Raw genomic sequence first — 71,111 nt, forward strand, 5'->3', positions numbered from 1 at the left:
CATCGTTTGCAACACGGGAGGGGGGGTGAGATGCTACCGACGAGGTGAAGACAGACGGGTATGAACAGCGGCGAGTGCGCCAGCGAGCGGCGGGGGCAGCGAACGGTCGAGAGGAGCTGAGTCCCGGAGCGCGGGGCAGCCGGGGCAGCGAGCGGTCTGGACGAGCTGAGTCGTGGACCTGCATCCATGGTGCTTCGACGGACGGCCGAGGCGGCGACCGGCGGCGACCGACGGTGAGGACGACCAGCGATGAGGAGGCAAGGCGAGGCGGTCAGCGCGTACTGAGGCGTCGGCGCGTGCAAGGCGGGCATCTCCCTTTTCCCGTGCGCGTGCTGGAGGTTGGGGACGACGGGATCCGATGGTTTGAAAGGGACAAATCTAACGACTGCAGGTCGATCGACCCAATAGTTGGGCCGGCGCGCCAGCGCAGCTGGCCGAAAGAAAAAGAGTTTTGTACCATACCCAATGTCTAGTGGATCAGATGTGTAGGTTACTCCCTTTTTTAAGTCACGCGATACCCAGGCACATATCTCAGCGCCCGCCGCACGGGAGGACAGAGGTGCGCAGTCTACTCGTTAGATTTTCCCAATATTTAACTCCGTTCGGAAATAACTTTGAACTAAAACTAGGTCAGGTATTTTCGAAGGACAGAGATAACAGCGACCGGACACCCAGTGGAACTGTTTTTTGAAAGGAAAAATGAAATACAAAATGGTAGAAATGGGCTTGAGCCTATCGCCTCGCCACACAAACCCGATAAGAAAATGGCGGCTTGTGCTGCGCCCCCCTACGTCCGCATCTCCTGCTCCACACCTTCACCGACCGCTCTCCGCCGGCCACGCCGCCGGCGCGTCCCCTCCGCCCGATGCTCCCTCGCCGCGGCCCCCGGCCTCCGGGCGCCGCCGGAGCTCGTCGACTCCATCCTCTCCAAGGTGACGCTCACACCTAAGTAGCTCCTTTGCCCCACTCCAAGATTCGTCCTAGCTTCTGCAATCCTGATAAGCAATTTCAACATGAGTAACATGCCAAGAAACAACCAAACGTTAGTGCTTGGCGCTAAACTTGGTCCCAGTTATAGTTTGCTTCGATTTTCGCCGTGGTTTCTTAGCATGTTGCCGTCGACAGGTGAGGGGGACTGACCGGGGCGTGCTGCTGCCGGAGGAAGGCCACCAGGAGGTCGCCGACGTCGCGCAGCAGCTCGGCAAGTACTGCATCGACGAGCCCGTCAAGTCCCCGCTTATATTCGGAGGTGAATCCTGCTACACCACTGTCCCCAACCAAACCGTAGTTGAATCTTATCCGGCATTGTTGTGGTGTCGTTGCGCCACTTGCTGACAGACATGCCAAGCCTTGCAACCATAAAAAAAATGTGAGACCTTGTTCGGTTCATGCTTCACGCCGTCTTGATTGAATTGTTGAGTTGCGCCGCGCGTGACCAGACTGGGAGGTGGTGTATTGCTCGGTGGCGACGTCCCCAGGAGGTATTTACCGGACCCCTCTCGGCCGGCTGGTGTTCAAGACCGACGACATGGTTCAGGTGGTGGAAGCCCCCGACATCGTCAGGAACAAGGTCTCCTTCTCCATCTTTGGCCTTGATGGCGCCGTGTCTTTGAAAGGTAGACCACATGTTCGTTCTTCACTCATTCAGTTTAGATTGTTCATATTGTTGGGAGTTGAAGTTCAGGCTGGCTTCAAGCCCTACATTGTTTCGACAAATATCAGGAATATAAGATTGCGGGTAATGTGTCAATGATCTTTTAACTCTGTGGCTGTCTGCAGGCAAGCTGAATGTATTAGACAGTAAGTGGATTCAGGTCATATTTGAGCCCCCGGAACTGAAGGTAGGCTCCTTGGGTTTCCGATACGGGGGCGAGAGCGAAGTCAAGCTGGAAATCACCTATGTCGACGAGAAGATCAGGCTCGGGAAAGGATCCCGAGGCTCGCTTTTCGTCTTCCTAAGACAAGATTAGAAGGTTAGGCACGTATGGCACCATGCCACCATTGCATACTTTCATGTGCTCGACGCCACAAGGGATATCAGACATATGGGTGTCTGCACAACTGCTTGCACATGTAAATTCAGAGATAAAGCCCACAAAGTAGTTTTTTATGATATTAATTTCTACCTGAAGCAGACTGCCTTGTTGTGAGCGAAAATGTTTGCGGTACTCATGCTGTTTCTGATGGTTGAGGAGCCGTTTTGAGTTGAGGGTGATGTGGTTCAAATCTGAAAGTTTATGGGGGTATATACACTTCGAATACATATTGCCGTCTGTTCATATAATTTGTCGTCTATCACGATCACTCCTTATGGTTCGTGGACTGGAAGGAAGTCCCAGTATGGGGTTAGAATGTTCAATTACTACAATGTACACCAGGATTTTTATTGGGGATCCTAGCAGACCAAAGTGTGTTATTTTTGTATCTGAAAAAAATGAAAACCGGCGGTAAATAGGGACCTATTGTGTTCCTATATTTTAAATGACAATAGGTAGAACTATTGGGGTAATGTATTATTAACCCCAATGCAAACACAAGTGAAACTCCGGACATTAACAGTCTTGGATAAGTTGGACTAAAATACCAGGATAGTTGTTAGAAACAATTCCTTACTTAACACTATTTTAAATTTTGTTTCCTTATTTGACACTGAAAAACATTTACTTTTCTATCTAAATTGTATGCCCTTTATGATACTTCCGTCCATTTTAAGCATAAATGACACCTGAAAAGACTCTTTTGCCCCTCATATGATATGTGTGTGTGCGAAACAGTAGAAAACACAACAACAGCAGCATCATACACGCTAACACGCACACAACACAGATGTGTAACAGCACACACGCACACAGCAGCACACGTACATACGCAGCAGCACATGCATTAGCACACACGCGAGCACCCATACACACACGCAAAATCAGTAGCACATGTGTGTGCGCACACTCGCAGCAGCATGCACAGGTGTGCACACAAACATACCGTATGAAGGACAAAAGGGTCTTTTTAGGTTCCATTCAGGCTTTAAAATGCACAAAAATATCATAAAAGACATAAAATTTAGATCCATTGTTAGATAGAGAAGAAATTATTTGTCGATATTAAATAGGACATAAAATTTTAGCACAATGTTAAATAAGAAATTCTTTCTAGTTGTTTCTTCCTCTGTAAATTAATATAAGGCGTCTTGGGAGCATATGCTCCTTGATGAATAGTAACTTAAAAATAAATAGTGAATAAATTTTAAAAAATCAGATTTTTTGTATGGGTGTTCATTTTAGTGTAACAAGCGTTCTTGACAACTTTTATGCGAAACGGAAGAGCGATACTTTGTCGGTGAAAAAACAAAATTAAGTGTAACATTTGTAGGTAACATTTGGCTTTTGATTTATTTTTTCGTACAGCTCAAAATGCTTAAGATTTTTGACTAAAAAATTGCATGCAACATTTGGGTGTGATAAAGAACACATTTAATTTTTTTAATTTTTTTTACATTTGCAAAATACATTTTTGGTGTACAAGAGCATGCTCCCAAGAACCAAATTGGATTTCCCATTTTGTTTTCTAGAATGTCTTATATTAGTTTACAGAGGTAGTATTTTCCTTTGGGCAAAGACACCCTAAATTTAGAGGAAGAACTAGAGTCATATAAATTGGTTGGATTTTCTTGGCATGTGCCTCCAGACCATGGCTGGAGTTATCAACATCTTCAGCCGTCACATCATCCTCCCCCAACACAAAATCATCATAAGCCCACTATAAGATTCGGAGAATGCAACATGCAATAAAAAGCTTAACTTGGATGGGAAAGGATGGAATGTCTTCTGATTTGGGATCTTAAATCTATTCTTCGAAACATCAAATTCCCTCTCAACCGCTACTCTAAGATTAGAGCAGAACAATTTGATAGCAGTCCTAGGATAGTTTCTAGAATAGAATTCGTTGAGATGGATACTTGGTTTTCGTGAAGTGTGGAAGAACACTCGGTCAACATGCAAATCTAGCATCTCCTACGTAGAACTCAGTATCCCTAGCATCAGGGATACTGATTCCATCATATCGAGTCATGCATTCAACAAGAATGTTAGCATCATGAGCTGACCCTTTCCAGCTAGCTGACACATATGTGAATTTCAGATTGAAATCAACAACAACAAGCATATTCTGGCTTGTAGTGCTTCCTACCCATGTATGCTCTGTTGGGGAAAGTTGCATGGGAATAAAAAATTCCTACGCACATGCAAGACCTATCATGATGATGATCATCTACAAGAGGGGAGATCGGATCCACATACCCTTGTAGATGGCTAAGCGGGAAGCGTTAAGAAATGCGGTTGATGTAGTCGAACGTCTTCGTGATACGAATCGAAACCGTCCCGCGAACTCTGTCCCGATCTAGTACCGAACGGACGGCACCTCCGCGTTCAGCACACGTACAGCTCGATGACGATCTGCGCCTTCTTGATGGTAGTTGAATTCTCCAACAGCACGACAACGTGGCGGTGATGGTGGTGGAGCTACCCCGGCAGGGCTTCGTCGTGCCTTACCGAACTAGCTATGGGGTGTCACGAAGTGGTGGAGGGAGAGAGGGCTGCACTATGGTTTGGGGTGCCAAAAGCCTCTCTCTCCTCCACTATATATAGGTGGGAGGGAGGGGTGGCACCCTAGGGAAAAATCCCTAGGGTTTGGCCGACGCAAGAGGAGAGGGATGAGTCCTCCTCCAACACAACTTGGAAGGAGGAGTCCTCCTACCCCAATTCGGTTTGGCCTCCTCTCCTTTCCTTTCTCCTTCTTCGGCCGAAGTGGCCCTTCTTGGGCTGGCCACCAACCCACTAAGGGCTGGTGCGCCAACCTTTGGGCCTCTTTGTTTCTCTCCCGGGTGGGTGACCCCTCCCGGTGGAACCCTGGAACCCATTCGTCACTCCCGGTACTTTACCGGTAATGCCCGAAAACTTTCCGGAAGCCAAATGGATACTTCCTATATATCAATCTTCGTCTCTGCACCATTCCGGAAACCCTCGTGACGTCCGGGATCTTATCCGGGACTCCAAACAACCTTTGATTACCAATATTAATACTTAAACTATACCGAAACATTACCGAACCTTAAGTGTGCAGATCTTGCAGGTTCGAGAACTACGTAGACATGACCGAGACACTCTCCGATCAATATCCTACATATTCTACGAAGATCTTATCGGTTGAACCTCTATGTCAAGGATTCAGTTAATCCCGTATATCATTTCCTTTGTCCTTCGGTATGTTACTTGCCCGAGATTCGATCGTCGGTATCTCCATACCTATTTCAATCTCGTTACAGGCAAGTCTCTTTACTCGCTCCGTAATACAAGATCTGTGGCTAACTCTTTAGTCACATTGCTTGCAAGGCTTGTTTGTGATGTTGTATTACCGAGTGGGCCCCGAGATACCTCTCCGTCATATAGAGTGACAAATCCCAGTCTTGATCCATTCTAACTCAATGGACACCTTCGGAGATACATGTATAGCACCTTTATAGTCACCCATTTACTAATAACCCACAAGTATAGGAGATCGTTTGTAGCCTTCTTCGATAAATAAGAGTGTCGAACCCAACGAGGAGCTAAAGTCAGAACAAATATTCCCTCAAGTTCTATCGACCGTCGATACAACTCTACACACGCTTGACGTTTGCTTTACCTAAAACAAGTATGAAACTATTTTGCAAGAATAAAACTACGAATAAATTGCAAGGTAATAAAAGTGGATAGCTTTTGTCAACAAGGAATTCATTTGTCCATAGGCAATCGATAACAAGTACCAATAATCATTCTTGCAATTTTATATGAGGGAGAGGCATGAGCTAACATACTTTCTCTGCTTGGATCATATGCACTTATGATTGGAACTCTAGCAAGCATCCGCAACTACTAAAGATCATTAAGGTCTTGAGACCCAACCATAGCATTAAGTATCAAGTCCTCTTTACTCCCATATGCCATAACCTACTTATCCGCATTTAGGCTGTTGTCACCCTCGCAACACCGACAATAAGCAAACCATGAACATATTGCAACACCCTACAGCGGGGGCCCCTCGCGTTTGCGCGACACGGAGGGCACCGTAGGACAGCACCATAAATAAAATATACAATCATACCAACCAAGATCACGATTAACCCATAGGACAAAACGGATCTACTCAAACATCATAGGAGAACCAAATATCATTGGGAAATAATATATGGAGTTGAGCACCATGTTTAAGTAGAGATTACAGTGGGGAGAAGGGGTGTTACACCGCTGTATACAGGGGGGGGAGTTGGTGTTGACGGTAGCAAGGTTGTTGACGTAGATCGCCGTCACGATCCTAGCCCCGGCGGCACTCCAGCGCCACCGGGAGAGAGGGGGAGAGAGCCCCCTCCTTCTTCTCCTTCCTTGGCCTCCCCCTAGATGGGAGGAGAGTTCCCCCTCTGGTCCATGGCCTCCATGGCGGCGGAGGGGCGGGAGCCCCTCCGAGATTGAATCTCCCTCTCTATTCTCTTCTATTTCGCGCTTCTTCCCCGTCTCAGATTCTGGCGTTTCACCGTTTCTTATATTCCTGGAGATCCATAACTCTGATTGCGCTGAAATTTTTACACGATTTTTTTCCATAAATTATTTTTCTTACGCCAGAAGAAGGGCTTCAACCGACGTTTGAGGAGGGCACAAGACACCAGGGCGCACCTCGGGCTTGTGGCGCGCCCTAATGGGTTGTGGGCTCTGTGGGCCCCCGTTTGCGTTGATTCCACCTCTCAAAAATCACATAAATTCCAAAAATTATTCTCCGTAAATTTTTATCACGTTTGGACTTCGTTTGATATGAATTTTCTGCAATACAAAAAAACATGCAAAAAACAGGAACTGACACTGGGCACTAGATCAATAGGTTAGTCGCATAAATCATATAAAAAGTTGCCAAAAGTATGTGAAAATTGTATAATATTGGCATGAAACATAAAAAAATATAGATACGACGGAGACGCATCAGTTACGTTGCGACGTTTGATACACACGAGACATTCCTCCAGTGGCAGTGAGTTACATGATCTCATGGTCATAGGAATGTATATTTGACATGCAGAAAACAATAGCAACAAAATAACACGATCATATGCTACGTTTATAGTTTGGGTCTTGTCCATCACATCATTCTCCTAATGATGTGATCCCGTTATCAAGTGACAACACTTGTCTATAGCTAGGAAACCTTAACCATCTTTGATCAACGAGCTAGTTAACTAGAGGTTCATTAGGGACATTGTTTTGTCTATATATCCACACTTGTATCTGTGTTTCCATTCAATACAATTATAGCATGGATAATAAACGATTATCTTAAAACAGGAAATATAATAATAACTATTTTATTATTGCCTCTAAGGCATATTTCCAACATGGTGCACTATGTGATCTTGGCACTCTAGCTATCACATGAGTGCCATCTATTGCGCCAATACAATATGTGATTTTGGCACTCTAGCAATCGCATGAGTGTCGTCTATTATGTCAATACAATCTTGTCATGGCATGAAAACATTATTATGGCTCACCCAATACAAGCATGACATGGCATAAACTAAGAGTACTACTCACCTTGAAATATGAATGCCATCTATGACTCGTGCGGATCTTCGAAGAAGTTTGCTGAGTTGGTGCTTTGATCATCTCTCTAGTGAGCTCCCCAATCACATACAAAACTTGCTTTAAATACCCAAAAAAATGGCTCACTGGATCTCGTGAATACGTTGTGAATCACTCCGAACCTCTTGTTATGATCCACAACATGAAGGAACATTGATACCTGCTCTACAACGGAGGTGTTGATGCTACCTTGTAACAACCCCGTGTCCCCAAACGTGTCCATAACCTTGGCAAAAAGGTGCTCTTGCATGGCCACAACCTCTACACCATTGTTGTTGTAGGCGTAGTTTAGATTCGACATATTCTCCCTATCTCCGGCTAATGATGGACCATAGTTTTGAATTGTGACGAACCGCTCTCTTGTGGACCAACATGACCCATGCACAAACCATAATTATGAGTGTTGTTATATGAACTGCTAGATTCATCCGTTTGTCCTACTGAAACCGATGATGTGGTAAGTAATGGGGAAATCGACCCTACAACCTACCTAATGACCTAAATATGGAGGGTGGTTGTATGCTTCTTACTGCCATTGAAGCCGACGACCGGCCCATGTCGCAAACGAGGCAAACTATATGTAGACCGAGACAAAGGGGACACACAACTCATGAAGGGGAGGAGCAGGTCTTGGTGTTGGAGATTTAAGTCGTCACAGCCGCTATCGCTTTTGTTGATCCGAGTCGTCGTCCATGCTGAGAACTGAGGTTGAATTTGTCCTACCTTTAGAAAAGAAGAGCCAATGGGGAGGAGCACATGACCTATGTATTAAGATAGAGTCCACCTGGATGATATGGCAGAAATTCGCTTCCGATTGGAAATTCGCTTCCGATTGGAGTCAAACCCCGGTCTGCAAGGATGCGACATTGTTCTACCGCTAGAGATGAACGAGTAAGAGCATCTACAGCCGAACCCCTTATATCCGTCTCAAACGCCCGAACAACCCGTCCAGTCAGTGCCCCATCATTAAAAAATAACCCAGACGGACGCCCTAAACGAGCCTCAAACGTCCGAGCTGACCGGCACCCCTCATATCCAACCCAAATATGAGGTGAATATGGGGGTGCCCGGGCGCGCCCGGGCACCCACCTGACAGGCCCGACCCACCCATGACCCCACGACTGTCCCACAAAAAGCTGCATCCGGCTCATCGCTCTAAAACCCTAGCTCACTCACTCTCCTCTCTCGCTCTGTTCTCTCCTCTCCCCGCACCTAATCCGATCGAATCCGGCGAAATTTTGAGCTCCGGCAGCCGCTCCAACGACGACCTGAATCCGAAGTTTCTTTTTGAAACGGAGGCAAAAGCTTTGCCTCATCTCATTAATTAAGAAGAAGGGAATTGCCGGTTGATTAACGGAAAATCAGGCGAAACCACTACAACACATCCACACAGGACACAAAGGCGACCTGGCAACCCACACAAGAACACACACACACGTCACTGAGGAGAGAACATCGTAGAGGCTGTAACCCGGTGTCATCGCTATCACACCTACACAAGGGCAACTCTGACTCCACCATCGACGACCATCGAAGTAGCTCTCACCGCAAGCAAATGCCGAGGCCTGCGCCGGTCGATGTCAAATAGTCAACTGCACGCGCCAACTACCAGGCAGCTCCAACTATGTCGACGAGCATTGCAGGAGAAAAGCGGCGAGCGTGCGTCGAGTCAGCGCCAGAACCGACCACCCGCCTCGCGTCATCGTCGCCGCAAGGCCCCTCCTCAACAGCTCTGACTCCAGGAAGACAAAGTGAGGTGTAGCAACCCCTCGAACACGCCGGATGAGACCGACTACCAAAACTCAGTAGCAAACCAACTCCGCCCAAAGCCGCCATCGTCACCGCACAAGAAGTAGCGCCAACCACATCACCAGTCGGGCACCTGCTGATCATGATGTCGTGTGTTTCCAGCTCCGGGAAAGCATGAAGGAGGCCAATGGCCCTCAAGGCAACGCCCCCAAGGGGGTAGAGCGACGTGGGAGAACGACGCCGTCACCCGACTCACATCGGAGTCTTAGGCTTTCGACCGATGGCCATGGTCCGAAAGTGTTGGGCAAGGAAAGGCTCCACAATGCCCCCAAGGAGAGAAAACGACGTCCACGGATGTCGTGACGTCTAGGCTTTCGCCCGAAGCCACCTTACCGAGCACCCCACGCAACCGGTGGCGCAACACCACCGGTCCGCAAGCCCGTTGTCCCACACACCTCCTATGCGACGACGACGCCATCCTCACGCACGACCCGAAGTATGAGTTTGCCCTCTATATCGCCTTGAAGCGGTCCAAGGTGAAGACCGGGGCAGCTCCGGATCAGCAGCCTTGCCGCCTCCTCTCCAGCGCAGTTCGGACGCCGACACTGGCCCCTCCTGGTCTGTGTGTAGCTCAGGCTTACTCCCTTTGTCCGGTGAAAAGTGTACATATAGATATTTTAGGACAAATTATGAAGTGAAGTAAAAAATGTATTGGAAAGGTGTACGCCACCATCTCTCTCCTCTTTAATTATCCAACCCCCAATAAGCTAAGTGCATGTAGAAATTAAATAGACTATGTGTAGAATATTATTGATCTTGATTACCGTGTGATGAAAGAGAAGCATTTCTTCCTACTTTAAAGTGCACTGAAAAAATAGAAGTATATTCTTTTGTGAACAAATTTTAAGACCAAACGTACCCTCTTCACCGGACGAAGGGAGTACTTGCAAACGGTCGGTTCGAGCGGTTTGATAGCAAGCCAAGCTTTATCCTGGTTTAAGGGCCTGTTTGGGACTGCTCTCCTCTAGAAAATTCAGCTCCGTTCTAGAAAACGTAAGCCAAACGGGGTAGCTCCACGATATACCGCTTCACAAAAATACTAGAATTTGGGGTCCAACTCCTTGTTTTTTGTGAAGCTCTTTGGGAGGTGCTCCATAAAATTATAGAAGTTGGAGTTGAAAGAAAATTACCCATCACTGCCACCAGTAAGTGGATACCCCTTCGTTTTTTACCTCTCATCCAATCAAATAGATCATTTTCACCAAATTTTTTATTCTAAAGCTGGAGCTAAATGAGAGCCAAACATTCTCTTGAAATAGTTGCAACTCCTATATGAAACTGCTTTAAAGTGGATTTGATGAAGCGGAGCTGATTTTGATGAAGCAAAGTAGTCCCAAACAGGCGCTAAGTTTCGTGTGCGTGCGGACCAGCACCTCAGGTACAGAGTCAAATGGATTTTTGTTGCATCTACTAGTGAGTCCGTTGGACGCAGGCAACAAACACGCCCAAGCTATCCTTGTTGTTCAGCGTGACATCGCTAATTTGACCAGCAGGACGCATCGTGTCGTCGTGCCAGCGTGTTTGCTTGACCAGGCCTGGCCCCGGAGCCGTTACCATTCGTCAACCATAAACAAAGTTACACACTACGTTCTTTATCCAGAAAATCCCGGTAGTTGGTAACCGCCATCCAATCAAGCATAATAAGATACCAATGCTCCCATCCCTCATAAAAGATCAATCCTAATGCTCCCATTCCTCATAAAAGATCAATCTTTTTTTTGAACCGGGCTTTCTTCCCTTTCCATTACTTTCATAACGGAAATATAATGTTTTGAGACCACAATCAAAAAAAGAGGGAAAGGGAAAAAAGCGAGCTCGGGACAATATCAGAAAACCCACCGTTCACGCGTGTCATCAGGAACATGAACTGCAAGACGAAAACCTGATATCATCCGAAACTACGCAACAAAGACCAAAAGTATTACACTACCATGAATCAGTACCACTACGAGGAGCCCCACATCAACCACCACCAAACCAGGCTCACCAAAGAGCACAGAAACAAACCGAAAAGTTTTCACCAACTCAAACATCTATACCTAATAATAAAGCGGCCATTGTTTCCGCCGGAAAACCCACCGCGGCATTTTTATAAAAAAAGCCCCTGTAATTTTTGTTATTCAACCCACGCTCCATCATTTATCTGCAACGCAAAAGGAAAAAACGATTCGCTGCAAAAATTATACCCGTGCACATCGCCTCCTCCCGTCGACCCTGGGCCACCCTGGCCGCCGCCACACCACTCGCCGCCGCGGCCGACCTCAACCGCCATCGCTGTCGATCTCAACCCACCCGCCTCTGCGTCCGTACCTCTCCCCGCTCACTGGCCCGTTGCGGCGCTCGAGCGCATCGCGTCGACCCTGGTCCACCCTGGCCTGTGCCCAGGCCGCTGCGACACCACTCACCGCCGCGGCCGACCTCAACCACCACTGCTGTCGATCTCAACCCACCCGCCTCCGCGGCCGTACCTCTGCCCGCTTGCTGCCCCCGTTTCGGCGCTCGAGCACAACTTCTGGATCAAATCAACGCCACAGCTACAGTGACCGGGGATGATGCGTCTGCTCGATGCAGAACGGCGGCGGCGCGCGGATAAGGCGCGACGGAGCGAAGTACTTCCAGGTGGAGGCGGGCCTCCATGGCTCACACGGGAAACTCCGAGGTTATGGCGCGGCAACGACGACTCCTTATGGCCAGATAGAGGCGCCTAACCCTTGCTCCCCTCATCGTATCCCCTCCTCCGGCAGGAACTCATCATCTGGTGAGATCCCCTCCCCATGCCTCCAACCGTGTGCCAAGCGTGTGGTATTTTTTCTCCCGTTGCAACGCACGGGCCCTTTTGCTAGTAAAGCCTAAAACATCATCATGGACATCAAGCCATCAATCCTTTTTTTTGAAATTATAAAAGATCAACCCTAATGGAATGCTCCCAAGGAGGATAGTGTCAAGCGAAATAACTGTGGATGGGAATACCATTTCAGGGATCTGACCGAGCAACCCGCACCAGACCAGCGCCTGCTTCCTCGCTCCGCGTTTTGCTTTGACCAGGTCCAAGCGTAATTACTGATTATTAGTATCGGCGAGCTCCGCGTCTTGCTTAGTTGCTTTGCTCCTCCTTCCTTCCTTCGTCTCCACCGCCGGGCGCCGCTGGTCTTCCCAGGTGCCAGGACGCAGCAGAGAACGCCGGGGAGTCGAAACACATCGCCGGGATCAGGAAAAGGTCGGTCTTTTGCCGTTCTGGCCGGGGGCAGAGGAGGGTGGAGATGGCTGCCAAGGGGGAGGGCCGGCCCCCCCTCTTGCCTCTGCTGCTCGTCGTCTTGTGCGTCTTGGCCCACTCCAGGATCGCCGCCGCCGCCACCCACCCACAGGATGGTATGTTATGTATGCCTGCTTCCTTGCTAAGCTTTTCTCCTTCCCCTTCCCCTTCTCCCAACTTCGGGGAGGAGGAAAAGTTTATTCAGACTGCGCCGGAAAGATGGTTGGTTGGTTGCTTGGAGGTTCAGCTCTGGTATTCGGGTGAGCTGGGGATTGGAAATCCTCCAGGTCCATGATCCCGGATGCTATGAAATTTGCTGCTGGGATCATTTCCCCAGCAGATTGTTTCGGTTGGACCTTGTTACTGAAGAATCTGTTTACTAATAGCAATCTGCCCAGCATCAAATTTCAGTTAACCAATCTCTTTATTTATTTATTTATTATTATTGGTTCACAAGTCATTGTCTCTCTCTCTCCTGCCTTTGCAGCGGCCGCTCTCAAATCCTTGATGAGGAAATGGTCAAATGTGCCTGCTAGCTGGAGGAAGAAATCGAACGATCCTTGCGGCGACAAATGGGATGGGATCCAATGCAATGGTGCCAACTCAAGGGTTACATCGCTGTGAGCACAATTGACCCCATCATTTTGTTAGGAGCCAGCTGTCCAAGATCCTTATATTTCGATTTCCCCTGACCCTCTTCTTATATTGGGCAGAAATCTATTTGGCATGAACATGAAGGGCACTCTCAGTGATGATATAGGAAGCCTGACTGAGCTTAGGGTCTTGTGAGTGATGATATATCCATGTTATCGATGCCCCTATGTTTTTGGCTGCCTTATGCTTACACAATAAAGATATATTAGGACACTTAATCACTGACTGATGAATGCACTGCAGGGATTTATCCTCAAATAGAGAATTGGGTGGTCCACTTACACCTGCCATCGGGAAATTGGTTCAGCTTATAAACTTGTAAGTTGCAACGGTTTCCATTAATGTACAAAGAGGCGGTAGACCTATGAACTGTGTGATCTTGTGTTTCCACCTTGGTTACCGACTTAACATCTTCCGTGTAACTACTCTGTAGAGCATTGATAGGTTGCAGTTTCAGCGGTACTGTTCCGAGTGAACTAGGCAACCTGGCACAACTCGAATTCTTGTAAGATTCTTGTTCTTTTGAGTTTTGAAAAAGTAATATCATAGTTTTGTTTGCAAGAATTCTCTATCTATTGGATCTTAATGTGGCTTCGTGACTCGATGTTCTTCCACAGTGGTCTGAACTCAAACCAATTCACGGGCAGAATCCCGCCCTCACTGGGCAAGCTCTCCAAGGTTAAATGGCTGGACCTAGCTGATAACGAGTTAACCGGACTTCTCCCAAACTCAAGGGACAATGGCGCTGGATTGGACCAGCTTCTTAATGCAGAGCACTTGTAAGTGTCATCTAACATCAGTTTCTTGTTAATTATATGTGTCATCTGGCTATCACTGATTCATAGGTCCCTTTTGCCTTGTGTAGCCATCTTAACCAGAATTATCTAGAAGGTCCTATCCCAGAATATATGTTCAACTCCAGAATGCACCTCAAGCATATGTAAGTTCAAATATGGCCTTTCGCCCTGTATCATCTGGACCGTAATTTGTCTGACAATGGTTTGTTGTGTCTAGACTTCTGGACAGGAACAATTTTAGTGGAACTATTCCATCATCTATTGGGGTAATCCCAACACTTGAAGTACTGTAAGTGTTCAACTCGCTTTAGAATTACTTTGGGGAGTTGGCGTGTTTGTGGCAAGCTAATTATTTTTATCTGCTTTTGGAATACAGTCGTCTAAATAACAATAGCTTCACAGGCTGGGTTCCGGCTATGAATAACCTGACTAAGCTCCATGTTCTGTAAGTTGTCGTACCCACCATTCCCATCTTATTTGATGCTAATCTGCATACTTAGATGAGATAAGCACTAATGTATCACTTGTACTTTTTATTGGAAATCTCAGAATGCTGTCAAATAACAACCTAAGTGGACCAATGCCGAATTTGACTGACATGAAGGTTCTTGAAAATGTGTAAGAAATTACTGCGATCTTAATGAACATTCTTTACAAACTTTCAATCGATATCATTGACAAGTGATGCGGCGCTATATGCACAGGGATCTAAGCAATAACAGCTTCACACCTTCTGGTGTTCCAAGTTGGTTTACAGAATTGCCCAAATTAATGACCCTGTAAGTTACAGTGCTATCTGAATTCAATAGTTAAGATGCAGTTTAAGATCAGCAAATTATGAACTCTTTCGTTTTGCCGTGCAGTACAATGCAGTCAGTTGGGATTTCTGGGAAACTACCACAGAAGCTTTTCAGCTTGTCTGATTTGCAACATGTGTAAGACAATACAACAACCATTGGACCTCTACCTTGTATACATTATTTATCGAAATTTACTAACTAGTCAATCGTATGGCAGAATATTGAATGATAATCAACTGAATGATACGCTTGACGTGGGCAATAACATCAACGATGGACTAGACCTTGTCGACTTGCGAAACAACAAAATTACATCAGTTACAGTGTACAGCAGCCTTGACAGCAAGCTTCTCAAGTGAATATTCTTGCTCATTTGAAATCTATCTTTTTTGGCAAAGAAATGTGTTCCATTTCCTTCAGATTCTTACTATATTATCTTGCTGCTCTGTTGTTGCCAGGCTTGAAGGAAACCCACTCTGCAGTGATTCTCTTCTGTCACGCACACTGCTCTGCACGGACAAGCTAACTGAACTTCCAACTATGCATCCTTCCGCTGATGTACAGTGTCCACATCCGTTTGTTGAAACTATATTCTTCAGATCTCCTTCCTTTGGCGATGTCAGAAAGTTTCTTCCTGAACTGCACGAGAACCTGTCGAGAACAGTGAGCAGTTGTACCCCGAACAAGCTAGGCTTGATACCATACATTGATGACGTGTACCTGAAAGTAGACATCAAGGCTTGCCCAGTAAACCAGAAGAGGTTCAATTACTCTCAGGTGCTCAACTGCTTTAATCTGACACTTCAGACTTACAAGCCACCAGAGAATTTTGGACCTTACTATGTGAACGCACATCCTTATCCATTCCACGACAAAGGTAATTTATGGAGCTTGATCCGGTTCTTGTGGTAAAGTTTGTTAGGATGACAAATGGACCGTGCTGATGTTTAGCTGTTGATGTATTGCTATTGCAGCTTCTCGAACTATTTTGATTGGTGTCGTGACTGGCTCTGTTCTTTTGGTTGTCGGGCTTGCGCTGATTGGACTTTACGCCGCGCGTCAAAAGAAACGGGCTCAGAAGCTTGTCTCCCAGAATAATCCTTTTGGTACCTCATATATTTCATACACATTAGATCATACTATTATGTTGGTTTACCTCCCTTTTGATCTAAACGTTCATATGTTTCAGCTTCATGGGGATCAACGCCGGAAGATATTGGTGAAGCGCCAAAACTCAAGAGCGCTAGATGTTTCACACTGGAAGAGCTGAAGCTGAGCACGAACGACTTCAAACAAATCAATGCAATTGGAGAAGGAGGCTATGGAACGGTAATTCAGAAACAATCTTTTCGACTTGGGGTTCTTTTCATCTTCAGGACAGTTCTATAAATGTTCTGCTCTGATGAAAACAGGTGTACCGAGGAAAACTTCTGGATGGCCAGCTCATAGCCATCAAGAGGTCCAAGCAAGGGTCCATGCAGGGTGGGCTTGAGTTCAAGACAGAAATCGAGCTCCTTTCGAGGGTGCATCACAACAACTTGGTTGGGCTAGTTGGTTTCTGCTTCGATAAGGGCGAAAAGATGCTGGTTTACGAGTTCATATCCAATGGAACTCTAAGCGAGGCGTTATACGGTACGTTAACATGTTCTTCCATCTCATTGTCAGACGTAACTTCGATTTGTACATGGTGTGTGCCGTTTTTGGCCATCTTCCGGAATCGAGCAGTATATATATAATTTATGGCACAGTTCTGCCAAATCTGCATCATCTTTTCTTCATGATTATCAGCTGGACTGATCATAATGGGTCACCGCAGGTATAAAAGGAGTACAACTGGATTGGAGCATGAGACTTAAGATAGCTCTAGATTCAGCTAGAGGGCTTGCTTACCTCCATGACCATGCCAATCCTCCCATCATTCACAGAGATGTCAAGTCCACCAACATTCTCCTTGATTCGAAGATGACCGCAAAGGTTGCAGATTTTGGCCTCTCCTTGTTGGTATCAGACAGCGAGGAAGGCGAGCTGTGCACAAATGTCAAGGGAACACTGGTAGGCTTTGCACTTCCGTGTAAAAATTAAACGTTTCTCGGTATCAACCATGTCATACCATGCTTACCATTTCAGTTCTAAGCTTTAAATACTTGTCGTCAATGCAGGGTTACCTAGATCCAGAGTACTACATGACACAGCAACTTACGGCGAAGAGCGATGTCTACAGCTTCGGCGTGGTACTACTAGAGCTCATAGTAGCCAAGCCACCTATATATGAGAAGAAGTACATTGTCCGTGAGGTGAAGACGGCATTAGACATGGAAGACAGCGTGCACTGTGGGTTGAAGGATGTGATGGACCCGGTTCTCTACAAAATGGGGGGCCTCCTAGGATTCCCAAGGTTCGTGACGATGGCACTGCAATGCGTGCAGGAGGTGGGACCTAACCGCCCGAAGATGAACAACGTGGTGAGGGAGATCGAGATGATAATGCAGGACAACGGGCTCACACCCGGTCCAATGTCAGCGAGCTCTTCGTTCAGCGTGGACTCGGCAACAAGGACATTCGCACCAAGGTATCCATACTCCAGCACATCGACGCAGTCCACGACATATGAGATGGACAGCAGGGCCTTTGAGTACAGTGGGGGTTTCCCTTCTCAGGGCAGCTTGAAGAACAGGAACACATCCCCTAAAACTCTAAGCTCCCGGGAACGGAGGCTTCCTGGTTGATCGAGGCTGTTGGGTTTAGTACGCTGTTGTTGACTCCCTGGTCGGTCGTTTTGTATTTGTGGCAGTTGTGTTTGCAATGCTGATGGGACCTCGTTGTTAGTAGATTTCCCTTCTCAGGGCAGCTTGAAGAACAGGAACACATAGGAAATTTAAAAGGTATACTATGTTCTTTCTTAGGTGTATACAGGATGATAGGCGTATAGACTTTAGCAGAATGTCAGATTGTGCATACTGCAAAGAGAAACTGGGGAATGGCATAGTTACATTTATAGGATTCAGGAATGCACTCACAGTACACTGTACAGAGTTTGTAAAATTGGAAGTCTGGTAATAAGAATAGCGGAGTGGCCAGCGAATTTGTGCGGCTATATTTGTTGTTCTTGAACTTATTACAGTATCTTTGATTGAAGGATCATTTGTGACTATCACATTGCAGATGTTCTGTACAAGAAAATTCTGAGATGCCAATTAGTATTGTCCAAGAAAGAAACATCAACTTACAACTCCATGTAATTATCAACTTGATAGCTTGGCCTGAAGGGTCCAACAACCAGTCCGACCGTGTGTTAGCAAGCAAATCTTCTCCTGCGAGCTGACTCACTTTGGACCCCAATAATGCATTGACGTTTTTTCAGGAGGTCGTTCACATCTAAAGGCCTGCCTGGCTTGTCGTTTTCGTTTCAAATACAGGTGTAAAAAATACAGATCTCAGACTGTCGTTTTGTTTTTCGTCGGAGATTGTTCAGCGGCCAGTAAAATACAAGTGTAAACTAATCACCCCCGTATTGAAATACAGCCATTCCAAGCGCGGCGTAAGTATATGAATGTTCCCTACTAAAGACTTCTATAAGCAGGCGCAATTAAGGAGAGTTCCCTAAAAGGGGTGTGACCATATTACATTGGTATTTCGAACAATTTCTTCACAGACAAATTTTGAAAACGTGAACAATTTTGAAAATCTCAGAACAGTTTTAAAGTGTATTTACTTTTTAAAATTCCAATCATTTTTAAAAAACATGAATACATTTAATTATTTTTATTTTAATCATAAATTTTCAATAAAAAATTGTTTACACCATTTTAGAATAATTGACATTTTAAATTGTTCATGCAGTTCACAAGAATGTTTGTTATGTTTAATAAAAACGTATTATGCAACGAAAAGAAAACCATAACTTTTAAAAAACAAACTTCACGCATTTAAGAAAATCAAGACAATTTCTAGAAATGTTTATGCGATGTAAAAAAACTGCCCGCATATTTTTTTTAAGTTTCATATATCAACAAGAAAACCTTTAGTCCCAAACAAGTTGAGGGTAGGCTAGAGATGAAACTCATCAGATCTCGCGACCAGCTCGTGGTTCTGGCACATGGATAGCAAGCTTCCACGCATTCCTGTCCATGACTAGTTCTTTGATGACGCCCTGATGAAAATCTTTTGGGTTTCATCTTCATAGGAGTGATTGTGTTTTTATGTTGGCTCGCCAAGCCTATCACAACTGAAAGGACGTGGATGTCGCTTAGGGGGGGGGGGGGTGAATAGACGCTTTAAAATAATTACGGTTTAGGCTTGAACAAATGCGGAATAAAACTAACATTTAATTTGTCAAGCACAAAACCTAGAACAGCTAGGTTCACCTATGTGCACCAACAACTTATGCTGAGCAAGATAAACAACTAAGTGATAGCAAGATATACAACAAGAAACAATATGGCTATCACAAAGTAAAGTGCATAAGTAAAGGGTTCGGGTAGGAGATAACCGAGGCACGCGGAGACAAAGATGTATCCCGAAGTTCACACCCTTGCGGATGCTAATCTTCGTTTGGAGCGGTGTGGAGGCACAATGCTCCCCAAGATGCCACTAAGGCCACCGTAATCTTCTCACGCCCTCGCACAATGCAAGATGTCGTGATTCCACTAAGGAACCCTTGAGGGCGATCACCGAACCCGTACAAGCGAGGTTGGGGCTATCTCCACAACTTAATTGGAGGCTCCCAACAACACCACGAAGCTTCACCATAATGGCATATGGCTTCGAGGTGACCACAAATGTCCGGGGAAATCTCCGCAACTTATTTGGAGACCTCGAAGCTTGCCCGGAGCTTTACACCACAATGATTGAGGTCTGAGGCACCACCAAGCTTCTAGGATGCCAAAGCATCCACAAAGAACGATCTCTAGGGGTACCAAGTACCCAAGGGTAATAAGCTTCTCAACTTCTCACTTCCACGTATCACCGTGGAGAACTCAAACCGATGCAACTAATGCAATGGCAAAAACACACGAAGTGGTCAAGTCCCTCACACTCAAATCCCTCCACAACAACAAAAGCTATGGAGAAATATGAGAGAAAGAACAAGGAGCTCACAAAGAACTCCAAGATCAAGATCCAAGGGTTCACATAGAGGAGAAAGTGATTGGTGGAGATGTGGATCTAGATCTCCTCTCTCTTTTTCCTCAAGAACTAGCAAGAATCATTGGAGGGATTGAGAGTTAGCAAGCTCTAAGAAAGTCAACAATGGGGAAAGAACAAGAGCTCAGCGGATGGATAAGATCCAATGGGGAAGAAGACCCCCTTTATATAGTGAGAGAAAGAATCCAACCGTTATCCCTACTCATAGCCCGAGCAGAGCGGTACTACCGCTGCTAGGAGCGGTAGTACCGCACGGTAGGTTCACCAACCACGGTAGTAAAAAATTACTTTCATGCCTACCACCGTTGAGGCTGCGGTTGTGCAAAAGTGCAACGGCACGGTAGTACCGGACGGTACTACCACCAGAGAGCGGTAGTAAAAAACTATTACCGCTCCAAGAGCGGTACTACCGCTGGCCACTGAAACTGCCATAACTTTCGCACACGAGCTCCGAATAGAGCAAACCCAAGCTTGTTGGATTCAGGACGACAATAGCTATCCAAACAGCGCACATGGTTCAAGCCACACGTAACTCAAGCCACATGGTTCAACGCACATGGTTCAAGCCACTAAGCGTGTGCGATCGAGAGCGGGAAACACAAGTAACTCATAGCACAACCGCATGTGATATATGGGGAAAACACATGAGATATAAACTGAAACATTCGTGATACATAAAAATCGCACACGATTTGCAGCACTTATACGTGCGCGTAGGAACTCCTCAATCGTTTGCGATAGCACCTTCTCTCACACGTGAGCCAATAGAAAACCGTGCCCGATGCAAAGACGACCCCACGCGTAAATTGTTTGGGAAACATGTGCAATGATATTTTACATGGTAGACCTTTGCTAGAGAAAACTCGTGTGCGATCATGCAGATATCACACACATTTTTTACGATGACCCACGTGGATTGGGTAATATTTCGCAAACGGTTAAAGATCAGACACTGTTTATTTTTCGTGAGCAATTAAAGGTGTTTGTGTGATTGATCCCTGATTCCACACGTACGCCCAAAATATAGTATGTGTGATATGTTCCTGCATCACACATGATTATATTTTGCAAAGCGTTTGCATCATTGGTCACCATCGCCTATGATTTTTTTCATGTCATGTGGGATGGACCCCCTATTCCCACACACACAAAACGGTGGTTTAAAACTGCGTCGCGGAAGGGGGTAAAAAGAGTAATGCTACACCTACAAAGACTTACGTAAAGATTTTACGTACAAACTGATGTGTAAGATTGTGATTGGTAATTGAGAGATGAGGGACCCCACCCTCACTGAAAATCAGGGGGGGGGGGCGAAGAGTTAGTTTGAAAGGTTAAGTAAACCTTTGTAAGTTTTTGTATGTCTAGCATTATTGGGGTAAAAAACCCGTTTATGTAATTGCAGCATCAGTGCAGAAATCCCACCATCGCTGTTGCATAACTATACCCTCAGCGTCAAGTGGCCGGCCATAGATTGTATGATGAGTTAGGCTGCGTTTGGAACGTCGTATTTCTGTCAAAACCCCTCCGTAAAAGTTACACCTGTAAAAAAAAAAAGGACCAAGGTCAAATCGTGTTTGGAATCTCGTTTCGCATCATAGAAATTACACCGGTTTCCTCGGATACATCTCGATTACACCGGTATTTGACACACCACCCAGCACATATGTATTCTTCCTCTGTACTCTCTGTGAACAAGAAGAGTTGGCGAGGGAGCGAGACACCGGCGACCGCGACGACGAGGAGGCGAGGCGCCGTCGCCGGCGGCCGCGACGGCGAGGAGGCGAGGCGTCGTCGCCGGCGACCGCGACGGCGAGGAGGCGAGGAGCTGTCGCCGGCGACCGCGACGGCGAGGAGGCACGGCCGCGACGAGGAGGAGGCGAGGCGCCGTCGCCGGTGGCCGCGACGGCGAGGAGGCGAGGCGTCGTCGCCGGCGACCGCGACGGCGAGGAGGCACGGCCGCGACGACGAGGAGGCGAGGCGCCGACGCCGGCGGACGCGAGGGGAGGAGGCAAGGAGCCCTCGCCGGCGACCGTAACGGGGAGGAGGCGAGGAGCCGTCGCCGGCGGCCGCGACGGGGGAGGCGAGGAGCCCTCGCCGACGACCGCGACGGGGAGGAGGCGAGGAGCCGTCGCCGGCGACCGCGACGGCGAGGAGACACGGCTGCGACGGGAGGAGGCGAGGCGTCGTCACCGGCGAAGTCTCTTCCTCCAGCCTTCTCTACCCAACGGTGTTGAGCTGGCTCATCCTCCCAAACAATTTTCGGTGGGATGAAGTTTACGGGGGTAAACCACCTGTCATCAGTAAATTACGGATGTAAGTTATTACGTCTGGAAAAAATTTGCACTGCTTCCAAGCAGGGCCTTAGGGGATCAAAGACTATAAATTCAAGGGAATTAACCGTTTGAAAGATCTGCCAGCTATGAGTTAATCCCCCAACCCAATCATTCTCTCCCTAAGGCTTCGTTTGGTTAAGGGGGATTGGGGAGGTTTTGAGAGAAAAATCCCCGGGGGACCAGAAACCCCACAGTTCCTTGGGCGCCCATTTGGTAGGAAGGGTTTGCTTAGCCCAATCCCCTCCGTTCCCCTTCAATCCCTTCTTATCCATGTGTTTCAAAACCCTCCTCGGAAGACTAGTGGAAGCAAAACCCCGGGGATTTGAGAGGATTGGGTGGAACAAAGGGATTCACCCAATCCCCTGAAATCCCTCCCTCTCAAAACCTCCCCAATCCCCCTTAGGCCTCGTTTGGTTAAGGGGGATTGGGAAGGTTTTGAGAGGGAGGGATTTCACGGGATTGGGTGAATCCCTTTGTTCCACCCAATCATCTTAAATCCCCCCGGCTTTGCTTCCACTAGTCCCCCGAGGAGGGTTTTGAAATACATGGATATGAAGGGATTGAAAGGGAACGGAGGGGATTGGGCTAAGCAAACCCCTCCTACCAAATGGACGCCCGAGGATCTGTGGGGTTTCTGGTCCTCCCGGGAATTTTCCTCTCAAAACCTCCCAATCCCCCTTAACCAAACGAGGCCTAAACATGACCTTTGAGATTTCACTCCAGAAGGTGCATGCCAACCCTGTTGTGCCCGAAGATCTTGGATTTTGTAACTAATTGGCATCAGTGTTCAGATTATGCGTTGCACTAACCTAGAAGGAAATGATAATGGAGCAGAACTAAAAGTTGGCATCTTAGAACCACACTGTATTAGCATTAAATTAAACAAACGCTGACAGTAATGTTTGTTCGTGAGAGTCAATCATATTGGTTAGTGCGTAGCTACTACGAGTACGTACGTAATCATGCAGAACCGATCTTCTTCTCGTACGGCCGATGCAGAGCCAATCTAGGAGTGATACGGAGCCCACCTGTCAGTCTCAGAATTACCAAAATTGACCATACACACGAAGACTTTGGTGTTCAAGAATGCAAAGTCTGGTCATAGGCAAGCTAGACAAAGCTGTAGTGTGCGTATTTGTTTTCATTCGTGAACTCTTCTCTGATAGAACAGACTTTGTCCACCACTTCATATATGGATGATGAACAAAACATGGTACAGACGCCGCGAGCATAAGGAAAGACCTTAACTGTCTGCCATGGATCGAAATTTAGAAAAACACGAACGAATCTTTCAGCACGTACGTACAGCTATATATATTTTTTGGCCAGCTAGCTAGCTGTTAAATTTATCAAGAAGACGATCCAGGCCGAGCGTACCTGTACATATATACGTGCTCTCCATGACCAAACAAAATCAACGGCAAACGATTTCACAAGCTATAAATAAGGTAGGCATACGCCATTGGTTTCTCACACCTCTCTTAGTTAGCTCACACATCCACTACTTCCGAAAGAAGGTAGCAATGGCTCTACTATCAGCGATGCAGGGGAAGGCGGCGTTGCTAGTGGTGGCGCTGGCCGTGCTGTGGCTCGCCGCCGGAAGCCACGCGCAGCTGCAGAACGGGTTCTACAAGGGCAAGTGCGGGGGCAGCGACGTGGAGGTCATCGTGCAGGGCATCGTCAAGGCTCGCTTCGGCCGCGACGCCCCCATCGTCGCCCACCTGCTGCGCTTGCAGTTCCACGAGTGCGCCGTCAACGTACGTACTACTAATGTAGACTGTACTCCACTCCATGGCCATGGATGCATGCACACGCGCCACTCAACTCCTTAGCTGCTACTCCATGGATTAATGTGATTGATGGCATTGCAGGGCTGCGACGGCGGGCTGCTGATCGACGGCCCCGGCACGGAGAAGACGGCGCCGCCGAACCTGAGCGTCAAGGGCTACGACCTGATCGCGGACGTCAAGGCGGAGCTCGAGAGGCGGTGCCCGGGCGTCGTGTCATGCTCCGACATCGAGATCCTCGCCACCAGGGACGCCGTCGCCCTGGCCGGCGGGCAGAACTACGCCGTGCGCACCGGGAGGAGGGACAGGCGGCAGTCCAAGGCCGCCGACGTGATCCTCCCGGCACCGGAGAGCACGGTCGCGCAGGCCACCGCCTTCTTCGGCAAGCTGGGGCTGAGCCAGATGGACATGGTGCTCCTGCTGGGCGCGCACACGGTGGGCGTCACGCACTGCAGCGTCATCAAGAGCAGCCGGCTGTACAGCTACGGCGGCAGGGCCGGCGCCACGGACCCGAGCCTGGACCCGTACTACGCCTTCGTGTACAAGACCTACGTGTGCCCCAACACGGCGTCTTCGGACGACAACATCGTCTTCCTGGACGACCAGCCGAGCGCGCTCAAGGTGGACACCAGCTACTACAAGAACCTGCAGAAGCGCCGCGGCGTGCTCTCCGTCGACCAGAACCTCTACGGCGACGGCTCCACCAGGTGGATGGTCGACATGCTCGCCAACTCCGACAACTTCAGCTGGCTCTTCCCGGTGGCGCTCGTCAAGCTCAGCGAGGTCAACGTGCTCACCGGCACGCAGGGAGAGATCCGCAGGGTCTGCAACACCTTCAACTGATCATCTCCTCGGTTGTCATTGTCAAGCCATGCAAGTTCAATCGTGCCAACCATTTTACATTTTCTTTTCTCCTTTTCTAGGGGTTTCTGGAGCGCTTGGTTTTGAGCCCATGCATGTTCGATCCATTTTATTTTCATTTCATTCATCCGTTTGTAATAATGATGTGGCACGTTGCGTTTAATTTATCTGTGACCGAGTTCACAGATCACTGATAATTACCAAGAGGTATGGAGGATAATTGAGGTTACCACTTACCAAACTCTTAATAGTGTTTAAACTCATGTTATATAAGTATTTATGCCGTTATAACAATGAACTTGGTGTATCTTTTTAAGGGAGGGCAATCACGGAGTCCTGGCTGTGTGCACACAGCACACCATCACTAGTAGAAAACAGAGCTTTGGTTCGGGCTCGAAAAACACTTTACGAACCGGGACTAATGTTAGTATTAGTCCCGGTTCGAGCGACAAAGGCGCCGGTCGGGCATTAGTCCCGGTTCAAATGGGACCTTTAGTCCCGGTTCGTGTCTCGAACCGGGACTAAAGGGTTTGGAGGATTTAGTCCCGGTTCGTGTCTTGAACCTTTAGTCCCGGTTCGTGTCTCGAACCGGGACTAAAGGGTTTGGACGACTTAGTCCCGGTTGGTGTCTTGATCCGGGACTAAAGGGTAGACCTTTAGTCCCGGTTCGTGACACGAACCGGGACTAAAGGTGTTCATTTTTTTTTTCTGTTTTTAAATTCTTGTTTATAGTTTCTGTTTTAAATTGCTTATATCTTTTAGGATATTTGATGTTTTTGATTGATTCTTTTTGCATTAGATTCAAAATTTTGTCTAGTTTCTGTTTGTGCCATTAGTTTTCAAATTTGAATGGTTTAAATTTGCTTCAAACCCAGTTTTTGAATAACTTGAGTTTACAAATAGTTTTTAATTTAATTCTTTTTGCTCCCACTCATGTGTTAGATTGTTGTCACAGTAAGATTTATTTGGTTATTTTTAGAATAATTTAAATTAGGATTTTAATTAAAGAAATATTGTTTTGCTTATATAGTTGTTTTAGTCATTTAATTGTTGTTTTTTTATTATTTTTAGTTAGTTCTTTCTGTAGATTTTAACATGTTGTAGTACGGTGCATATTTAATGCACAAAAAAATCTACAGTTCAATTAATTTTAAAAAAATGCCTTTGTAGCAGATGGGTTTTCGTCTGAAACCTTGATACTTTGAGTTTTGTAGAAAATAAACAAAAATGATAAAATCTTCAAAAAATAATCAAAAATGATAAAATATTCAAAAAATAAAATCCTTTGAGATGTTGTTAGGTTTTAGTGTCTAGTCGGTATAGAAATTTTGAGATATGAATTTTGACCGTTTTAGCAAAATAAGGAAAAAAATAAACGACCATAACTTTTGCATACGACGTCAAAAAAAATTTAATATATCAAAAAAAAACTAGAAAAAATTGGTACTCGATTTCACCCGGGCTTGCCCGGTGAAGTTTTCTCACATGCTCAAAATTCCAAATGGAAAAAAAGTTATTTCAAAAAGAAGTTTTTTCCAAAAAAAAGAAAAATAATTTTATTTAAAAATATTAGGTTGTTTTCATTGAAATTCACTATTATTGTTACATTTAAGTTTATTTTAATAATTGTTTGTAATTCAAAAAATTAAATCATGTGACATGACATCAAGACCCAAGTTGTTTAGGATTGATAGCTTACTATTGTTAGAAAAACAACAAGTGCACACTTGGCAACTATGGGCGATAGAACCAGAAAGTTAAGCGTGCTCGGGCTGAAGCAGTGAAAGGATGGGTGATCAGCCGGGAAGTTAGACGATTTGAAATGAGTGATCCACGCTAGAGCAGTGAGGATGTGTGATTAGAGATTAAATTGTCGAATAATTCAGAGATTAGAAAATTGGAATAAAACATTAAAAATATTCAAAAATAAAATTTGAAAAAAAAAAACTACCTTTTTGGGTAAAAAAAAACCAGACGGATCCTTTAATCCCGGTTCGTAAGTAGAACCGGGACTAAAGGTACTCCCTCCTAGGCGGCCACGTGGAGCACCTTTGATCCCGGCTTGGAACAGGGCCGGGACTAAAGGTTAGGCCTTTAGTCCCGCCCCTTTAGTCCCGGTTGGTGAACCGGGACTAAAGGCCCTGTCCCCACTAGTGGATATACTCCCTTAGTGCCATAATACAGTGGCCATTAATTTGTGTCAAAATTTATACAGCTTGACTTTTAAGAAAATGGACGAGGTGATTCGGTGCTCAGGCTCAGCCGCGCCCATGATGAACAGAAAATTTAAACAAAATTCAAGAAAAATTCAACAAAATTTGAAAAAAATTGCATAGTTGATAATTTGATGTGTGAGGTGTGTTCTAAATTTCAGATCAATTGGACATGTGATTAGCTCTCGGCGAAAGAAGATAAATTTGGGGTCGATGAAAAAGTTCAATGTACATATATTGTTCTAACCCAATTTGTCTTTCTTTGTTGAGATCTACTCATATGTCCAAATGATCTAAAATTTGAAACGCAACTCACGCATCAAATTATTTTTCACGTAAAAATAATTTTGATTTTTAATCCTTTTAGTATTTTTTGTGTTTTTTCTCTTCGTCGGATGCAGATGAGTCTGGGCTCAAAAAATAGATGTTCTGTATATGCACGCACATTACAAAACTAAGAGTGTATATTCAAAAATCCTAAGTTGACTCCATTCTATATACCTCGCATACCCTCTTCAAGAAAAAACTTAGGACCATGCTAATGTGAAAATGCACCCCATAAACTTTGTCATACCCAATTTGCATCATCTACCCACACCTATCAAAAAGGTAAATGCACATCATGACATTTATGGATTTTATTTAAATATGTGTATGTTAGTTATTTAAATTTATACATATAGTATTACATGCATATTTTTATTCCAGCATATCGCCACTAATATAATATGGCATTGCATGCAATTATACTTATGTGAGTAACAGAATTTCTAATCCTTAATTAGGATTTGTTTCATGTATTTACTTTACAACAAAGTTATCTATAACTGAAAGTGAATATTAAATGATACAAAACATATTAGTTGGGAATTATGAATGCAAATAACATTTGGATTTTTTCTGAATTGCTAAATTTGGGTTTATATGATATGGGAATAGTTAGTACACAATCCCATGGAAGTACTTGCTCACAATCACAAGAGATCCCCGGGACGTTTTAGAATTTAGTTTGACTTTTATGTACCAAAAAATATTTTGTACCACATTTCTATTTTTATTACATGGAATGAACATGTACCTGAATATTATTACCAAAAATCTAAGGTACATATCATCTCATCTCTGTTGTGAATAACGAAGATGGAGGTTTCAGCGATGTTCTCTCTTGTTTTTGGTGTTGCCCCCTTCATGATATTTGTAGGGTTGGTCGAGAGGGCGCCGATGGCACGCCGTAGGAATGTGTGCGCCCGTATGAGACGTCGTCTTGCGCTTTGTAAAAAAGTCACCAAGCATATTACATTGGGATCAAGTTTTGAGTGCTTGTTGTAACAAAGCCAATGATGAAAAGTGATCATGCAATCGGGTACATGGTTCGTGAGTTTTTTTAAAGTCAACATGAAAATAATTTTGATGATGTCATGTGTGCATGGCTTGGTCTTTTTGGTTACGCGCATGTGAGAAAGATGAGAGGTGGTGCCGCACGGTAAGACAAGTAGACAACAACATGATGCCTCTATCTGGTGTGCTCATTCGATCATATTCTTTTTTTTTCCTCATGTGTGCTCTTATTTTTATTCTTAAAGTAAAAAGTGGTCCTCGTTTCTCGAAGCATTTCCTTCTCGAGAACCTGTTATACTTTCATCTCAAAAAATAAATAATACTAACTGCGTATAACTATACACTTTCGGTACGTATCAACATAGAGCATATGTGGTACACTCAAAGTTCTTGCACAACTGGTCCATCGTGTGTACAAGTTCTAAAATAGATATGAAAATAATTGAGTTTATAGGCATAATTTACATCTAATATGTCACAAAAATCATTTAAAAATTCAGCTCACAATTGGAGACAAGAAATTAAAATTTTAGTTGTAATAGTGTTAAAGGCTCAATTCATAGCCCACTTTAAATTAATGCTGGTATATATAGTATTATTTTTTTCTCTAGCTGCGAGTTAAATTTGTAACCATCATTTGTGACATGATAGGTATATATTATATTAATGTACTAAATTTATTTTTGATTTTTTAGTACTTATAGCATAGATTTTCTTTTGCAAATACCATAGGTTTTCCTTACTTGAGCGTACCGATTGCAAAGAACTAGAAGATGTCCCACACATTGCCAATGAATTCTTCACAAGTTTTACAAATGTGGTGAGTTAAAAAATAAAATAAACTAGAGTTAATAATAATGTTCTTTTTTGGAGATGAGTTAATAATGTAATTAGTGTAATAGATGCAATATATGAAATGATACTTTATTTAATATTCCATCATTTAATATATTTCCATGAAAAAATTCATTGGAGATTGAACATAAGCACTAATTTGCAGTGACAACTCTTGTCCTCTTGAGCAAACAAAATAAAGCAAAACATAGATAATTATGAGGAAAAATATTACACATGCACGTATGAAAGTATTATCAAAAGCTTGCACACAATATTTTGAGATAAAATGATCTCTACAAATGAAGATGGTTGTAGCTACACATCTAAGGACGGACAACATCAATTACATTTAGTTGTCCCAATTGAGAAGGGGACAATACCTATGGCACGAGCATGGGACATCAGGAAAAGATCATTATCAATAGCAATGAAAATAAACTGCTATTTGCATACATATGTCACTTGGTATCGAAAGGATCAATAGATCATGTCATCACCGGTAGCCCTACATCAAGGTAGTCGACGTGATGTCATATCAAGGGTAGGACATGGAGCCCTTCAACAACGCACTGGATGTGATGCCTTGGACACAATAAAATGATGGCGTTTACTGCATACAAGTTCACATGTCTGCGTTGGTGTTGCGTCTCTCAAGTGTTGATCAAATGTCTATTGTATAGGATATCCCGGTTAAATTAATTTGGATGATGTGGCCTTTTTACCCCCTAAATAACCTCTTTATTCAATGGATAACAGTGTTAATTTTTTCACCATGAGAGGTCCATAGAGGGGGGGGGGGTCATCCAGTCAGACCCTGCTAGCCTGAAACTTAGCCAACTAGGCTAGTTCATGAGCTATAGAATTTGTATCCATACTCGCATGCTCATACTTAACCCTTGCCCCATGGAAAACCAATCATGAAAAATCGTTGCATCAATATTTCTTGGAGGCCTCTCATTCTTCATAATTTCTATCAATTCACTATTGTCAGAGCTCACAATAACTCCATTACAACAAACAGATTCAGCTAAGAACAAACCATTCTTGCGAGCGAAAGCTTCAGCCAAGAACATCTTGAATCATATCCAGTCATGCATTACACGGGGTGATAAAACTTCCCTTCTTATCATTAATGACTGCACTTGCAGTACAAATTGTCTCGTTCGAAAGAAGCATCAACGTTTATCCTAACGCAATCATCTCTTGGTGGATCCCATGTCTCCATTCTCAGCCTTGCATTAGGAGCTACAACAGACTTGAAATTTGAGGATAACACTTTGATTGCCATTGTGGATATTTCTAGGGAATGCACCAGAATATCACGGATAATTTGCCTCCTTCCCACCATAAATACCAACAAGCTATCAGAACAAGCTCTCGCAATTGGAATTTTCCCAAAATCAGTGAATGACCAGGGCTTGAGTACAATAATTCCTCTAGAACAGACTGTCATGGATGATGAACACGACAAGCTTTCTCAATTAAGTCATGAATAGATAGGGCTTGTCAAATGATTTTCTCGATCTACACTTGAACATGAGATGCTTAATGTCTTCTGCTCCAATCCCACAGATTGGGCATAGCCCACTCACTTTGATATGACAATTCACCAGGGCAACCCGACAAGGAATAGTATGATGCATAGCTCTCCAAAGAAAAAAATATAACCTTCGCGGGCACTTTGAGACCCCAGATCTCATTGTTGGAATTATGCCCTAGAGGCAATAATAAATATAGTTATTATTATAATTCCTGTATCAAGATAATCGTTTATTATTCATGCTATAATTGTATTGAATGAAGACTCATTTACATGTGTGGATACATAGACAAAACATTGTCCCTAGCAAGCCTCTAGTTGGCTAGCCAGTTGATCAAAGATAGTCAGTGTCTTCTGATTATAAACAAGGTGTTGTTGCTTGATAACTGGATCACGTTATTAGGAGAATCACGTGATGGACTAGACCCAAACTAATAGACGTAGCATGTTGATCGTGTCATTTTGTTGCTACTGTTTTCTGCGTGTCAAGTATTTGTTCCTATGACCATGAGATCATATAACTCACTGACACCGGAGGAATACTTTGTGTGTATCAAACGTCGCAACGTAACTGGATGACTATAAAGATGCTCTACAGGTATCTCCGAAGGTGTTAGTTGAGTTAGTATGGATCAAGACTGGGATTTGTCACTCCGTGTGACGGAGAGGTATCTCGGGGCCCACTCGGTAATACAACATCACACACAAGCCTTGCAAGCAATGTGACTTAGTGTAAGTTGCGGGATCTTGTATTACGGAACGAGTAAAGAGACTTGCCGGTAAACGAGATTGAAATAGGTATGCGGATACTGACGATCGAATCTCGGGCAAGTAACATACCGAAGGACAAAGGGAATGACATACGGGATTATATGAATCCTTGACACTGAGGTTCAAACGATAAGATCTTCGTAGAATATGTAGGATCCAATATGGGCATCCAGGTCCCGCTATTGGATATTGACCGAGGAGTCTCTCGAGTCATGTCTACATAGTTCTCGAACCCACAGGGTCTGCACACTTAAGGTTCGATGTTGTTTTATGCGTATTTGAGTTATATGGTTGGTTACCAAATGTTGTTCGGAGTCCCGGATGAGATCACGGACGTCATGAGGGTTTCCGGAATGGTCCGGAAATGAAGATTGATATATAGGATGACCTCATTTGATTACCGGAAGGTTTTCGGAGTTACCGGGAATGTACCGGGAATGACGAATGGGTTCCGGGAGTTCACCGGGGGGGGGGGGGCAACCCACCCCGGGGAAGCCCATAGGCCTTGAGGGTGGCGCACCAGCCCTTAGTGGGCTGGTGGGACAGCCCAAAAGGGCCCTATGCGCATTGGAAGAAAAATCAAAGAGAAAGAAAAAAAAAGGAGGAGGTGGGAAGGGAAGGAAGGACTCCCACCCACCAAACCAAGTCCAGCTCGGTTTGGGGGGGAGACCTTCCCCCCTTGGCTCGGCCGACCCCCTTGGGGCTCCTTGAGCCCCAAGGCAAGGTCCCCCCTCTCCCACCTATATATACGGAGGTTTTAGGGCTGATTTGAGACGACTTTTCCACGGCAGCCCGACCACATACCTCCACGGTTTTTCCTCTAGATCGCGTTTCTGCGGAGCTCGGGCGGAGCCCTGCTGAGACAAGGTCATCACCAACCTCCGGAGCGCCGTCACGCTGCCGGAGAACTCTTCTACCTCTCCGTCTCTATTGCTGGATCAAGAAGGCCGAGATCATCGTCGAGCTGTACGTGTGTTGAACGCGGAGGTGCCGCCCGTTCGGTACTAGATCGTGGGACTGATCGCGGGATTGTTCGCGGGGCGGATCAAGGGACGTGAGGACGTTCCACTACATCAACCGCGTTCACTAACGCTTATGCTGTACGGTCTACAAGGGTACGTAGATCACTCATCCCCTCTCGTAGATGGGCATCACCATGATAGGTCTTCGTGCGCGTAGAAATTTTTTTGTTTCCCATACGACGTTCCCCAACACTCATCCCAAATTAGATGTGGTTTTATACCAAAAACTTGATGGCCTATGTTTAACCTTCGGCGATATTGGCCTTCCCATCCTGCATTGTATGTTGAACACACGGAGAAGTTGTTCGTACGAGTCAGATTCCAAATGTTGCATGCCAGAAGATGATGAAGGGATAACAAGAATCCTTTGAATATCCACATGCCAAAATGTCTGCCTCACAAGATTCACATCCCAGTGATTTGTGTTAGGATCAATAATTTCGTCCGCCCTATTAAGAGTGTTTTGGCCCCTTCTAGTTATAAATTTATGTGATGCACTATTTGTGATCCATTTGTCTTTTTGGATATTAATATATCCCACGCACCATATATGACCACGTTTTAATGTATTTATCCCAGCCCGTATACCTTGCCATGTAAAAGAGCACCCATTTCAGCTCTGCATTCCACCTATCTCCTGATGGGAAATACCTTGGATGCAACACAGCCGCACAAAGAGAATTATGGTTCTCTATTAGTCGCCATGCTAGCTTAGCTAACAAGGCAAGTATAAAGCAGTGGATATCCCTAAATCCCTTCCTCCAAATCTCTTCAGATTACACATTTCCATCAAGCTAGCCAATGCATCTGTCCTTGATCCGCATCGTCGCCTTAGTAATATTGTGATATACCGTCAATGAACCCTTTGCATATTTGTTTTGGGGTTTTAAAAACATACATCACATATGATCACTAGTGGGGACGGGGCCTTTAGCCCCGGCCCGTGAGGGGCTTTTAAAGGGGCGGGACTAAAGGCCTAACCTTTAGTCCCGGCCCTGTTACAAGCCGGGACTAAAGGTGCTCCACGTGGGCGCCTCGTAGCGCCCCAGGGGCAGGCCCTTTAGTCCCGGTTCGTTACATGAACCGGGACTAAAGAGTTTCAGATTTTGCTTATTTTTGGGTTTTTTTTGAATGAAATTATTTTTGGGTTTTAGGGTTTTAGGGTTTAGGTGTTCCGGAGATTAACGTGATGCCTCGTTTGGTGTTCGGGAATTAGTTTTCATATAATTTAAATAGAAATAATTATGCATATATATATAAGGTTAACTTATCTTACAAGCGAGCATATATATACAATTATATGGAGATCTGAATTATCGGGACTAGAGCCCGTCTATTCGATTACATGGACGAACATCAGTAATGGCCCCTAGCTACACTAAATCGTCCTTTGTCATCTATAGCTTTCGTCCTCAGAAAGGTCGCAAGCTCCTCTGCAACAGCAATCGCGCGTTGCTCTGGTAGGACCTTCGTCGTCATGGCCGTGTGCTATATAAGAAGAGGAGATGAATATGAATATCAATCATGATAACAAAGAATAACGGGTAAAAATAGAGGTGTGAATGTTCATTTCTTACGTCGAATCTGTGATCCTTGTGCTCAGAGGTAAACATGCAAATGGTCTCGCAAACATAGTATCCGCATAGATGCGTTCCCCGTGGCTGCTGGTCGCACTTTACGAGAATAGAATATATATAATTAAAATAATAATCTAGCATCATAAATGTATTGAAAATAGAAGTATATCATACTACTACTTACCCGAGCCGCTCTAAAGGTCAGCTTCTCAGGAAAGTTACCGGGAGTCACGCACTTGAACCGCTTCCAAACCCTGCCCGACAAGGATAATGATTTGCTAAGTTTTTCATTAATTGATATATCAGAAAATCATCGAAAGAGACCGATAGAGCGCAAGAATGATTGAAATTACCCTTGGAGCATGTCCTGCAGGCTTTGGAACTGTTCCAAGGGTCTCGATAATGGGTCGAAGGCATCAACTCTTCCCTTATCAATTTGAATGTCCAACAGAATTCAATGGAAGCTGCACATGTATATATATATATATATGTGTGTGTGTCAGTAACTTATCAATTACACTTATAAGTGAATGGACACAACAGAGTGAAGACCATCACGTGAAGTTGTATGGAAACAGTATGTGGTCACAGAAATTTTGATCTGTTAGAAACCTTAGAAGGTTTTCCTCCGTCTCCTTGGGATAATCAGTTAGCGTCGCTATATGTATTTTATCTGGGTCAATAAACCCAATATTTAGGATGTTCTTACTTTTACAATCCAGAATCTTCATTCTGCATAATAGAGTACAAGTTATATACAGACAATGAATTGAAATAACTAAACAAGTTATATGTAGACAACGAATTGAAAAACTTACAGACAATAGCAACTCATAAGCGATTTGTCGAGGGCGTCGCCATTGTACATCTGGAAGAGTTCATCAAAGTCGATATGGATTTGTTCGGGGCGGCCGTAGTACTCCCGTGGGACACTCAGCACGATCATCGTTCTCCCATTCTTTTATTCACTTAAGTACCATTGATGCAAGTAACACATATTTTTTGGGAGATCATCTTTGCTGACCAAAGGCTCACCCATGACAAACTGTGGCTTAGGGGCTACCACAGCCTTGGGTATCCTGTCGTCTTGGGAAGCCAACAAATCTTCAACCGAGACACCACATTCAGCCGCCAACTCCTTTGCTATTTCAAAAGCTAGCCCCTGCACCGGAGGGGGAACATTCTCGGTTAACACCTTGAGGGGTGGGATCGACTGTTTGGCCTGTTGTCCAAGCTGAGGAATGTCTGATTTTTTCTTGCTTGTAGTTGAACTTGATTTGCTCCCACTTGCACTTGCACGTGATCTGCTCTTTTTCACTTCCTTCTGCAATGTGCGTGTATAGTCATCAGGCTTATGGTGTAAGTCATACTGTGATGGAAGGGTCGTGAAGTATTTTGCAAATGCTAGTTGCTTCTCGGTGTATTCCGGGCGGGGCTCGGGTTCCTTCTTTTTCATCTGTGCATCGTGATGTTCCTTTGCTATCCTGGCGTTTTCCTCGGGGGTACGATCATAAGGTCTGATAGGAAGATTAGCATGACGTACCTTTGGGAGGGGCGACCGTTTGCGCTTTGGGGGGCTCCGTGGCTTAGGAATCGTCGGCGGAGCGTTCTTGGTGGCACGCTCCCGCTTAGTATCCAGAGCAGGCGACGGCGGAGACGGACGACCCAAGTCCGGCGGCGGTGATCGAGATGGACTCGTGTTGTGCTGGCCGATGTCATGTGGAGGGCTTGGAGGTAATGGAGGTGTAGGTGACCTGCGACGACTCGGAGGCGGTGTTGTCCTTGGGGCCGAGCCTGGAAGCTTGATGTAGTTCTTGTCCCATAGGATGACTCCACCCAGTACTTCTCCGAGTGTCCTCTCATCTTCGGGTCCAGCTATGTCGAGCTCCATATCATGAAACCCCGTCAGGATTTCATCCACCCCGACTTTAGCAAAGCCAGCTGGAATCTCACGGCCATGCCAGCGTGCATCAGGGCCAGAAGGTAAAGCTTGTCCGACGGCCACCTTCATGGATATGTTCTTGAATTTCTGATGGAGTTCACATGATGTTGACTCCTTGATTCCATCCATGGGGTAGCCGGGACCGCCCTCTATCATTCTTCGTGCATCGTCCCCCCGGGCCTCAGATTCAGCCACGCTGCTTTTCCGCTTAGATGGGGCACCGGTAATATCAAGTGCAGGATCTTCCTGGTGCGCTACTCCTCTAAGCTCATCAATCTGCTTCTGTTGCTCGTTAATCCTGGCAAGCAACTGGTTGAACTTGTCATTCTCCTCATCCTGCTGCCGCTTCTTTGCTCTCTCTCAGCTTATGTAAGTGTCTTGGTCTCTGGCAAACCCAAGCCACCATGGGTAAGAAGGACCGAAGCCTCACGTTCGTCCTCCATGTTCGTCATTGCCGAGGACCAGTGTGAGCAAATCTTTCTCTCTATCTGCAGTGAACTTTCTTTTCCCCTCCTTAATTTCTTTCACTATCCTTTTCCAATTCTCCCTGGGTATCCTAAGACCGTCACTGCAGATGAGGTCCCCTGTTTTTTCGTCGTACGACCCACCATGTGCAAGGAACCAATTTCTTGCTCTCAATTCCCACTCATCACGGAGTGGTTCAGGTATGATGCCTTTATCTAGCAGATCTTGCTCTTTCTTATCCCACTTTGGGATGGCAGTCTCATAGCCCCCTGGCCCCAGCTTGTGGTGATATTTCTTCTTGTCGGCATTTATCTTGTTCTTTTCTGATAATGCTTGGGCATCTTCTGACTCCTTGTACTCTTGAAATGCCTTCCAGTATTTCGCCTGCTTGGCTAGATACCCCTCGAATACTGGCACTTTCTTTGTCTTCAGATAGTTTTTCCATAGCTTCTTCTTCCAGCTACGGAACAGTTCGGCCATCTTATTTAGACTCCACTGCTTGACTTTGGCCCTCAGTTTGTGTGCGGCGTCTTCATTCTCACATTCTGGCAGGTTGAAATGTGACATGAGATCATTCCAAAGATTATCTTTGTACCTTTCAGCGACATAGTCACTATCGGCTGCCCCTTTGCGCTTGTTCCACTCCCGAACGCTGACCGGGACGTGATCCCTAACGAGAACTCCGCATTGCTTCTTGAATGTGCCAGCAGCATTCTTAGGAAGCTTGGGTTCGCCCGTAGGCAATATCACCTCAAAGGTGTAATGCGTCCGTGCATCCAACTTTCTAGTCGGGTCTCATTTCGTAGCTTTGCTCGATGTGGAGGCCTAAGAGGGAGAAACATTTGTAAAATGAATGTATATGTATACAATATAGAGCTATCTCCAATATTTTTCACATATTACAAGTGATTGTCGAACTTCATATGTATACCTCGTCGGACTTTATTATTTCTTCAACGGCTTCTCCACCGGCTTCTCCATCAGTGGAGCTATCACCTTCTCCGTCATTGGACCTATCTCCTGCCCCACCGGCTTCATCTTCGTGTCGCTCGGCCTCCATTCCATATCCGGAGGCGTTTAGATATGACGACGGAGATACAGCTGGTTCAACGTCGGGGCCGTCTTTGATTATATCTTCGAGAAGTTCTTCCTCTTCGAGGTTCCTGATATGTGGATCCATAGTTCTGCAAAAAATGGACATTTGATTAACTAATAAACTAACAAACTATATAAGAGGGGTTGGAAACTTCGAAGTGTCGTTTTATATAGGAGGACCTTTAGTCCCGGGTCTTGGCTAGAACCTAAACTCTAAAATACCAGTCGGGCGGAGCCCAGTCCCGCACACTTAAGCATATACAATAGCAGAATTAAACTAGTTCTATTAATTTTCTTGCTAAAAATAAACTATTAACACTTAAGCATATACAATAGCAAAATTAAACTATTAACACTTAAGCATATACAATAGCAAAATTAAGCAATAATCTAAGAAACACTATTAACACTTAAGCATATACACTATACAATAGCAAAATTAAATGACAAAAAAAAATATTTTTTATTCTTGTAACCCTAAACTAATTTTTCCTCTTCTTCTATTTCTCCTCTTCTTCTACTTCTTCTTCTACTTCTACTTCTCCTCTTCTTCTACTACTTCTCCTCTTCTCTTCTTCTACTTCTCCTCTCCTCTTCTAATTTTTTCTCTTCTTCTACTTCTCCTCTTCTTCTATTTTTCCTGTTCTTCTCCTCTCCTCCTCTTCTTATTCTCCTTTTTCTTCTTTTCTTCTCCTCCTCTTCTTATTTTCCTTTTTCCTAATTCTACATATTACTAACCCTAATAATCTAGCACAAACCTAATAACAATAGGAATTAAATGACAAAAAAAATATTTTTCTTCTTTTCTTCCCTTTTTCTTCCTTTCTTCTCCTTTTTCTTCCTTTCTTCCCTTTTTCTTCTTTTCTTCTCCTTTTTCTTCTTTTCTTCTCCTTTTTCTTCTTTTCTTCTCCTTCCCTTTTTCTTCCTTTCTTCTCCTTTTTCTTCCTTTCTTCTCCTTTTTCTTCCTTTCTTCTCCTTTTTCTTCTTTTCTTCTCCTTTTTCTTCTTTTCTTCTACTGGCCGGAGTGTTGGGGAGGAGGGGGCGGGGGGCTTACCGGCCGGAGGTGTCGACGACGCGTGGCGAGGAGGACGGCGGCGCGCGGCGAGGAGGGCGGCGCACGGCAAGGAGGACGGCGGCGGCGAGCAGGATGACGGCGATGGCGAGGAGGACGACAGGCGGCGGCGAGCAGGACGGCGGGCAGCCTGACGGCGTCGTCGACTTCGTCGCTGTGCCGCGCCGGGCAAGAGAACGAGAGGAAGAAGAAGAGAAATGGACGATTTGGGTTCGAAATTTTCTAACTCCCGCTTATAGAGGTGGATCTTTAGTCCCGGTTCGGGGCTCGACCCGGGACTAAAGACCCCTTTAGTCCCGGGTGGAGCCACGACCCGGGACTAAAGGCCCTTTTTCGGCAGACCAAAAGGCGGGAAGCAGGGGCCTTTAGTCCCGGGGCGTGGCTCGAACCGGGACTAAAGACACCCTTTAGTCCCGGGTGGAGCCACGACCCGGGACTAAAGGCCCTTTTTCGGCAGACCAGAAGGTGGGAAGCATGGGCCTTTAGTCCCGGGGCGTGGCAAGAACCGGGACTAAAGTGTTGCCTATATAAACCCTCGCCCCTGCCCACCATATCCCCTGTTTTTTCGTTGTTGAAGTGTGACCATGCCATGCTCTTGCCACTCTAGTTCATGCACATGACGTGTTCGATGAAATGCCCGAGCCACTCTACTTAAGCTTTCTCCTCTCCAAGCTCGACCTCCAAGCTCCATTTTCCTTAATATTTGTCTAGGTTTGGCCGTGCACCAACTGCACAAGTGTTTTAAAAGGTTAGCTACTTCATCCTTTCATTTTTCACTCCTAGTGTAGCTCATTTCAAATGCTCAAATTAACTTCTTAGAGTCTGCACATGCGTAGGGTGTCGTCCCGTGCCCGTCCTCACCATTGTCGATCGCCCCGTGACGATCTCGTCACGAGAACCACCGTGGTGAGCCTCTTGTTCTTATCTTCTTTTTAAAAGAAAAAAAATCTTACTTGTATGATTTAGATACATACTTGTATAAATTACTAACTTTCATTATTTTTTGTTATTATATAGTGCGATGGTTTTGGTATCCGCCTCCGTCGGCCCTCGTCCTGTCTATGATTCAGATGTGGTATATATTATCTTTTATAACTATTTGTTTTATTTAATGTTTATGACAATTATGACGACCAACGTGACATATATTTTTTTAATCTAGGAGGTATGTGAACCGGAAATTCCAACCCACATAAAAATTCTTGTCGAGAAGTTAAATTTGGTTGAAAAAGAAAACAAATACTTGAAGAAAAAATTGAAAATAATTGAGGATAAGAATATGGAACTGGAGTTGCATGTTGCCGATGTCATCGATGATCGCAAGATGAAGATCGATGCGATGCGGTTGAAGATGGATGCAATGCGCTTGAAGATGGATGAAATGCGCTTGAAGATTAGGAATATTAGAAAATATGCCATTGATAAAGAGGCTTGGTATCATTATGCTGTTGGGTCAATTGTTACCTTAGTTGCGACTTTGATCGTGTTTGTTGTTGCATTTAAATGTTTTACATAGTTGTATGTTGTTTTATGAGAGAACTTTATGTATTTATTTTTTGCAATAATAACATTTGATCACCACTGTTCTTTGGCTTTAATGTGATGATGAACTTGTATTAATTTGGTCATATGTTCTGCAATGGTTTTTTGATATATTTAATTTCATAATAGAGATGAATCGCCAATTTGACCCTGAAATTGAAAAGCACTACAAATGAACTCTGAAAATGTTGAAAGTTGGCATGCTATCATCATTTCACCTACATAGCATGTGTTAAAAAGTTGAGAGGGCTACGACAAAAACTGGATGCACTTCGTGTACAAAACGGACAATCTCTCTCGAAGTATCAGGGTTTCGAACGAGAACTCATCTCTTACATGGATACTATGTAAATGAAAAGTGTTTGAAATTTAGTACATTCCATACATGCATTACATAAAAGGTTTAATATATTATTACATTATTGCACCAATATTCCTATCTATTATTTCTGTTTTCTTCTGGGTCGTAGCCATGGAGAATCTTCATCATTCAGTAGGATGCTTGGGTCAGTTTTCACTTTGAAGGGCGGAATTTCATGAAACTTATTATAATCTTCTGACATGTCTGTCTTGTCATCTACTCCCACGATGTTTCTTTTCCCTGAAAGAACTATGTGACGTTTTGGCTCATCGGACGATATCTTCTTTTGCTGATTTCTTTTTCTCGTTTTTGTAGACATGTCCTTCACATAGAAAACCTGAGCGATATCATTGGCTTGGACAAATGGTTCGTCCATGTACGCAAGATTGTTGAGATCCACTGTTGTCATGCCGTACTTTTGGTCTACAACTACCCCGTCTCCTGTCAGCTTCACCCATTTGCACCGAAACAAAGGGATCTTAAAAGTAGGTCCATAGTCAAGTTCCCATATCTCCTCTATCTACCCGTAATATGTTTCCAAACAGTGCCCATTCTCGTCTGTTGCATCAAAGCGGACACCACTATTTTGGTTGGTGCTCTTTTTATCTTGGGCAACCGTGTAAAATGTATTCCCATTTATCTCATACCCTTGGAAAGTACATATAGTCGAAGATGGTAGCCTGGCCAAATAGTACAACTCATCTCCAACGGTGTCGTCATTCATGAGATGTGTCTGCAACCAACTGCCGAAAGTCTTCTCGTGTTCCCCTTTAATCCAAGAGTCAGCCTTCCCCGGGTTTTCGGAGCATAGAATATTCTTGTGTCTCACGATATACGGAGCCACCACGGTAGAATTGTGTAGAACTGTGTAGTGTGCTTGAGAGAAAGAATGCCCGTCCATACATACTTTTGCTTTCCTTCCTAGTGTGCCTTTTCCTGTCAGCCTACCCTCATACCGAGATTCAGGAACACCAATCGGCTTAAGGTCAGGAAGAAAGTCCACACAAAACTCAATGACCTCCTCTGTTCCATAGCCCTTGGAGATGCTTCCTTCTGGCCTAGCACGATTACGAACATATTTCTTTAAGACTCCCATGAACCTCTCGAAGGGGAACATATTGTGTAGAAACACAGGACCGAGAATTCTAATCTCTTCGACTAGGTGAACTAGGAGGTGTGTCATTATATTGAAGAAGGATGGCGGGAACAACAACTCAAAGCTGACCAGACATTGGACCACATCAATCTATGACCCTGATAGACTTTCTCGATCGATTACCTTCTGAGAAATTGCATTGAGGAATGCACATACCATCACAATTGCCAGGCAAACATTTTCCGGTAGAATTCCCCTCAATGCAACCGGAAGCAATTGCGTCATAAGCACGTGGCAGTCATGAGACTTTAGGTTTTGGAATTTTATGTCTTTCATATTTACGATTCCCTTTATATTCGACGAGAAGCCAGTCGGGACCTTGATACTGAAAAGGACTTCAAAGAAGATTTCCTTCTCTTCCTTAGTAAGAGCGTAGCTGGCACGCCCTTGAAACTGCCCTGGATGCATGCCATCTCTTCCTTTATGACGTTCCTGGTCCTCCCGTGCTTCCGGTGTATCTTTTGACTTCCCATACAAGACCAGGAAGCCTAGAATATTCACGCAGAGATTCTTCGTCAGGTGCATCACGTCGATTGCCAGCGGACCTCATGGACTTCCCAGTAGGGTAGCTCCCAAAATATAGATTTCTTCTTCCACATGGGTACGCGCTTATCAGGGCCGTTAGGAACAGGTTGGCTGCCAGGACCCTTTCCAAAGATTACTTTTAAATCTTTGACCATATCAAATACTTCAGCACCAGTACGGATGACATGCTTCCCCCGGGGTTCTGCCTTGCCATTGAAATGCTTGCCTTTTTTCTTTAAGGGATGCTTGGGCGGAAGAAAACGACGATTGTACGGGTACACATTCTTCCTACATTTGTCCAGATATATACTTTCTGTCTGATCCAAACAGTGCGTGCATGCATTGTATCCCTTGTTTGACTGTCCTGAAATGTTACTAAGAGCAGGCCAATCATTGATGGTTACGAAAAGCAACACTCGAAGGTCAAATTCCTCTTGTTTGTGCTCGTCCCACACACGTACACCTGGTTCGGCCCACAGCTGTAAAAGTTCATCAACTAATGGCCTTAGGTACACATCAATATCGTTGTCGGGTTGCTTTGGACCTTGGATAAGCACTGACATCATAATGAACTTCCGCTTCATGCACAACCAAGGAGGAAGGTTGTAGATACATAGAGTAACGGGCCAGGTGTTGTGACTGCAACTCTGCTCCCCAAAAGGATTCATGCCATCTGTACTCAGACCTAACCAGAAGTTCCTTGCGTCAGCTGCAAATCTCGGGAACTCTCTCTCGATTTTTCTCCACTGCCGACCATCAGCGGTGTGCCTCAACTTATCATCTTTCATACGATCTTCCATGTGCCATCGCAACAACTTCGCATGATCTTTATTTCTGAACAGACGTTTCAACCGTGGTATTATAGGAGCATACCACATCACCTTAGCAGGAACCCTCTTCCTGGGTGGCTCGCCCTCAATATCACCAGGGTCATCTTTTCTGATCTTAAACCGCAATGCAGTGCATACTGGGCATTTATCCATATTCTCGTACTTCTCACCGCGGTAGAGGATGTAGTCATTAGGGCATGCATGTATCTTCTGCACGTCTAATCCTAGAGGGCAGACAAGCTTCTTTGCTTCGTACGTGCTGGCGGGCAATTCGTTCTTTCTTGGAAACATCTTCTTCATCAGTACCAGCAACTTTTCGAATGACGAGTCAGTCACACCAGTCTCTGCCTTCCACTTCAGCAATTCCAGTGTGCTACCCAGCTTCTTCTGGCCATCTTCACAAGTTGGGTACAACAATTTGTTGTGGTCCTGTAACATCTGCTCGAACTGCAACCTCTCCTTTTCTGTGTCGCAACCTCGCCGTGCATCAGAAATGACCCGGCCAAGATCATCAGCGGGCTCATCTGGTTCCCGTTCTTCATCCTGATCTTCTTCTTCATTGTCTTCCATTGCGGTATCAGCATACTCAGGGAACATAGATCGGTAGTTGTCATCATCGTTCTCTTCTTCTTCATCGTCGTCTTCCATCATAACCCCTCTTTCTCCGTGCTTGGTCCAAACATTATAGCCCGACATAAAACCGGACCGAAGCAGGTGGTTCTGAATGACTCTTGAGGAAGTGTAATCCTTCTCATTCCGACATTCAACACATGGACAAAACATATAGCCACCACCATGCTTGTTCGCATCGGCTGCATCTCGAAAAGAATGCACGCCTTCTCTGTAAGCGGCTATGCGTCGATCACCGTACATCCATGGATGGCTCATCTGTGTTATATGACAGTATATCAAATACAATCACGATCCTAAAAATTAGTACCGCACGGTCTAGACGAGGAAATATAGTTGCTAACCTTTTAGAATAAGTAGAAATAAAGAGGAAGAGGTTTAAGCGTGGCTCAGGCATCTCATATCGTAGTTGTGTTCGGTGAACTAAAACGGCATCGCTCTAACACACATTTCAACAAACACCTCTAGTGCATCAAAAAAAGTGGAGAGCTAGCACCCACCCACAATCCTCCATCCAAGAAAAATGCAAGGAAGAGGGGAGAGGGGGGCTGTGCTATATATAGGCAGAGGACTTTAGTCCCGGTTTGAGACACAAACCAGGACTAAAGGTGGCGCACATGGGGGCTGCCCACCGTGTAGCCCTTTAGTCCCGGTTTGGGACACGAACCGGGACTAAAGGCTCCTTACGGGCCGGGACTAAAGCCTCGAGGGAGGCATTGAGAATTGAGGCGACGTGGCCGGGCATTTAGTCCCGGCCCAGAGGCAGGCCGGGACTAAAGGGTCCCGGTCAAATGCCCGTTTTCCACTAGTGGATGTTACCACACGCACAATCACTTTCAGAAGCACTCCTTTTCCTTCCATGGACACAATTTTGTCCTTCCATCCAAGCAGTCTCGTTAACACTCTATCAACTAGGAACCGGAAATTATCACTTATGTTAACCCCAACAATGGCCGACAGTCCGAGATATTTACCCGTCAGAGCTTCGGTCATTACATTCATGTACAAATTTCCTCTCTAGCTCAGGCTCGGTACTCAGACTAAAGAAAATGCTTGACTTGTCTTTGCTCACGCTAATTGCCAAACGCCTAACAATAATCAAATGAAACCTGTCTCAGCAATGGTCATCGACAATTATAGCATGCACAACGATCAAGGAATTATCAGCAAATAGGAGATTAGATATTGTCGACGCATCTGGACAAACATGTACTTCTTCAAGTTCGCCACTCCATACCGCATGCGAAAGCAGGGACGTACGGCCCTCATTGTACAAAAGAAAGAGATATGGGGATAAGGGGTCTCTGTGATGCAAGATCCTAATAGGAACAAATTTCTCACTTTCCTCATAATTAAATCTGACACGGTATCTCGCAGTCCAAACACAAACGATGGTCATCCAAACCATTTTCTATGGAACCCCATCTTGAGCATGATCTTTTCTAGAAAATCACACTCAATACGGTCATATACCTTGTGCATATCAAGTTTCATTGCACATAATCCAATCTTATCATATCTCCTTTACTTGAGAGTGTAAAAACTTTCATACTCGACCAAAAATTTATCCGTGACCAACCCTCCATAGACAAAAGCACTTTGAGTGGATGAGATAATTTCTAGCCGAATCTCACAGTAATCATTTTTTTAGATAATTGTGTACACTACATTGCAAAGGCTAAGCAGACGCAATTGAGTTACCTTCTCAGATGATTTAGGCCCTGTTTGAAATCACAATAGATTATGATAATCTAGATTATGAAGATAGATTATATAATCTGATTTATAAAAATAACCTAGGTAGGAATGTTTGGATGTCAGATTATATAAACTGCAATCCAGGTTTTACATTACATAATGACCTCCCCGTCCTCTGCATTTTTTTAGAAAAAAGAGGAGGGTGGCGGTGGCAGGAATGTAATTATCTTCAACTTTACAAGGGTAATGTATCATTAGTAATTCATAATCTGATTTTAGCTGGGGTAGAATAGATTGTGAGTTTTTAATAATCTATCCATCTAGTTTTTATAATCTACACCATAATCTGTCCTGTTTGAAGATAGAATAGATTATAAAAACTGAATTATATAATCTGAGCAGTTCCAAACAGGGTTTTAGTTTTTGACATAATAATAATAGTCATGTCAGAGATTGTGAACATATTCACTGATGTAAGAACTTCATCATTCAGATCATCCCTAAAAGATGCAAAAGACGTTTATAAAAAACCGCATGCAGTCCATCAGGGTCGGGCGCCTTCTTAAATCATCAACACTGAAAAGATTCACTGATGTGGCTTCATGAGAGAATTTCTAGTAGTGGAGGCCAAGGTAACATATAATAGATGGAAAACGTTTTTCGCCGGTGCATCGGCCGAAACGTTCGGCCGGTCGCGTGGCTGGCGTTCGATCTATCAAATCCCGCCTTCCCACCGTGTCCTTCTCCTTTCCTCTCCCCCTTCCTCCCTCTCCTTCCTCCTCCTCCTCCTCCTCCTTCTTCCCTCTTCTTCCCCCTTCCCCCCTGCAACCCCAGGCGCTGTCGGCGAGCACTGCGGCTTCTCCATCGACAGCCGTTGAGTCTGACGGCGGTGACCACGCGATATGCTGTAGCGGGGGCCACGGTTGAAACTTTTTTAATATACGGTTGAAGCTTTTTCTGTCAACGTTTGCAACTTTTTCCCCGTTAAAGTATTTGGTCGAAGCTTTTTTTCTTAACGGTTGAAGCTTTTCTATACACGGTTGAAACTTTTTGAGGAGTGACCACGCGAGATGCTGTAGCCGGAGCGGCGTTTGAAACTTTTTCCATATATTGTTGAAGCTTTTTTTGTCAACGTTTGCAACTTTCCCTCGGTGAAGTTTTTGGTTGAAGCTGTTTTCTTAACGGTTGAAGCTTTTTCTATACACGGTTGAAACTTTTTTTCCAACGTTTGCAACACAGGGAGTAAGGTGTGACCGATGAGGTGAAGACCGACGGGCATGAGCAGCGGCGAGTGCGCCGGCGAGCGGCGGGGGCAGCGAACGGTGGGCGGGCTGAGTCCCGGAGCCCGGGGCGCGGGGGCAGCCGGGGGTGGCGAGCGGTCTGGACGAGGTGAGTCGCGGAGCTGCATCCATGGTGCTTCGACGGGCGGTCGAGGCGACGACCGGCGGCGACCGACGGTGAGGGGGCGAGGCGAGGTGGTCGGCGCGTGCTGGGGCGTCGGCGCATGCGAGGATGGCCGGCGAGGGGGGCTCGCGTTTGCGGCTGCTGCTGCTGTGCGGCCGGCGCGAAGACGAGATCTGATGGTCAATGGCCTTTGATCTGACGGCTGATATGCGACAGGCGCGAGCCCTCGGGACGGCGCGCCGGCGCGTAGCACTGGCCTAGATAGATTCGGTGATGGAGATGATACATTTTCCTGCATGTACAAAATGCGAAAATACGTTTTTAACATAAAGACGTGAGAAACACGAACTACGTTTTCAACAGAGGAAGACATCTTTATTGTTTTCTTCTTCTTTCCAACCGGACGGCGGCGTGCACCCCCAGCCCCACCCTTCCCTCACCCGCCGTCCGCTCACCACCTCGCGAGCTTCTCCCCCTCCACCCCTCGCGTCTCCTCCATGGGGGTCTTGCCATGGAGCTGCCGCTGTGGGCTCAACCCTTCCCCCAGCAAGAGCAGGGGTGCGCCCGCGCGTCCTCCTCCTGGTACAGCCTCAAATCCCTCGCCCATTTCCCCGTTCTCTGCTTCTCTGACTCTAGCTGTGTTAAACGCCTAGTATCCTTACCATTTCCTGATATTTTTTCCTCTCATGTTGTTTTATTTTCTATTGCTGCATGTTCTTCAGCTACCCGTGGAAGGAGATCCAAATACACGGGACAATCTGTGGTAAGAAGTTCAGAGAGCATTTTTTGCATGTTTTCAGTTCATATATCCTCAACATTGCTGTCGTTATCGGTTCAGTTTGCCTCATGAGAAAGTACCTTGTGCAATTTTTCTCCGGTGGTACTTGCGGGAAGCTCTAGCTCTGTTTGGTCGTACTAGACTTACTCACTCACCTTGGTAAGTTCGCAGTAGAATTTAATTGAGCAAGACAGCAGAATCAGAGGTATACATATTGCGTAATCTGTACTCTGTAGTATATCATCTGAAGATATTAAACCTACCACCGGCCCATGTGTAGTTGTGAACTTTGTCTTTGATCCATATATAACAGTCATACCGTATAGCCTAGATAATGACCAAGTTGATGTGTTCGATCAGGTTCATACATTTTTATACTGTTGGTCCATGCTTGCAGAGAGTAATGCCTATGCGTGTGCTAACAGTTGGCAAGAAGAGGTCTCAGGGGACACAACTTCTTCTTGAAGAGTACAAGGAGAAGCTCGGTCACTACTGTGATGTTGAGGACACCCTTATCAAATCCAACCCAAAACTTACAAGGTAGGACATGTTGTGTGATGCTATGAACATCCCCAAAGCAATACATCCCATAGGCTATCTCTCAGTGTTGTATGGATACCTATATGCGCCCTATCACTATTATTGTTTTACGGCGTTCAACTGGTAAATCTACACATTGGAAAATACGAACTTGTTATCGCTGTATGGGCGTGTATAATAAAATCTAACCTGTTGATGATGAATTTGATTGTTGATGCTGGCCTCTGATATTCTCTTACTTTTAAGTGATGTGAAGGTGCAAATTGAAGCAGAAGACGCGTCTATGATGCAGCAGCTCAAGGCTGAAGATTTTGTATGTTTCAGTGTTTTCTTCTCTTTACCTGATAAATACCTCCCCCATCCATTAGGTTCTGCTAGCAATCTAATTGTTCTGATGTCGTTCTGCGTTGATTAGGTCGTTGTGTTGGATGAAAACGGGAAGGATCTTATATCTGAGCAGATAGCTGATCTGATTGGAGACGCTGGCAACACGGTATGCTCTGCACTTTGGTTCATGAGATATTGTGTCGCTAACTACTTAGTTTTAAAGTTCAAAGTTACAACTGCTTTAATTTCCTCGGGAGAACATGTATATTCATTTTAAATCTTTGGAAGAACATACTAGTTGATAATATATTTCTCCAAATGTTTTAGGGATCATCAAGGCTCACATTTTGTATCGGTGGGCCATATGGTCTTGGGGAGCAAGTACGAGAGCGGGCGGATGCAACAATTAGGCTTTCGTCGCTGGTTTTGAACCACCAAGTTGCTTTAATAGTTCTAATGGAGCAGCTCTACAGGTGAACAATGAGCCTATGCAGTGCAGTGATGCCATTTTTACATTTGAACGTACTTCCATAATTTTCAGTGGAGCATCTTACCAACTATTGTCATATAAGATCTTGGTTGGTAGTCACACATATTTGCTGGTATCAGCAAATGCTTGCTGCTAATCCTGATATCAATATATCATTTCATTTGGTGTGATGATTTTGCAGGGCATGGACAATCATCAAAGGACAGAAGTATCATCACTAGATTTTGAGTTGCAATAGCATCATCTGGTGCTCTTTGCACGCACGGCCTCCCGATGCTGCCACCCGATCAGCTGTAGCCGATTTTTTTACTTCTTCTGCAGTTCTTTTTTAGATAGGCCTAGTCTTACTCCCCCTAGTTTTCGGTTCCTTTGTTCGGAAAAAGAATTACTTGCATGTTTTTTTTATTAATGAGCATAAGTTTTTGCAGAAGCGCCATGGACAATTGGACACTGGATGTATTTCTTGTCATTGCTTCACTGATTGGCGAAGGAAACAAGAAAGTCATTGGTGAGGTGGTGCCTGCACATGGGTTGCCTCCCCGCCTCGTTCTACAGAAAAACGGCACGCAGACATTTTGTGACCCATGCTAACCAGAACCAGAGCATTTTCTGTTGTTGGATGCACATCAAAACCAACCATCGATGTAGATTCGTCTAGGAGCAATGTTTATTAGGAGAAGTGTTTATTTTGCATGCATCCTTTAATCAACAAATCAATAATCTACTCCCTCTGTTTCTTAATATAAGTCTTTTTAAAGGTTCCACTAGAAAACTACATAGAGATGTATACACACATGCTTTACAGTGTAGATTCACTCATTTTGTTTTATATGTAATTCTTTAATAAATTTTAAAAAAACATATATTTAGGAATGGAGGGAGTACCTATCTACTTCTAAAGGCCGGGGTTATCTAGAAATAGGTTTTCATCGCGCCTTTATAGATAAAGCAAAACACACATTCGAACGGAGGAGCCAGAGACATGATCCTGGTCAAGTGAAGAAGATACTCCCTCCGTTTGTTTTTAGTCCACGTATAAGATTTGTGTCAAGTGAAATGTAGTAAAGTTCTTTTTTGGCCCGAGACAGTGAGAATTTCTTTGCATAGTGATTATTACGTAGTACAGTTTGACTATGATTATAGAAAAAATATATCAACATTCGTCTTTTAGCAAATCTGATAATATAAAATCGATATTGTTAAGACCATGAAAGCCCTCATCTACTCACGGCTCAGCCTGGTAGAGGCAAGCGGGCTTTCAGCCAGATGTCAGATTGATTTTCTCTCGGTTATTTTCTGGGAATTGAGGTTGATCAAACTAATGATGGTTACGGGAGAGGTGTTTTGGCTCCCGGGTGCATATACAGTACCGTAAAAAACAATAGTAAATGTTTTTAAAAATTTCTGATTTTTTTTTGTAGATGATTGTATTAGTGTCGCAAACATGCATGATAATTTTCGTGCGATAAGGAGCAGCGGTGTTCCGGGGAGCCGAATTGCATTTCCGAGCAGCGGTGTTTTGGGGAGCCGAATTGCATTTCCGTGGTTACTGTCTCTCTCAGCATCGCTATACTCAGGATTTGATGTCACGCTCAGGTCTTACTGATACACACACTGCCACTACACCCATGGAGCTCCATCTCCAATTGCGCCCTAGTGATGGTACTCCTCTTGAGGGATACTACTCACTACCGTCATCTTGTAGGCAGCCTTGTGTACCTTACTGTGACCCGGCTTGACATTGCTCATGCAGTCCACATTGTCAGTCAGTTGTTCAGTGTTCCTACTTCAGTTCATTATGATCAGCTCGGTGCTCGCGGCCCGCTATAAACCAGACCGTGCGGTCCTGGTAAAAAAAAACAGCACGTCCGGGCCGTCAAATAGGCCTGAGAAAACGTCGCCTGTCCGGGCTTTGACCAGTCCGCTCGGTCGGACCGAGAAAAGACGTACTAAACCTTTTCTTATCTGTTCTGTTCGTCGTTAACGCAGGAGCAGACTCTGTTCGTCGATCGCTCAATCTCGTCGTCACCTCCTCATCCCATCCCGGCGCTGACGCTGGCCACCTCCTCCCCTTCCTGCCTCCCAACCTAGCCGACGCCACTATGGGTCGTATCCTTCCTCTCCCATCTTCTCGTTGGCTGGATGCAGTGCAAGCACGGCCGGGCGGGCCACCGGCGTGCAGGACGCACGTCCACCGACCTTCCCACAACGAATAGCCTTGTCAAGGAGATCCGCACACTTGAGATCTCCTTCTCCACGCAAGGAATTAATCGGATTCGCGCTGAAGTCATTGCCATCGTCCTCCTTCCCCAACTCCAACACCAACGTCCTGTGATGATTACGTCTTCGTCGCGGCATCCCCGACCTCCCTGACCACTCCATCGACTACTCCGTGAGACACTGCCTCTTGCCCTTCTGTTTTCTCCTTCGATTAGGACTTGTGGTCATCTCTTGCCGACACCTATGATCGTCGTCGCCACGCCATGGCCGACATGGAAACAGCACCGCCGGTCCTCTCGGTCCGGCTCGGGCTTCACCGTTGCCGGTCCGGTCCTTGGAAATGGGACTGTCACGCTGCTCGGCCGGTCCAAATGATGGCTCGGACCAGGACCGGACCAGCTTGGATCGTGTCCATCAGCTGGTACAGATTGGGCGTGATCCACACCTTTGTAGGGCAGTTCCATCAGCCATGCAGAGGCAGGCAGCAAGACGGGGAACACGCGCCCGAACATCCTCGTCCTTGTCCTGAGGTCATAGGCCATGGCGCCTCCCCACTCACCAACCCTCTCGAGCACGTCGGGATCGTACTGCCTCATCCAATGCGCAGAGAAGTAGAGCACGCCAGGCCTCACGCCGGGGAAACTCCTCGCCAGTAAACACGTACGCCGACTGGTTAAGCCCGAGGAACATGTCCTCCTGCATCGACCGCCGCCCCTCGGCGGCTCCTCCTCCGGCATCGTCGTCAACCACCACGCGGAACGTGAACCTGACACCATCCAGGATCGCCGCGCGGGTGGGCTCCCATACCGCGCTGACCTGCCACAGGCGGCGGGCTCGGTCGCGTGCGCGTGTGCGCACTGGACGCCTCGGGTCCGGGCTGCGGCGGGACTCGGGTGCGTGTGTTTAGGCGTGCGTGTGTGCGTGCGTCGGGTAGCCAGTGAGATCGTGGGAGGAACGAGTTGCGTGCACGGTAGTGGCCGTGTGAGCCTGGGAGGAACGGGCCCCGACCCTGTGTAATCGTTGAGGGAGTTTTTTTTTTATATATAACACACCCACTTTATAGATTATGGCATAATGTCCATACAAATAGATTTCCAGATGCATTCGAGAGACACACCACGCCAAACACGACACCCTAGCTGATTACAAGATCTAGCCAACAAATGTGCAGAAACATTTTGCCCTCGGCGCACATGAAATATAGAACAGGTACTGAAAGAAGTTCTAATATGCTTGATGTCTTGAATCACAAGACCACAAAGAGATCGATCCATGACCAACGAATTAATACGCTGAATCACTGTCAAACAATCTGAAGCGAGAACAACCTCCTCGATACCTTCATCCAAAGCAAATAGCAAGCCTCTCTTGATAGCAATTGCCTCTGCCAGCTCAGGATTGTAAACTTCAGGCACACCAATACCGTAGGAAACAATGCAAGCTCTCAAATGATCTCGCATCACTACACCTGCCCCCATGCTCCTGGTATTGAAAAAGAGAGCAGCGTCAACATTTATCATCACTTTACCTACCGGCGGCGGAACCCAAGATGTTGTTGAAGAGGGTTCGCGCCTATGGTTAGGTCTGTTAATGAACAAATGCTCCACAATCATGTCAACATATGCTTTGATTTTCAGAGCAAGACTAGACGGGTGCTGGTGAATATTTTCTTCTCTGAGTTTGTTACGAGCATCCCAAATATGCCAACATGTGACTGCTAAAACTGTAGCTGCAAGGTCATCGCATCGAGCCAGGAAATCAAAAATCCATGATTTGCAATTTGTAAATCCATGCCGACAAAGATGCACATCGAAACAATCTTTGATATCAGACCAAACAGCTTGTGCATATGGACAAAAAAGCAAAGCATGTTCAACACGCTCCTCAACAGAACAATGGACACAAACCTTAGATGCAGGAATATGTCTCCGGTGAAGCTGCATCCCAGATGGGAGGCAATCATGAGCAAACCTCCATAGAGTAATTAAAATTTTCCCCGGTGCCTTGATCGCCCACATTTTGTTCCAAGAACTGGATTCGCAATGGAGATTAGAGGACATACCACGGCCTGTGATACTGCGGGATGAATAAACTTTTGTCATTCTAGCCAAATGATATGCTGAACGGACCAAAAATGTACCAGACCGAGTATGAGGCCACGAAACAAAATCACTGTCACCAAAACGACTGATAGAAAGTTGAAGCACTTGTTCCTCAACTGCAGCATCGAAGATAGACCGAACTAGCTGTTCATTCCAATGCAAACCATCCTCGGCAAAAAGAGAATTAACCTTCTGGCCAGCCGAGAGAGGAGAAAGCAAATGCAAGACCTGAGAATTCACGCCCGGGATCCAATTATCCTCTTGAATCTTGATTGTAGAACCATTTCCCACACCCCAATGGATTCCAGATTTGACCAGCTCCATACCATGAAGAATACTCCGCCATGTGTAGGAAGCAGATCGTGGACATTTTGCATCCCAGAAATCAGAGTTTGGGAAATAACGTCATTTAAGAACCCTCGCACACAGAGAATCTGGTTCTGTGAGTAAACGCCAACATTGTTTGCCTAACATTGCTTGATTAAACATGCACATATCTCTGAATCCCAGTCCTCCCATAGATTTTGGACATGTCAGCCAATCCCAAGATTTCTAATGCATTTTCCTTTTACCATCAGCAAAACCCCACCACTGATCAGAGATAGCTCTCCTCATTTGCTCACATGTACCAACAGGTAAACGGAAACAACTCATCGCAAATGTAGGAATTGCCTGAATCACAGACTTTAATAAGATCTCCACTCCCTTTCTAGATAAAAGGTCGATCAGACATACCATTGATGCGCTGCCACATACGATCATACCTGAATGTCATTGTAGGTGATCGCCCCACTTCAGTTGGCATACCAAGATATGAATCCTGGAGAGACTCATTAAAAACACCCAAACTATGTTTAACCTCATTCTTGATCACCTCTGGGCAACCAGTACCAAAGAAAATAGAAGATTTATCCAGATTAATCTTTTGACCCGACCCCTGACAATACAGCTGAAGTGTTTCTTTCAAAGCCTCCACACTCCTCCTGTCACTTCTTGCAAAGAAAATGCTGTCATCTGCGAACAGTAAATGAGAAATAGCAGGACCAAGATGACCATTTTTAATACCATGTAGCACTCCTTGGTCTTCGTGTTGTTTAAGCAGACATGACAACCCTTCAGTACAAAGAAGAAAAAGGTAGGGCTGATTGGATCACCTTGACGAATACCCCTGGTTGGTATGACAGGCTCTGTGAGATCTCCATTGACCCGGACAACATAGCGAGTGGAAGTAACACACCTCATAACTGTTTGTATCCAAGATTCAGCAAAACCCAAACGAGATAGACATCCACGCAGATAATTCCATTCCACACGGTCATAAGCTTTCATCATATCCATCTTAAGGGCAAAATAAGGCTTTTTCACTTTTTGAGATCTTATCGTATGTAAACTTTCAAAAGCAATAAGAGCATTATCTTTGATAAGGCGACCAGGAATGAATGCACTTTGATTTTCTGATATCACCTCCGGCAGAAAAAATTTCAGACGGTTTGAGAGTACCTTCGAGGCAATCTTGTATAGGACATTGCATAAACTGATTGGCCGAAAGTTCTTGAGATGTTGTGGATTATTTATCTTCAGAATAAGCACAATCACTGAATCACAAAAACCAGTGGGTATGGTTCCACCATTCAAGAAACTACGGACATCACTACAAATCTCCTTCTGCAGGAAATCCCAATTAGTTTGATAGAATAGAGCCGGAAAACCATCTGGACCCGGTGCCTTCGTGGGACCCATTTGAAACAAAGCAGATTTAATTTCATCATCCGTATATTCTTTGCAAAGAGTCTCATTCATCTCATCAGTGATCTTACGAGGAATAGCATCAAGGACAGAAGCAGCAAAAGGGCATGGCTCTGAACTGAATAAATTACCATAGATATGGTGTACCATACCTTTGATCTCGTCCATGTCTTCACACTTGGATCCATCATCACGGAAAAGACTAGTGATTCTATTGGTACGCTTCCTCGATGAAGCCCGTGCATGAAAGAAAGCAGTATTTCTATCTCCCTCCCAAAGCCACTCGACTCTTGATCTTTGTCGTGCCATTACCTCTTCCCTTTCAAATAATTCACATAGAGATTGCTCAGTCCTTCGTAGCTCCAGAGTATTAGGCTGTGATGAACACCGAAGTTCCTTCAACTTACGCTCTAATTTAAGAATTCCTTTACGAACAGATCCGAAGGAAACATGACTCCACCTCTTAAGAGAAACGGCAAGACGTCTTAGGTTTTCACATGTGGATTGAAGGGACAAAGAATTATCCTGCCCATCAACCCAAGCTTTTTCTATTACCTCCCTATATTCTGGTGCTCTTAGCCAAGCTGCTTCAAACCGAAATTGTTGTTGCACCGGAGCTGCCCGCATCTCCTCAGCCAGGGTAGATAGATTGATAGAAATTGCAAAATGATCAGACGTAGATGTGATGACATTTTCCACCTTGAAATTGCTGAACAGCTCCATGAATTCACCATTGGCCACAGCTCGATCAAGCCTTACTCTCACCAGATCATCACCAGCCTGTCTATTATTCCATGTGAACTTTGGTCCAACAAACCCGAGATCTACCAAACCGCATTCATCCAAGCAGCCACGAAACTGAGACATCTAAGCATCCAAGCGATCAGCAATCCCAATATGTTCATCACTGCAAAGAACCTCATTAAAATCACTGCAACAAATCCATGGTCCTCTCCATTCTGATCGCAGCCGAGATAACAACCTCCAGAATTCGTGACGGAGCTCACGGCGAGGCTCACCATACACAAAAGTCGCATGCCACGGGGCACAATCTTGCTGTGCTATAATCACATCAATAAAATGAGAGTTGAAACCCTTAAGAGAGACAATGTATTGATGCTTCCAAAATAATGCGAGACCTCCACTGAGACCAACACTGCTCACAGCAAAACTACCCGAGTATCCAAGAGACCACATGAAATTTTTAACCCTAGAATCCTTCATCTTCGTTTTTGACAGAAAGAGGAAGGAAGGTCGGAAGAACCTCACTAACCAGCGAAGCTCGCCAACTGTCGAGTCCAACCCAAGCCCTCGACAGTTCCAGCATAAGAGACTCATTGCTTCTGGCAGGGCTCCTCCGCAGCCGCTGCCTGATCCGCCGATCTAGTTGAGGGTGTTGTTCTCTGCTTCTTATTAGTCAGTACAGCTGGAAGCTGGCCATCGTCAGATATGTTAGTCTGAATATCTATCGGCGATCCCTTGTTACCAACCAAAATCATAGGCAATGGAGAGGTTTCCTGCACATCCTGCTGCACCGGCACAATCGGCTGGTACTCCTTGCGCTTCTGCCCACTAGACGTAGCAAGACTCCCTGCACACGCATCACCTGCCGAACCATCAGACCTCCTTATATTCACATCAGAAGTGGCAACCTTCCTTGCCCGGGTAGCTCTAGGTTTCCTTGGTTTCGGGGGAGGAATACCCTCACCCACAATGTCATTACCACACACCCCATGCTGCATATTAACTGATGCATGTACACCACCACGAGACCCCGTAGCAGTATTCTTTGAAAAAGAGTTCTGGCTTGATTTAGCTCCTACCGGCATCTTCTTCCTGTCATCTTGGACACACAATCTTGAACTGTGGTATGGAAGGAGTCCCTCAGCATCATGTTCACCTAGCGACGGACACAAGACGGACGAGTGCCCCACACAGCCACAGGAGAAACAGAATAACGGTAGTCTTTCGTATTTCACCTGGTAGACATCAGTAGCATTCCGCTTCTGAGAAAACACCGACACACATCGCATCAAGGGAAGATTAACATCAACAGAGATCCTAACACACAGGAAATCACCCCATGCACGACCTTTGTCATCAACATCCATCTTCTCCACCTTGCCCAACTTAGATGCCAAGGCTTTCCCTCAAACATCATCCATAAATCCAAAAGGCATATTCATAATATGAGCCCACAACGACAGAGTATCAAAACGAACATCACTCGGACGAAGGGTTGGATCAAACTCCTTGAACAAAATACAGTGTCTGCTAATTGTCCAAGGCGATCCCATCAACACCCGATCTTTGTCTGCTTTGCATCCAAATTCAGCCATGAATCTGTTCGGCCCCAACGGATGAAACTCAAGCCCCCTAGGATTACCCCAAGCCGGCCTAAGAACTGATTTGATCATTGAGATATGTAGGGTGTTAGGAGCCAGAACCTTTCCGACAATCGCCCAAGACGGGCAGCCTGGGTAGTCTTCATCATCTTCCTCGATAATAAACGCTGATGATTCCTGAGTCGTGAGGTTTAGACGATCAAGCATCGCAGCCACGTTGTCTCCTGCAGACGAAGACTGAGGATCCTTCGTAGGCGACGCTGTACCACCGGCAGCAATATCCGAAGTGCAGATCGATAGAACTCCCCTAGGTACCCGGGTACCACTGGGAACGGGAACTCCAGAGTTTGCAACTTTCTGCGCCATCTCGGAGACGACCACACCCAACAGCGCGTGGACTCTGAGAGAGGAGAAGTAAGGAAACGGCGGAGAAAGGGGAGAGACGGGATCGTGGGGATCGCCGTCCTCAAACTAGGGCAAGAGATCTAGGGAGCCCCGTCGTCGCCGGCGGAATCGCAGGAGCGCCCTAGGTAACTGCCATCCTTCGGTGCTCCGGCGGTTGATTTCATCGTTGAGGGAGTTGAGTTCGTGTGTAATTGTTGAGGGAGTTGAGTTCGTGCTCAGAGAAGAAATACAGGAAGTGTTGTTCGTGCGGCGAGGTGTTCGAGCGCCTGAAAATCGTCTGTGTTCATTTTCCTCCCCTCGGGTCTTGTCTCCGCCAATCGTCGGCGGTCCACGGTTCTGTTTTTGCGCCAACAATTGGTATCAGACCCTCGTTGCGGGGTGAACACCGGCGGCCATGTTACTGGTCCCATACAGCGGCGGCGGTGCGTCGGCGTCGATACAGTTCCCGCCGTTGACGCCGACGAACTACACCTCCTGGGCGATCAAGGTGGAGGCTATCCTTGATGCCCACGGGCTGCGGGGGTGGTGGCGCCGGCGGAAGGTACGGCGGTGGATGCTGGAAGGAGCAAGACGGCACGGGCGATGCTGCTCATGGGGCTATCGGACGATGCTTGAGGAAGCCTACGGCAAAGGAGGTATGGGACTGCCTCAAAGTTCTCTTCGTTGGTGCCGATCGGGTGAATGTCGTGCGGCTGGCGACGCTGCGCGGGGAATTTGAGCGCTTGTGGATGGACGACGGCGACGAGCTCGACGTGTACGCCGCCAAGGTCTACGGGATGGCGACGAGGTACGTGATGCTTGGGGCGACACTGGACGACGCGGCGATAATGAAGAAGCTGTTGGACACGGTGTCATATCGGTTGTACACTGCGGTGGCCGACGTCGAGCAGTTCTGCGACGTCAAGGGGATGACCTTCGACAAGGCTCTCGGGCGCGTGAATACGTTCGAGGAGCGCACATGGCGGCGCAACCTAGCCGGCGACGAGCGGGCAGATGAGCAGCTGATGCTTCCGAAGGCCCAGTGGGTGGCGTGGCGGCGACAGAGGGACGGCGGCTCCGACGACGACGGGACTTCAAGCACGGCTTCGGTCTTCGTGAAGAAGAGGCGGGGGTGTTGCTACAACTGTGGGCAACGTGGCCACTTCAAGCGGGACTGCACCAAGTCGCGGAAGCCGCCGTCGGCGAAACAGGCGCTCCTAGCGGACATCGACGACGACCTCGGACCGACACTCCTTTGAGCCGCGGCTTAGGGGGCAAGCGTTGGGCAATAAGCCACGGCGGGCTCGGTCGCGTGCGCGTCTGTGTGCGCTGGGCGCGTCGGGTCCGGGCCGCGGCAGGATTCGGGTGCGTGCGTGTGTGCCCAAGGGTATGTGTGCGTGTGTTTAGGTGTGTGCGCGTGCGTGTGTCGGGTAGCCAACGAGATCGCAGGAAGAACGAGTCGCGTGCACCGGTAATGGCCGCGTCGTCCGCATCCGAGCGTGGCGGGAGCGTGAGCCTCGGAGGTGCGGGGCATGGCGAGTGGAGGCGTGGGCGCAGCGAGGCGCGCGTATAAAACCCGCTAGACCCTGTATAATCACCGAGGGAGTTGAGTTCATCTTCCTCCCTCTGGTCTTGTTTCTGATGATCGTCGGTGATCCGCGGTTCCGTTTTTTGCATCAACACGGGCCGCCGCCCGATGCGAACGACGGTATAGAGCCACTGCCTTCTTCGACGGCACTCCGGCGTCATCGAGGACCCATTTATCCACGCTCTCCCCTTGTAGGTGATGGCATAGATGCTCCCACACGCTGTGGTAGGCGCACTCAGCGTATGCGTTGTAGCGATCTTGGTCCCAGTAGTAGTTGGAAACCCAGCACCCGCCATCTGGCATCTCCGGCGCTGGCGTAGGAGACCCACTCACCGCCGTAGTGAACGACCGTAACGACGCAGTCGCCACCGCCGCCTCTGGATGGGTTGCCGGACAGCACCGCCTTCCAGTAGAAGAAGGTCGCCAGATGACGCGCGTCGTAGGTAACTTCTTTGTTGTGGTATATGGTTTCGAGGCGGTAGCGTTCGATTATCCCCTGGTCGTTGTACCCGGCCTCCACTCCACACGCGGGAAGTCGGTGACTGGCGGCAGAGCGATCATGCGCAAAGTGAAGAGGTTGTGGAGCGAGAGGTTGCACAGCTCGTCCACCACCAGCCACCCATCGGAGGCACCGCAGCAGGTGACGAAGGTTCCCGCCGGGAACATGACACTGTAAGGCTTGTCTACGTCGAGGAGGTGGCGCAACTTGCAGGTCGCGGTCGAGCGGCTGCGCCCGATGACTGGGTCTGGGTGGGTGTCTTGCGCTGGAATTTTATCTACTTTTGGGCATACAATTTCAAAAATTCTTAATAAATCCTAAAAACCCACGCAACCCATTTGTGTAAGGAAAGAGGTAAAAATTTAGTCTCACATAGCTAGTTTAGTGGGAGTTGAACCTCCTTATAAGGGAGGACGTTTCCACACATGTATTAGCTTGAGAACAAGAGAGACATACACGCGCGCTTCTCCTCCTCCGCCGCCTCGCCTCAAAACGACGCGTCGCGGGTTGCGGGAATGAGCGAAGGTCACTCGGAAGCTGAACGTTTTTCTGTAGTGGGTATTGAACACGAACGCTGCATCCTTCGGCTGCTGTCTGTTCCATCTATAAAAAAGAGGCCGCTCCTCTTCAAAGATACACATCAAAACTTCTTCTCGCCACCGATTTCAAACTCTGTGATGCTGCTATGTTCTTCCCCATCCCGGCTTGCGGCGTGCACCATAGGTCGGGACAGTAGGCCTCCGAAACTCCGTCTCTTTGGTTCCTATACGGGAAGAGCGATAAGGTTTTTGAAGAGCGCTCTGCACGACTACCGGCTTTCATCACGGGCATCGACGATCTCTTCTCGTACGACGACTTCTTCCCTGATGTCGACTACCTCTTCGACAACATGTCAAGCGACAACACCAACACCACTGCTGCTGTAGCTGCAACTCAGTACGTTCTCGTATTCTTCTTGTTTGAGTTCATGCCTCAACTTCTTGTTATAGTTTCTTTTCTAGATATGTTTCGTTCATGTTCATCTTTTCAAATGCATCTTCCATATTTTCTTTATAATTGCATGGCTTATCATATGTTTGTTACGGTAGTTGTGGTTTATCTATTATTTCTGTTAGTAAAATCACTTGGTAAATCATTCATTTTGCCAACATCTTGTTCTCGGGACATAAGCCATGGCATGGCCGGGGGTGGGACGCTGCCGTGCCGCTGCCGAGCGCCATGACGCGCAGACGGTCGCAAAGGCGAGGGCTCTCGGGAGCTCCAGGAGTTGCACGACACTCGTGAGAAGATCGATTATGTGGCTTTTGACGAAATCTTTGCATGATGTCAAATCTTTGCATGATGTTGTGCTTTTGACGAAGATGCAACTAACGAAAGATCCGAAAACATATCTACGTATGAGTCGAAGAGGAAATTCGAAGAGGACGTAATTTTTGCTACGATTCCTTTGTTTTTCACATCGTGTCAAACACGCTTTTGTTCTAATAAATCCCATATTTAAAATCATGTAGGATTTGATAGAGCATGCCACTTCAATTATGTGTTATCTCTCTTTCTTTTTCTTTTTTTTCGGGTGTTCTTTCTCTTTCTGCATTCTAAGAGCATATCTAGTACACCCTGTATAAAGCTGATCCATAAAAGTCGTTTACAGTTCGTGATAAACGACTTTCGCTGGTCGGTGCGGGGGCGGACAGAGGCAGACCCCCTAAAACGGACCCGTAAAAAAGGATATTCACAGAAGATCTTATTATACGGCGGGTCGTCAATGCAGGGTCTGTAAGGCTTGTCGACGTCGAGGAGGTGGCGGAACTTGCAGGTCACGGTTGCGCCCGATGGCTGGGTCTAGGTGGGGGTCTTGTTCTCAGGACATGAGCCATGGCGTGGCCGGAGGTGGGACGCCACCGTCTGCCGCTACCGAGCGCCATGACGCATGGATGGTCGCGAAGGCGAGGGCTCCCGGGAGCTCCACGAGTTGCACGATGCTCATGAGAAGATCGGTTGGTAGGTCGGATCAACAAAATGTTGTTGTTGCCGCCGCCGCCATGCCGTATCTTTGCGTGACGTTGTGGTTGTGACGACGATTGCAACTAAAAAACGACCCCGAAGAAATATATCTGTATGTACGAATCGAAGAGGGAATTCGTAAATTTTGCTACGATTCCTTTGTTTTTCACGTCGTGTCAAACACGCTTTTGATTTAATAAATTCCAGATTTAAAATCATGTATGATTTGAGAGGCATGCCACTTCAGTTATGTGTTTTCTTTCTTTCGACACTTTGAGAATCCTACGAATCAAAGAGAAGTTAAATTTGTTTTGACGTGTGCCCTATGATGTGAAAATGTGTTTTGTAAGTAAATTGCATCTTTTTTTTCAGTGAGTCAAGACTCTATACTAAGACCATGGTTAATGCTAGAGCCGACTATCGACTCTATGTACATGTCATGTCATCTATAGCCTTTGTAAAACAAATCTCATGTAAGAGCAAGTACAATAGTAGGCTATAAGCCGCTTACATGGCAATTTTGCTTATGTAAAGAAAATAGACATAAAAAAGGAAGGGGAGTGGACTTTTATGCAAGAGCCTAGCTATATGCGTGTTTCTAGGTAGATGCAATAAATGTGAAGAAAGAGAAAGAGAGAAGATGAGAGAAAGTACTAATCCTATAGCTAACCTTGTTGTATGAATGAATATATATGTTGGCTAAAAATGATATGGCAACATATTATACCCAACAGTTGACTATATTATTAATCATGCTCTAATAAGGTTGGCTGTAATAATTAATGTTTTGATGTATGCATAAGAAGACAAACATACTTGATCGAACTGAAGAAAGCAGCGCCAGCCTTTAACCCATGCATGCATTCTTTTTCTCTGATAAGTTGTGCTATAGTCCGGCGTTTGGTGAAGCGCTCGCTTCCTTTTCTTTTCTTACATCGCTCTCTTTCAGCTAGTATTTTTGTTGATCTAGACGGCTTATAGGCTGTTTAGTCGGACCTATTATACTTGCTTAACTAGATGATAACCAACACGTTGTTCTAGAAATATTTTGCAACATATTTTAATGTGATTCATTGTATGAACCATCAATATTTAAAGTAATAATATAAAAGGCTAAAACTAAATCATATGATCACAAAAATCGACCTAGGGATAATGATTGCACTTTCAATCAAAGTTCACGGCCGAGCGTCTGCGCCCGATGGTTGGGTCTGGGTGGGGGTCTTGTTCTCAGGAGATGAGCCATGGCGTGGCCGGAGGTGGGACGCCGCCGTTTGCCGCTGCCGATTGATAACCCACAAGTATAGAGGATTGCAACAATTTTCGACGGTAGAGTATTCAACCCAAATTTATTGATTCGACGCAGGGGAAGCCAAAGAATATTCTCAAGTATTAGCACTTGAGTTGTCAATTCAACCACACCTGAAAGATTTAGTATATGCAGCAAAGTATTAGTAGCAGAGTAGTGTGATAGCAACAGTAGCAACAGTAACCAGTAGCAACAAAGTGACAGCAGTAGCAGTAGAGTAACAGTAGCAACAGCGACAGTAGTAGCGACAGAGTAACAGTAGCAAGGACCAGTAGGAAAAACTCGTAGGCATTGGATCGGTGATGGATGATTATGCCAGATGTTATTCATCATGCAACAGTTATAACACGGAGAGATATGTAACTAGCTCCAGTTCGTCAATGTAATGTAGGCATGCATTCCTTATGTAGTCATATGTGCTTAGGGAAAAGAACTTGCATGACATCTATTGTCCATCCCTCCCGTGGCAGTGGGGTCCTAATAGAAAATACGAGATATTAAGGTTCTCCTTTTAATAAAGAACCGGACCAACGCATTAACACTTAGTGAATACATGAACTCCTCATACTATGGTCATCTCCGGGAGTGGTTCCGGCTATTGTCACTCCGGGGTTGCCGGGTCATAACACATAGTAGGTGACTACAACTTGCAAGATAGGATCAAGAACACAGATATATTGGCGACAACATAATAGGTACAGATCTGAAATCATGACACTCGGGCCCTAGTGACAGGCATTAAGCATGGCAAAGTAGTAGCAACATCAATCTCAGAACATAGTAGATACTAGGGATCAATCCCCGTCAAAACTAACTCGATTACATGATAGATCTCATCCAACCCATCATCGTCCAGCAAGCCTACGATGAGATTACTCACAAACGGTGAAGAGCATCATGGAATTGGCGATGAAGGAAGGTTGGTGATGACGATGGCGACGATCTCCCCTCTCCGGAGCCCAGAATGGACTCCAGATCTGCCCTCCAAAGGAAGAACAGGAGGTGGCGGCGCCTACGTATTGTAAAACGCGATGAACTCTTCTCCCTGATTTTTTTCCATACAAAAGGGACTAAATAGAGCTGGATTTAGAGGTGATGGAGCAACGTGGGCCCCACAAGCCTGCTAGGCACGGCCGGGGGGGGGGGGGCGTGCCTGGTGGGCTTGTGGGATCCACGCTCCACTTCCTCGGTTGATTCTTGCGCCAGTAATTTTTATATATTCCACAAAAAATCCCTGTAAATTTCCAGGTCATTCCGAGAACTTTTATTTCTGTGCAAAAACAACACCATGGCAATTCTGCTGAAAACAGCGTTAGTCCGGGTTAGTTCCATTCAGATCATGCAAATTAGAGTCCAAAACAAGGGCAAAAGAGTTTGGAAAAGTAGATACGACGGAGACGTATCAGCGAGCGCCATAACGCGCAGACGGTCGCGAAGGCAAGGGCTCCCGGGAGCTCCAGGAGTTGCACGACACTCGTGAGAAGATCGGTTGCTAGGTCGGACCAATACGGTGTTGCTGCTGCTGCCGCCGCCATGTCATATCTTTGCGTGACGTTGTGGTTGTGACGACGATTGCAAGTTTGAATAAATTCCAGATTAAAAATCATGTATGATTTGAGAGGGCATGCCACTTCAATTATGTGTTTTCTTTCTTTCCGCACTTTGAGAATCCTATGAATCAAAGAGAAGTTAAATTTGTTTCGACGTGTGCCCTATGATGTGCTAATGTTTTTTGCAACCTATGATGTGCAAATGTGTTTTGCAAGTAAATTGCATCTTTTTTTTCCAGTGAGTCAAGACTCTATATACTAAGAGCATGGTTAATGCTAGAGCCGGCTACCGGCTCTATGCACATGCCATGTCATCTATAGCTTTTGTAAAACAAATCTCATGTAAGAGCAAGTACAATAGTAGGCTATAAGCCTGCTTACATGGCATTTTTGCTTATTTAGAGAGGAGAGGCATAAAAATTAAGGGGAGTGGGCTCTTAGGGCATCTTCAATGGTTGTAAGATAGTTGTTGGTAGGTTTTGATACGTATGATTTTTTATGATGTGTCATTCAATAAATGAGAAAAGAGAGCAAGGTTGTATGTAAATTAACCAACACCCTTGCACAAGCTCCAATATAGAATGAGAGAGCACCTTATTTATTATCTCACATCCTACTGGGCAAACTAGATACAACATATTGGAGTAGTTGTATGTTAAGGTGTTGGTTGATGACATGACATATTTTACCAACAAGCTAACCAATAAACTATTGAAGATGCTCTTATGCAAGAGCCTAGCTATAGGCGTGTTTCTAGGTAGATGCAATAAATGTGAAGAAAGAGAAAGAGAGAAGATGAGAAAAAGTATTAATTCTATAGCTAACCTTGTTGTGTGAGTGAATGTATATGTTGGCTATAAATGATATGGCAACATTTTATATCCAACAGTTGGCTATATTATTAACCATGCTCTAATAAGGTTGGTTATAAGTTGGCCGTAACAATTAATGTTTGGATGCATGCATAACAAGACAAACACACTTGACTGGACGGAAGACAAACACACTTTAGCCCATGCATGCATTCTTTTTTTCTCGTAAGTTGTGTTATAGCCCGACGCTTCGTGAAGCGCTCACTTCCTTTTCTTTCCTTACATCTCTCTCCTCGAGCTAGTACTAATCCTATAGCTAACCTTGTTGTATGAGTGAATATATATGTTGGCTATAAATGTTATGGCAACATCTTATACCCAGCAGTTGGCTATATTATTAGGGTGTGTCTAGGTCTCAGTCAAGTAGTATAGTATGCAAGAAGAAAAAAAATTGAAAAAAAATTATCTGCACGAATCTCAATGCAAAATCAACAGATTATAGTATCGACTGAGACTTCGCGAAGTCTCAATCGACTGATTTTTAGCAAAGCCGATATTATTAACCATGCTCTAATAAGGTTGGTTGTAACAATTAATGTTTGGATGCATGCATAACAAGACAAACACACTTGATTGGACGGAAGAAAGCAGCACCAACCTTTATCCCATGCATGCATTATTTTTCTCTCGTAAGTTGTGTTATAGTCTGGTGAAGCGTTTGCTTCCTTTTCTTTCCTTACATCTCTCTCCTTTAGCTAGTACTTTTGCTGATCTGGACGGCTTATATGTTGTTTAGTCGGATCTATTATACTTGCTCTAACTAGATGATAACCAGCACGTTGTTTTAGAAATACTAGTAAGCATGCACGTGCAACGCACGTCTCAAAAAAATGGATTCATATGGTATCATAGAAAAATAATTTCTGATTTTTTTTCAGACGGGTACAAAATGTTATTATGTCATGCAAATTGTATTTTCAAAATTGTGACATATTTATGATCCAACACACGTATCGTAATCTATAGTAAAATATATTTGAGTTTTTTATTGAGCCATTTATCGGTGTCTTATATAAAACAATATAAGAACGTGCGTAACATACGATCCAGAAACATGTCTCCGCACAAAATTCACGATCACATAATAATTGTATTATAATTGTTACAGAAATATATTTTAAAAACCAGAACTAAGCACATCTTGATGGTCCATCTTTTGAAGCAATGAAAGTCCATCTATAAATGTGATCTATGATGCTTTCTTCAATGTATGGGATATTGTTTTGAGATTCATTTTCTTCATACTTTAAAATATGCACCAAAAATCGCTTCCTCAGTTCAAAAAAATCCTACATATGCATTAGACAACATTGTTATAACAAGTTTGTATGTGCAATGTGTATAAAAATAAGCATGGTGTAAATACTCACCTCGGGTATAGGAAAATATAGCTTTCCATCGCACAATGAGTGCATGTAGTTAAAAACCAAATACCCCGACAAGGCACTGCATGTATGAAATAAACACATAATGTGTGTTGAATGAATGAATTATTTAATATTTAATGCATTGAAAAGATTCATACCAGTGTGAGTTTGTTGGAACAACCGGAACTATACATTCCCATTTAGAGATATCGTCCTTGAATGCAGGGTTTGCAACTTGGAGTGCGAGGTTTAGGTTACTGACCACGGTTTTAAGTATATTCTTCCCCAAAGTAGGTATTGGTATCGGATCAAAAATTGAGATAACTTTTTTATCTTGATCCAAGACAAACAATAGAAACAGCCCAAAAATATCCCAAGGCAATAAAATCTGCAATGATGCATGCATTTATAAATACATGAAATATTAATTAAAACCAAATAAACCACTGTTATAAACGAAAAATTAAAATCTTACCATATCACACTGTGAGATATGATACTCATTGCTGTCAGGCCAGCTATGAAACAATCGTTTAAACGTAGCACTGTCCATATTTTCATGATGACTTGGGTCTCGTGCATATTGGAACATGGACTAAAATAAAAATAAGAAAACAATAGTGCTATGAGAAAAAAATATGTAAAACGCAATTATAGTAACTTACACAAAAGTTTAGATCCATGTAGTAAGATGGAATGTCTCTGAGAAGCTGGACTTCGTGCCGCGCTAGTATCTGTTGGGGAACGTCGCATGGGAAACAAAAATTTTCCTACGCGCACGAAGACCTATCATGGTGATGTCCATCTACGAGAGGGGATGAGTGATCTACGTACCCTTGTAGATCGTACAACAGAAGCGTTAGAGAACGCGGTTGATGTAGTGGAACGTCCTCACGTCCCTCGATCCGCCCCGCGAACAATCCCGCGATCAGTCCCACGATCTAGTACCGAACGGACGGCACCTCCGCGTTCAGCACACGTACAGCTCGACGATGATCTCGGCTTTCTTGATCCAGCAAGAGAGACGGAGAGGTAGAAGAGTTCTCCGGCAGCGTGACGGCGCTCCGGAGGTTGGTGATGATCTCGTCTCAGCAGGGCTCCGCCCGAGCTCCGCAGAAACGCGATCTAGAGGAAAAACTATGGAGGTATGTGGTCGGGCAGCCGTGAGAAAGTCGTCTCAAATCTGCCCTAAAAGCCCCATATATATAGGAGGAGGGAGGGGGACCTTGCCTTGGGGTCCAAGGGACTCCCAAGGGGTCGGCCGAGCCAAGGGGGGGAGGACTCCCCCCCCCCCAAACCGAGTTGACTTGGTTTGGTGGGAGGAGTCCCCCTCCCTTCCCACTTCTTCCCTCTTTTTTTTTCTTTTCCTTTGATTTTCTTCTCTTGGCGCATAGGCCCCCTTGGGGCTGTCCCACCAGCCCACTAAGGGCTGGTGTGTCTCCCCAAAGCCTATGGGCTTCCCCGGGGTGGGTTGCCCCCCCGGTGAACTCCCGGAACCCATTCGTCATTCCCGGTACATTCCCGGTAACTCCGAAAACCTTCCGGTAATCAAATGAGGTCATCCTATATATCAATCTTCGTTTCCGGACCATTCCGGAAACCCTCGTGACGTCCGTGATCTCATCCGGGACTCCGAACAACATTCGGTAACCAACCATATAACTCAAATACGCATAAAACAACGTCGAACCTTAAGTGTGCAGACCCTGCGGGTTCGAGAACTATGTAGACATGACCCGAGAGACTCCTCGGTCAATATCCAATAGCGGGACCTGGATGCCCATATTGGATCCTACATATTCTACGAAGATCTTATCGTTTGAACCTCAGTGCCAAGGATTCGTATAATCCCGTATATCATTCCCTTTGTCCTTCGGTATGTTACTTGCCCGAGATTCGATCGTCAGTATCCGCATACCTATTTCAATCTCGTTTACCGGCAAGTCTCTTTACTCGTTCCGTAATACAAGATCCCGCAACTTACACTAAGTTACATTGCTTGCAAGGCTTGTGTGTGATGTTGTATTACCGAGTGGGCCCCGAGATACCTCTCCGTCATACGGAGTGACAAATCCCAGTCTTGATCCATACTAACTCAACTAACACCTTCGGAGATACCTGTAGAGCATCTTTATAGTCACCCAGTTACGTTGCGACGTTTGATACACACAAAGCATTCCTCCGGTGTCAGTGAGTTATATGATCTCATGGTCATAGGAATAAATACTTGACACGCAGAAAACAGTAGCAACAAAATGACACGATCAACATGCTACGTCTATTAGTTTGGGTCCAGTCCATCACGTGATTCTCCCAATGACGTGATCCAGTTATCAAGCAACAACACCTTGTTCATAATCAGAAGACACTGACTATCATCGATCAACTGGCTAGCCAACTAGAGGCATGCTAGGGACGGTGTTTTGTCTATGTATCCACACATGTAAATGAGTCTTCATTCAATACAATTATAGCATGGATAATAAACTATTATCTTGATACAGGAATTATAATAATAACTATACATTTATTATTGCCTCTAGGGCATAATTCCAACAGTCTCCCACTTGCACTAGAGTCAATAATCTAGCCCTCACATCACCATGTGAATTACATTGTAATAAATCTAACACCCATACAGTTCTGGTGTCGATCATGTTTTGGCCGCGGAAGAGGTTTAGTCAGCGGGTCTGCTACATTCAGATCCGTGTGCACTTTGCATATATTTACGTCATCCTCCTCGACGTAGTCGCGGATGAGGTTGAAGCGTCGTTTGATGTGTCTGGTCTTCTTGTGAAACCTTGGTTCCTTTGCTAAGGCAATGGCACCAGTGTTGTCACAGAACAAGGTTATTGGATCCAGTGCACTTGGCACCACTCCAAGATCCGTCATGAACTGCTTCATCCAGACACCCTCCTTAGCCGCCTCCGAGGCAGCCATGTACTCCGCTTCACATGTAGAATCTGCTACGACGCTTTGCTTGGAACTGCACCAGCTTACTGCACCCCCATTAAGAATAAACACGTATCCGGTTTGTGACTTAGAGTCGTCCGGATCTGTGTCAAAGCTTGCATCGACGTAACCTTTTACGGCGAGCTCTTCGTCACCTCCATACACGAGAAACATCTCCTTAGTCCTTTTCAGGTACTTCAGGATATTCTTGACCGCTGTCCAGTGATCCACTCCTGGATTACTCTGGAACCTACCTGCCATACTTATGGCCAGGCTAACATCCGGTCTAGTGCACAGCATCGCATACATGATAGAACCTATGGCTGAAGCATAGGGGACGGAGCGCATATGCTCTCTATCTTCATCAGTTGTTGGGCACTGAGTCTTACTCAATCTCGTACCTTGTAAAACTGGCAAGAACCCTTTCTTGGACTGTTCCATTTTGAACCTCTTCAAAACTTTATCAAGGTATGTGCTTTGTGAAAGTCCTATCAGGCGTTTTGATCTATCCCTATAGATCTTAATGCCTAGAATGTAAGCAGCTTCTCCTAGGTCCTTCATAGAGAAACTTTTATTCAAGTAACCTTTTATGCTCTCCAAAAGCTCTACGTTGTTTCCAATCAGTAATATGTCATCCACATATAATATTAGAAACGCCACAGAGCTCCCACTCACTTTCTTATAAATACAAGATTCTCCAACCACTTGTATAAACCCAAATGCTTTGATCACCTCATCAAAGCGTTTGTTCCAACTCCGAGATGCTTGCACCAGTCCATAAATGGATCGCTGGAGCTTGCACACCTTGTCAGCATTTTTAGGATCGACAAAACCTTCGGGTTGCATCATATACAACTCTTCCTTAAGGAAAACGTTAAGGAACGCCGTTTTGACATCCATCTGTCAGATTTCATAATCGAAAA

The 71,111-nt window shown here is 45.4% G+C and overlaps 4 protein-coding genes across 6 annotated transcripts; all 4 read left to right on the forward strand.

Annotated features, from left to right (window-relative positions):
* The first annotated feature begins 749 nt into the window (after positions 1 to 749).
* LOC123427677 (probable plastid-lipid-associated protein 8, chloroplastic) lies at positions 750 to 2,209 on the forward strand. The gene is made up of 4 exons (XM_045111775.1): positions 750 to 932; positions 1,126 to 1,249; positions 1,440 to 1,616; positions 1,780 to 2,209. Exons 1-4 carry the CDS (start codon positions 765 to 767, stop codon positions 1,968 to 1,970), a joined length of 660 nt encoding a protein of 219 aa, XP_044967710.1. The 5' UTR covers positions 750 to 764; the 3' UTR covers positions 1,971 to 2,209.
* A 10,196-nt stretch (positions 2,210 to 12,405) lies between these two features.
* LOC123427678 (leucine-rich repeat receptor protein kinase HPCA1-like) lies at positions 12,406 to 18,070 on the forward strand. Its single transcript, XM_045111776.1, has 19 exons — positions 12,406 to 12,839; positions 13,211 to 13,343; positions 13,437 to 13,508; positions 13,621 to 13,695; positions 13,811 to 13,882; positions 13,995 to 14,156; positions 14,243 to 14,317; positions 14,392 to 14,463; positions 14,551 to 14,619; positions 14,724 to 14,792; positions 14,879 to 14,953; positions 15,038 to 15,109; positions 15,192 to 15,329; positions 15,433 to 15,851; positions 15,949 to 16,080; positions 16,164 to 16,303; positions 16,387 to 16,606; positions 16,791 to 17,026; positions 17,134 to 18,070. The coding sequence occupies exons 1-19, from the start codon at positions 12,731 to 12,733 to the stop codon at positions 17,698 to 17,700; spliced, it is 2,907 nt and encodes a 968-aa protein (XP_044967711.1). The 5' UTR covers positions 12,406 to 12,730; the 3' UTR covers positions 17,701 to 18,070.
* Positions 18,071 to 23,937: 5,867 nt separating this feature from the next.
* On the forward strand, positions 23,938 to 25,316 carry LOC123427679 (peroxidase 57-like). Its single transcript, XM_045111777.1, has 2 exons — positions 23,938 to 24,206; positions 24,321 to 25,316. The coding sequence occupies exons 1-2, from the start codon at positions 23,973 to 23,975 to the stop codon at positions 25,077 to 25,079; spliced, it is 993 nt and encodes a 330-aa protein (XP_044967712.1). The 5' UTR covers positions 23,938 to 23,972; the 3' UTR covers positions 25,080 to 25,316.
* A 22,209-nt stretch (positions 25,317 to 47,525) lies between these two features.
* LOC123427680 (putative RNA methyltransferase At5g10620) lies at positions 47,526 to 49,943 on the forward strand. 3 transcript variants are annotated; one of them, XR_006622421.1, is made up of 8 exons: positions 47,526 to 47,697; positions 47,838 to 47,878; positions 48,291 to 48,433; positions 48,680 to 48,746; positions 48,849 to 48,926; positions 49,088 to 49,233; positions 49,432 to 49,543; positions 49,679 to 49,943. XR_006622421.1 is itself a non-coding variant. In XM_045111778.1 (7 exons), the coding sequence occupies exons 1-7, from the start codon at positions 47,613 to 47,615 to the stop codon at positions 49,469 to 49,471; spliced, it is 600 nt and encodes a 199-aa protein (XP_044967713.1). In that variant the 5' UTR covers positions 47,526 to 47,612; the 3' UTR covers positions 49,472 to 49,943. The 3 variants fall into 3 exon arrangements, 2 of the variants coding, with proteins under 2 accessions (XP_044967713.1, XP_044967714.1); XM_045111778.1 differs by having other exon boundaries at positions 49,432 to 49,943; XM_045111779.1 differs by having other exon boundaries at positions 48,319 to 48,433; positions 49,432 to 49,943.
* The last annotated feature ends 21,168 nt before the right edge of the window (positions 49,944 to 71,111 follow it).

Source organism: Hordeum vulgare, chromosome 2H, assembly GCF_904849725.1.
Source record: "Hordeum vulgare subsp. vulgare chromosome 2H, MorexV3_pseudomolecules_assembly, whole genome shotgun sequence".
NCBI lineage: Eukaryota > Viridiplantae > Streptophyta > Magnoliopsida > Poales > Poaceae > Hordeum > Hordeum vulgare.

What these genes read in the sequence shown, in the direction of transcription:
- LOC123427677 (XM_045111775.1), top strand. Translation starts at nt 765, where the DNA reads ATGGCGGCTTGTGCTGCGCCCCCCTACGTCCGCATCTCCTGCTCCACA. An exon ending in TCGACTCCATCCTCTCCAAG is followed by an intron (nt 933 to 1,125) that starts GTGACGCTCACA and finishes TGCCGTCGACAG; the next exon opens with GTGAGGGGGACTGACCGGGG. An exon ending in TGGCGCCGTGTCTTTGAAAG is followed by an intron (nt 1,617 to 1,779) that starts GTAGACCACATG and finishes GGCTGTCTGCAG; the next exon opens with GCAAGCTGAATGTATTAGAC.
- LOC123427680 (XM_045111778.1), top strand. Translation starts at nt 47,613, where the DNA reads ATGGGGGTCTTGCCATGGAGCTGCCGCTGTGGGCTCAACCCTTCCCCC. An exon ending in TCCAACCCAAAACTTACAAG is followed by an intron (nt 48,434 to 48,679) that starts GTAGGACATGTT and finishes CTTACTTTTAAG; the next exon opens with TGATGTGAAGGTGCAAATTG. An exon ending in CTAATGGAGCAGCTCTACAG is followed by an intron (nt 49,234 to 49,431) that starts GTGAACAATGAG and finishes ATGATTTTGCAG; the next exon opens with GGCATGGACAATCATCAAAG.
- LOC123427679 (XM_045111777.1), top strand. Translation starts at nt 23,973, where the DNA reads ATGGCTCTACTATCAGCGATGCAGGGGAAGGCGGCGTTGCTAGTGGTG. An exon ending in TCCACGAGTGCGCCGTCAAC is followed by an intron (nt 24,207 to 24,320) that starts GTACGTACTACT and finishes ATGGCATTGCAG; the next exon opens with GGCTGCGACGGCGGGCTGCT.
- LOC123427678 (XM_045111776.1), top strand. Translation starts at nt 12,731, where the DNA reads ATGGCTGCCAAGGGGGAGGGCCGGCCCCCCCTCTTGCCTCTGCTGCTC. An exon ending in TTGGTTCAGCTTATAAACTT is followed by an intron (nt 13,696 to 13,810) that starts GTAAGTTGCAAC and finishes ACTACTCTGTAG; the next exon opens with AGCATTGATAGGTTGCAGTT. An exon ending in TTGCCCAAATTAATGACCCT is followed by an intron (nt 14,954 to 15,037) that starts GTAAGTTACAGT and finishes TTTGCCGTGCAG; the next exon opens with TACAATGCAGTCAGTTGGGA.